Source organism: Netta rufina (genome assembly GCF_964035555.1).
Source record: "Netta rufina genome assembly, chromosome: 1".
Taxonomy (NCBI): domain Eukaryota; kingdom Metazoa; phylum Chordata; class Aves; order Anseriformes; family Anatidae; genus Netta; species Netta rufina.
This window is the reverse complement of record NC_140123.1, coordinates 72,643,996-72,716,084: the sequence shown is the minus strand read 5'-3', so window position 1 is coordinate 72,716,084 and position 72,089 is coordinate 72,643,996. Positions and strand designations below refer to the sequence as shown.

The 72,089-nt window shown below is 38.0% G+C and overlaps 1 protein-coding gene across 1 annotated transcript; it reads left to right on the top strand.

The window, feature by feature from the left end:
* Positions 1–47,536: 47,536 nt before the first annotated feature.
* On the top strand, positions 47,537–66,491 carry MXRA5 (matrix remodeling associated 5; the record flags this gene model as incomplete). Its single annotated transcript, XM_084291535.1, has 7 exons — positions 47,537–47,712; positions 49,681–49,896; positions 53,135–53,264; positions 53,615–54,005; positions 56,516–61,486; positions 62,132–63,032; positions 64,580–66,491. 7 exons carry the CDS (start codon positions 47,537–47,539, stop codon positions 66,489–66,491), a joined length of 8,697 nt encoding a protein of 2,898 aa, XP_084147661.1.
* Between the last annotated feature and the right edge of the window lie 5,598 nt (positions 66,492–72,089).

The following is a 72,089-nucleotide window of genomic DNA, read 5'->3' as shown; positions in this document are numbered from 1 at the left end:
TTTCTCTGCAGAAAGGACAGTACTCTTTGTCTTCTCAATAGTTCTATCAGGGAGCACCAGACCAATTCTAGGCAGGCCCTAGAGAAGCTACATTAGCAAAGTTCAATTAGTAGAGATGTGGGTTAAGTTCTTCTGATGGCAATCTGGGTATATTTTCTTTCCAGCCCAGTACTATGTAACCTGATTTCCAGATCCCAAGACTTTTTGACAGCAGCTGCCTGAAATCAAAACTTTAATAGCTTCCACCATCAAAACTAAACAATGAACCAAAACTGATGAACTGCTTGTGTGGAGATATGAATGTTGAATGCACCACTTTGAAAGCTGTAGGAAAGAGAGGCACAAATCCAACAAGTATCACTGAAATAATCTGTATTCACAACACTTTCTTAGTTAAAAGCGTTTATCTCTTATTCATGTAGCATCACCTCTATGCTTCCCTCTTTTCAATGTGCATTTGTTTCATTGATTCTCTATGCAGAGTGGCAGAATAGAAACACACACTTTCAATGAATTTGCATAATGTAACAGAAATCCTTCACTTTGTAAATGCCAGCAATACAAAATGTCAGCATAATGCTCTTGTTTAGCTCAAATAAGCAAATTGCTCAGTTCATCCCCTGCCAGTCCCTACCCTCCTCAGAGTGAAAGCAACACAGCTCATGCTTCTTGCCTGTACACACAAGGCCTTCTAAACATTTTAAATGGAGCAGCAGTAAAAACAGGGTCTTGGTTGTTTTGAATTCTCCTTACAATTATTGTTCCCACAGACTTAATAAAAAACAATCTTGCTTGCTGCAAGGTCTATATATACATACATATATATATATATATATACACTCAGTGCCACTGTGGTGTAGGCACAGTTGTGAAATTTTCACACCAAATTCCGTAACGTTACTCATGCTAGAATATCAGAATCTTCCTGAATGTCCCTATGAGGAATTTAAAGGCATAGCTCCTGGAGACTGAAGAAGAAGAGAAAATAGTGTTGCTTTCAGAGATTGCAAAATGAAGTGTTCTGCGGTTCACTGTATGTTCTGGCAGTGATTGATTTCTTGTGATAGGATGAAGTGTGAAGAACCCTTTAAAGGAATAAGAAAAAAAATAGAAAAAAAAAAAAAAAGGAAAAAAAAAAAAAAAGAAAGGAAAATGGCAAAGGCACTTGCTGTAAATACTTTCAAAAGAATTATAAGTGTGAAAGGTGAGTTAACAATAGAGAACAAACTGTCCTTCTTGATTTGGTGGATTACCTGCATAAGGGATGAAAAGAGATTTTAAATCTTGAAGACTGGGAAGAGAAGGTTGACTGAAGCACATACCAGTGGAAAGATGACACACCAACAAATATAGAGAAAGATAGATAGTGAAAAACACTTCTTTCTTCCAGCCATGGAGATAACTGGGGAGAGTGGCTGGGGAGCCTTTCAGTTTCCTTTATGTAGGTCTGTTCTTCTGTACTTTATTCTATGCTTTTTATTCTAATTGTTCTATTCTCTGTACTTTTTTCTAAGCGCCCTGTACCTGCTAAGAATGAGAAGGCTATGCATTGTTTTGCAGATGTCTTACGCTGGAAACTGAGAACAAATACAGGCATGGGCTCCAAAAGGGTTGCACTCTGTACAGGTGCCAAAGCCACAATAGAGTGTGCTTCTCCATGCAGCTTGATAGAGACAGCAGGACTCCACCACACACTTCATCTCCAAGCTGTGACAAAGAGGCCAACAGCTGCCTCTGCGTGCAAACTTCATGAGATGTCTTTCTCTTACCGGAAATACATTGCTGTAATAGAAATTGCTGGTTTAAAAGCAAACACAGAAAGTTTCTGGAATTAAGAAATGAGTGCTTTTGAAATGTTACGTTTCTTGCAATATTTTTTAAATGATGCTTTTATTGCTTTTTCTAATGTTGTCCAGCAAAGCTTAGTTTTAAACAAATGTTTTACATTGTTTATCACTTATAGTAATGACAAGTTGCATAACAATTTGTTTAAAAAATGGCTAAGAGGTCATGAAAAGTCTTTCCCCAGAAAATGAAAAGATGCTTTTGCATCACTGACTAATTTTCTTTATTAGGGGAAAGCGCCAGTTGGATTTGTGCATTTTCATTAAAATTGCTTAACCACACAGTGCTTTTTCCCCTTCCCTAACAAGGTCAGAAGACACAATTTATTGACTAATGACCTGAGATTTATGGATTTCAGGAGGATTATTGCACCCTAAGCTAACTTCCAGTCCCTGGGAAAAACATATCAGTGCTGTGGAAATTTCTGGTGTTTTGTGTCTAACATAGGTATTTCTTTTGCCGCTTCTCCAAAGAGAAATTTTTCTTATTGAAATAGTGGCCCTTGAGTTCAGTTGCCCAATGGTTTATTATAACAATGTTTAGATCAAACAATCAAGGATGAAAAAAATGAAAAAAAAAAAATCTACAAGTTTGGTATTCAGCATTTCTTTTTTTTTTTTTTTTTTTTTTTTTCTTTCCCCAATTTCCATGGAAAGGAAATGGAAATTTAGCACTGTCTGCTCCTGCAGCATGCTTTAATAGTTCTGTGATCTGGAGTCCTTCTCCAGAAGTACAGAGATGCCCTGTGTTTTGCAACATACATTTCTGTTCATCAGGCAGATACAAAGAATACTCCTCAGTCATAAAAAAGTCCAAATCATGTCGATTAGTCTATACTCTGCTATCTTTGCAAATGGTTAGCTACATGTTATTATCACTGTTTAATGGCTGCTTTCCATTAAAACTCTGAAAGACATTATAACTTGTTTTGATCAGACTGATTCCTATGCCAACCTAGGGCCATTCAGGAGGCCGTGGAAAATATTCTATCCTCTTGAAGAAGAAATATGTTTTTCTTCCAATACCCTGTTATTATCACACACCATACTGTTCATTCTGCTTTCTGAAACATGGAGGTTAAAAAAGCTATGATTCACTCAGTCCCAGTAGTTTTGTGTGTACAGTGGTGTGTCACAACATTTTAGAAGGAGGAATTTCCACCAGGGTTGCATCCTTTCTACCATCTCTCTTCCATGAGTTCAAATGACCTGTAGGCATTGCATTAAATGTCAGATAGCTTCTATATACCATTTTCTGTCTCTTACTTCAATATAACTTTCCAGAGTTTGTGTAGTTAGAAGATGTAGTTTGTAATGGTAAGCATCTATAACTCTTATTAATCAATGAAAGTATGTAGTTCGAATATTGCCAAAAAAAAAAAAAAGAAAAAAAAAAAGAAGAAAAATCACTTTCTATATATGCAATCTACATAAGATTACTCTTTCCAAGACATCAAAACGAAAAAAAAAAAAAAAAAAAAGAAAAAGAATAACATGGTCATCTGTTTCCATGAAAAATTTGAATGTTTATTTGTTTTTTGTAGGGTTAGAATCACGTGTGACCCCAGCGAACTCCTCTCAGTTCAGTGGTAGTAAGATAAATATTAACTGAGTATCAAGAGATAGAGAAAATATGTGCTCATTGCAAGTAACAACAGGAAGACAGACTTGATCCCTCATAAGGTCAACATCCATTCCAAGCCAAAACAATTTTGTTTAAACCATAAGAAGCCAAACTATTGCAGAGATGAGATTTATATGTAATAACTGACCCTTGAGCCATCATCCCAAAACAAATGCATCATTTTCCCCTCATCAAAGAACAAAATCTTTTCCCCAATGTTAAAACTAAAAGGGTGTGGACAGAGGAAGTGCCAGATAAAATTGGCTCTTTAGCTACTCCTGTTTAGCATATTAATCTGTGGCATAACTTCAGAGGCAGCATATAAATAAATGTCTATATGCTATTTCTTAAAGTAAAGGGGGTGGAATGGTGTAAAATTCAGGAGCCAGTTATGCAACCTCTGCCCAAAGTTATCATAGTGTGAAAGGTAGGCAGCGAAAAAGAAAGTCAGTCCTACAGCATCAGGCTCATCAGCTCTGTTTTGTTTACCACAAATAACAGGTTTCTGGTTGTTATTTCAGTTTTATGAGCTGAGAGGAAGAAAAAAATTGTCTAAAAGAGATTCAGATATCCTTGCCAGTTTTCACTTTGTTTGTAAATCCCACAACCATATTTCTACCATCAGGCTACTGTCTAGGGAACACAAACAATCTCAGTTTGTTGGTGTTGCTTTACAAATGCTTCCTGCTACGTTTGTTCTAAAAGTTTTGTATGTGGGTTATAATGTTGAAATGATAAGTATCCTAAGCCAAGTCATTTTAATAAAACTCCATCAGTTGCAAATATTACACTACAATGAATGATGACTTTTATTTCTACACTTGGAAAATCGAAATGCTACAGTTTAAATCATAGTGATAGAATGGCTCAGGTTGGAAGGGACCTTAAAGATCATTTAGTTCCAATCCCCCTTACACTACACCAGGTTCCCCAAAGCCTCCAACCTGGTCCTGAACACCTCCAGGGATGGGGCATCCACAGCTTCTCTGGGCAACCTGTTCCAGTTCCTTACCACCCTCTGAGTGAATAATTTCCTCCTAACATTTAATCTAAACCTCTTTTAGTTTAAAGCCATTCCCTTTTGTCCTGTCATTATATGACTGAGCAAAAAGTTGCTCTCCATCTTTTTAAAAAGCCTCCTTTAGGTATTGAAATGTTGCAAGGTCACCCCAGAGTACTCTCTTCTTCAGGCTGAACAGTCCCAATTCTCTCAGCCGTTATTCACAGGAGACATGCTCCGGCCCTCTGATTGTGGCTCTCCTCTGGACCTGCTTTAATAGGTCCATATCTTTCTTATTCTAAATGATTTTGTACAAGTCAGGCTATTAAAAGCATCTTTGTAATAAGTTTTCTTTTAATTTGATATTAGTTTATCCTAAGAATAAACAAAGAATAAACCACTAAAATATAAATATACATATTATTTTTTGAAATATCAGTTTAACAGTTTCTGTCAATTGTCTAACCATTCTAACTATTCTAATAGTTATCTAAATAAACTGGATTGACAAATCTGGACTTAAACATTTTTAACATAAAATCACAATTGAATGCAACAAAACATAACTCTTGAGTTAAGGCAACAAACATAGTTCGGTGGAAAGCAATGAAAATACAGTGACCTACAAGACTTGGTGGAATCATGCGCTAGGATTGGGTTGTCTCTGAATCAAAAAGTAATCCTTTTGAGAAGATATTTTTCTGTTTTTCTGCTCTGCATCCTGGACTACTCAGACATTTTCAGCTTCCATTTCCTGAGTCACTGCTCTTCATTCTCTCTCCCATCTGGTGAAAGGAGACACATCTTTTCTGTTGTTCCCCTTCTCAAAGGAAATAGGCATTTAATGGTTTTATGATTCAACTCAAAACAACCACACCCAGCTGGCAGCCTCATTTCTTCTCTATTTTGCCTATTTTTTCCCCTATTATTAAAATGACCTAGCTGCTTGTATTTTCTCTCGTTTCCAGTTGAAGGATATGTTTCTCTTTTCCTCTTCCACTTTTATGCAGAGAACAGTGTGGTGGTTTTACCGTGCTGGGCAGCTAAACCCCACAACCGCTCTCTCACTCCCCCTCCTTTAGGTGAGGAGGGGGAGAAGTAAAGCAAAGAACAACTCACGGGTTGAGATAAGGATAATTTAATTAAAGGGAAATAATTATAATAATTAAATAAAGACTACCATGAACTAAACAATTTAACTAAGGGGAAATAAAAGGGAAAGGGGAAAAAGGGAGGGAAAAAAAGGAAAATAAAAAGAAGGGAGGAAAACAAACAAACAAAATAAATGAAAGCTATATGGAAGTGCAGAGGAAAGAAATTACTCTCTACTTCCCACAAATGAGCGATGATTGACCACGTCCTTGAAGCAAGGCCTCAACGCACGCAGCCTGTGTTCGAGAGGAGAACCTACGTCTTCTCAACGAGAGCCCACCCCTCCCCTCTTCTTCCTGTTTCCACCTTTTATTGCTGAGTGTGACATCACATGGTATGGAATATCCCTTTGATTGGTTTAGGTCAGCTGCCCTAGTGATGTTTCTCTCCTCACTTTTTGCCCACCCCCTAGGAGGGTTAGAGAAAGGCCTAATGCTGTGCCACTGCTGCTCAGCAGTAGACACAACACTGGTGTGATAACACTGCTGTTCCAGCTACAAGTACAGAGTACGGCACTGTATGGGCTGCTGCCGGGAAAGTTAACATCCCAGCCAGACCCAGTACAAACAGTTAGCAGCTCACCATCACTTCTCAGCCATTATGCTTTGTTGTAGTTCCAGTTGGTGCAGATTATCATGTAATTTTTCTGTCTGCATTGCTTTTTTGATCTTTATGACTGGTATCAACACTTGGAAATTCTTGCTCACTTTTAGCAATGAACAGAGTATATGTAAAAGCTGGAAATCTAAAACAGGCCATTCATCTAGAATCCCTTTATTCTGCACCTTCCCATGTCCATTTCATTCTACCTCTACATAACAACTATGGAAGGTCAGTATCACCTTCCAAAATGTTCCTATCTTTTACATAACTCTAAAGGAAGTTTATGGTTTTGATGATTCACATCCAAATTAAACTGAAGTGACTTCCATCAACAAGAGAATATTTCAGACTGACTGGAGGTTAGCCATCCTGCTGATAACCATAGAGCAGAGCACTTAGAAATGATATTTATATTAGCAGTAGCAAAGTAATGGTATCTATTCCTTGACACCATCATATTTGTGAAAGCAGCTGTTAGCATCTGTTATCAAAACACTATGAGGAACTGGTCAGGCCCAGACAGATCAGGGCTCCTTTTACTGCTCTAAGTCTTGGTCTGTGAATGTCCCGCTGTGTGAAAAGTTTCAATAAATCGGTAAGCACAATGCAGAGACTTCTTTCTGCACATCAACTGCTTGAAGAACAAAAAGATTCTTGAATTGTTGCTTATATGTTTTCCAAACAGAGGCTTACTGTAATCAGAAGGGCTTGTTGTGGGGCTGCTAGGTTTTCATTAATATTTAATACTTTGTCTGATGCAAACCTACTGGAAATATTCATTTGATTTGAATTAGCTTGGCTGTGAACAGTGTAATGTGGTTTGAAATCTGGCTAAATGATTGTAAACATAGAATAATGATAAACAGCAGCACACTGAATCAGAGAGAGGTGTCTAATAAAGATACATCTGTTCCTGGTTATCTTCTTAACTTATGATACTCAAAAGAAAGTAAACAGCACATTAACAAAGCTTGCAGATGATTGTAATTTGCCCTAACTGGCATATGCGGAGGAACCATACAAAGGTGTATAAACAAAGAGGAAACACAGGCAGAAAATGATTACATCCAATCCAATTTAGAAAGAGGCAAAGAAGCAATTCTGGGATGAGAGGAAGGAGTCTATAACCCAATATATATATATCTTAAGTCGCACCAGGGGAGTTTAAGGTTGGATATTAGGAAAAAAATCTTCTCAGAAAGAGTGGTCAGGCATTGGAACAGGTTGCCCAGGGAAGTGGTGAAGTCATGCTCCCTGAAGATGTTTAAAGAAAAAGTAGATATGGTACTTAAGGACATGGTTTAGTGGGCAATATTGGTGGCAGGTAGACGGTTAGACCAGATGATCTTGGAGGTCTTTTCCAACCTTACTGATTCTGTGATTCCATGATACATACCCTCAATGGAAGGAAGAAATGTAGCAAATGATAAAGCTGGGAAAAATTGAAGTGACATCCAGGATGTACTTCTGAAAGACAGATTTTTTAACTAAATGGACAAGAAGATGAGCAATGAAGATAATGAAGACTCTTTCTGTCAGTGTCTACTAGACCTATGCTTGCAGCGTTACATATTTGAGGAGAGCAAGGCTCATAAGCATTGAAAAAGCAGACAAAGTTCAGGAAGGAGTGGGATGAGCTTTCATGGCAAGAGACAATTTTGAAAGTCTTATTCTCCTTTCCTCCTTGACAGATGCTGATAAATGAAGACCTTCATTTTCTTATCCTTCTGAAGAATGAAAGAAATTATGTTATTTTACAGCTTGTTAATTAGGCATTAAGGAGAATAAAACCATAAATCATATATTATGTTCAGGGATTTTTTGGAAGGTGGAGCCTTTAAAAGCTTGTAATGTCAGATTTGTCCCCTGGTTATAACTCTGCAATGTCAAAAAAATCTCTACTGAAGTTCACTTTTCTTCAGTGATATTTTCTTGCAAGAAAACAAAATAAAACAGAGTATTTATCATAAAATATTTTGTAACAACTTCGTCTGATGAGCACTGAATTTTGTTGGCAATTTACCTATGTTACTGGCATATTGTTGTTTTTACTGTATTAATATATATTTTCATAAATAGCAATCCCAAACAGGATTTTAATATCAAGTTCAAATGGTTGTTATGTGCTTTTATGCTCTTTGTTGTCTGTATTTTATAAAGTTTTTTTTTTTTCTTCCTTTTTTTTACTTTCTGTTAACAGAAACGTATCCAGAGCCTTATGTTTCCATATGTTGGTAACCGTAAAAGTAATTTTCCTCTAGGTCCTTTTTAAAATTTGTTTAAGATGGAAAACAAACAAACAAAAAATTATATGTGATAAATTTAAGCCTTTACTGAATTTAATTCTTTCTCTTTCAAAAACACTTGCATTTGAAAACAAAATAGGATGTTTTGGGAGAAATCCAGAGATGCCAAAAATAGTAGCAGAAAGTATCCATAGCAATTGGCAGAATATTTTGATCGAATAATTGAAGTCCACAGTCACAAGATAAATAAGTGGAAGGATGTTTTTAATTACTATGTGGTTAAAAAAAAAAAAAAAAAAAAAAAAAAAAGCCTAAGTCTATGAAAGCAATTTAATCTTTTAATCTCTTGTCACCTCTAAATTCAGCACCGTATTGTCCAGGGCTAAATTACCTGCTGGTATGAACTGGTTTAGATTCACCAAGATTTGAATTGTCAAAACCTAACCCTGCATTCTTACTCCCCAAGTCATCTCCCTTTATAGGAACAAATGAACTCAGTGGAAAAGGAATGGCTTTTTACTTAGAAATGCTTCTTTGCCTCAGTGTTTTTGGTTTATTTTTATTGTTTCTTCTGTATATTGCAGGATCTCTGTTTCAAACACACGCACCTAAGTACACACAGCATAGTTTCAATTGTGCTCTGAGTCCTGGCTCTACTGCATGGACTCTGTCTTTGTTGATGTGTCCAAAGTAAGATGCATCTGGGAACAAAGCTCAACTCAAAGGTGGTTGGCTTTCAGCTGCAATTCTGGTGGCTTGTGTGAGTTCACCTCCTTTTTTCCAGTGCCAAGAAAAATTCAATAATATCTGGGTATAGCCTTGCCTCTGAATCCACTGCTAGTGTTTTTCTTCCACAGCCTTTCAGGGTACAAGCAGTAGTCCGCCACCTGTGGTTTAAATGAGCTTGTTTTCTGCTGTGCTGGAACAGAACAAAGAGGAGTTCGCAATGCTGTTTTAGCCAAGGGGTACTGACTAACAGCTGAGCCCCAGGTGGAGGCATTGAAATTTCTGCATAGCTTTGCCCACACTGCATGGAGAAGTGCTGTCAAGCTTCTCATACATTCAGAGGCAGGGAGAAAGAATATGAGAACAAGGGACATTTACTGGTCATCAGAAAAGGGTTCAAAGTACAACTTGGACATAAGTAGCATCTCTGTGTGTGCATGTGTGTGTGGTGTAGATATGTAGGCAATACATGAAAAGTAGGCTTATATGAGAAATAAAGCAAATTTTCCTTTGGTCTCTCGTCATTTATTGGCCAAAACATTGCACAATAGTAAGAAATATTTACTGACATCCCTTTAAAGCTTCTTCCTCTCTTCTGTCATCAGTTTAGAGTTAGTGGTATGTATGAATTTATACAAAAACAATGGCTGCACTCAAGCAAGAAGGCCTGACAGCTAGCTGATACTATCCTGGTCTTTGTGGCATTGTTAGTTTGTTTTCTGCTCCAGAACACTGTGCTAACAAACCTGTGGGATCTTTAAATGATCCTTCATCACATCCTTCTTGCTCCTGCTTGCCCAGTTCAGAACCAGAAACAGTAGATTCGTATTGCTTTAAGCGGTGGCTGGATCAAGCTCAGTAGTGTTCTTATATCCACACATAGTCAACAGCAATCCTGTGACAGTGTATGTCCTGTTTGAGTAACTTCACACCTCAAACATTTTCCATATACAGTCAGCTTCACTCTAGAGGTAGATTCTCTGTGACATTTGGCTATGGTAGTTGGTCTTTACAAAATAAAGTTATTTCTATGTGAACTACACTTCTTTAAAAAGCAACTTCCAGGGACAGAATCACTGTTCCAAGTGCGGAATATAGTTTCAGGTGGAAAATAAGTCTAGGATAAAAAAGCAATCTGTTTCTTTTTCCACATATTTCATGTTGTTGTTGTTTTTTGTTTTTTTTTGTTTTTTTTTTTTTTTTAATTCACATCACTGATGCCATAAAGAAAAAGAAGTCCTTAAAAGCATACAGTGGTACATGTCATTAGGAAAACGATTTGAGTCATTTCAAAAATATGTTTCAAATGGCCAGTATCCTCCAACCAGTGGAAGTTTTCATGTCTTGTTGCTGCTTTTGCTTTGTTTTTATTGCAAACAGCTTGCTTTCTCTGGAAACATTTGCATGCTATAGTTTTCCAGATACCTGATCTGAAATCTCTGATAACTGATTACTACCAGTTAACTAGTAACTACAGCACTAAAATTTCAGGTTTTAAAATTTTGACTGTTCTAAATGTTCTTATTGCTAATTTTAATATAGAAACTTTTTATTTAGTGGGAAAATATATCTCTGTTTTGTGAGACTAACAAAGGCGTGCCGAAATAATGTTCAACAAGAATTATTCTTCTGTAATTTCTTGGCACATTTTTTCAGTAAATAGCTTTTCCTAGTCAATGGAAATTAAATCACATCCACGTAATTTTTCTGTCAATGAATCATTTATGAAATTACTAAACCTGAGCAAGACACTTTCTGCAAAGTAGAAATGGCAACTACTAAAAAAAGATCTTTCTTTTTAGTCATATTCAGATGATGGACAGCTTGGAAACACCACTTCGGCTCAGTATATGAAAGCTAGGCTTACAGCAGTAAATCACAAATAATAATAGTAATGGAGAAACATCATAAAGCAGGCTGAAGACAGACATGGGAATTAGGGTACCAGATTCTCCTAGTTTCTTTACCCTTATTCAAACCCTACAGCAGAATTTTATGCAAGCAAATGTTTTTCTATTATTTGAGCCGTGTCTTTCATGTAGAACCAACTAATGATGGTATCTAGCTGAAAAGTCTCATCAGACTAGCTTCTGTAAGAGTGATAGCTTGTGACACATCCTTAGCAAATTATCTGAGACAGTGTAATGGAGGGAACAGGGCACAGAGATGAACATTGTTTCACTGCAGTAAGTTGTACACATGGAGAGGAAAATACCATTTTTCAGGATTACTTATACTCCTAGAGATATATTTGACAAAATTTCTTCTTCTACTTGTGAACAACATATTTTGCATGTGAACTATTCTGCCACCTATGTGGATGAATGGCAGGATATAATGAAAGACTATTATTGTTCCTCTAAGAAATGTCCTACACCTGTAGTTTCAGTTGGTACTGAATACTTCCTGGAGTATATCATATTCAGGCTATGCCTGAAAACCATTTTCTGAATCAGTGAAGTGTCAGACTGGAAAAATTTCATTTTATTTAACTGGCTAGCACTGACTTAATTCTTACTCACCAGGAGTCCAATTTGTCTTGACGCAACATCTATTTCCAGTAAAGAGACCATCAGAATTGCTTTTGCCAAAAAATGAAGACTGACTTGTACAGTACTGCATGAATTATTCTTCAGCTTACTTTGCAACACTTAGTGAAGTACAAACTCTATTTTTTTATAGTAGCTATATGTAATTGTGTTTAGGGCAAAATTTAACTGTATATTCTGAATTTATTTAAGTTTCAGTGGATCATATTCACTATTTAATGCTCACTGCTTGAACTATTTCAGTAAAGCAAACCAGCCATAAAATTACTAATTTAACTCATGTCTTAGTTAAGACATGTCTGTGAGAATTTTATGTATATGGAATCATCAAAACTTGTAAAATCACACAGGTATCTGCACCAGGACTTGCCTACATTCAGAGGCAATTTCAAAGGCAAGGCAATACTATGGCTTTGCATTACAAGTTATTATGAATAGCTTATGAAAAGGTAGAAAGAGGGAGATGGTTTTAACATGGTAAACTCTTCTAGATTATTTTTTGTGTTTTGTGAAACAATACTGACAGTGAAGCCACTGGCAAAAATAATATTCATTTAAACAGGACTACACTGTTCCCTACACGTTGCCTTAGATGCTTTTTGCCAGTTAAATTAATTGGCTAAGTTAATCTGGCTAAGTTAATTGGCACCTGATTTGGAATGATAAAATTGGATACATCCACACTATTAATAATTCAGTCATTTCTTTTCAAACAGGAGACAAGAAGTAGTGAAGTGTATTAAGGTGGAATATTATGGAAGTGTGGATCTTACTAGTTTTCTCCATATTCCTCTTGCAAGCTGAGTTTCAACAGGACAGTAGCTCTATGCAAGACACCAGAATAGCTCTTTTCTAAATGATTCTATTTGCTCATAGCAAATGACAAAGTATCTGCATATTGTCAGGAAGAGGACTTTGGGAGACAGAATACTTTGCTCACTGGAGAAAGGTTTTCCCAATAACAAAGTTTCTATTACTCTCTGTTACAACAGAAAATATTACAGATTATAGCACTGGATGTTATTCAAAATGAAGCTTATTCTCTGATTGAATCTCCAAATTAAGTGTGAGTAAAACTGAAATCTGGATTTTATAAATAAAGATTTGTGATCAAGCTGCTCTTAGAAATTTCAAGAAAAGCCATCTGTTTGTGACGTCTTTTTCTTGAATGAATATGGAAAGGGAATAAATTGCATTGCCATCCTAGTAAAATTCACAGTCAAGAAAAAAAATACTTGTTCCAGTGATCATATCTTATTTGAAGGTTTTGCTTAGGATATTTTTATAATTTGCAGATAGAGTGAAGGTTCCTTTACATTGAAATTTTTGGCTTACCTTTGAGACTTACAACTCTTTTTTTCAACTGTTTAGGTTGGGTTTTAACTCTCCTCAACCCCATGTCCTACTAGTTGGTCTACAAAGGCAGATGAAAAGTAGCAAAAAGTAGTAAAAGAACTGGAATCTATGTTGTACAAATTATCTTGAGTAGATGTTTATTCAACAGTTCTGATCAGGCAATGACTCTTAATAAATGTTTTTCAGATTGTTATTGAACATAATCATGTTCACATTTTCCACTCTTCGTATCTCAGCATATGAGACATTGTTCATATCTCTTGAAATGTGGCTTCAGTACTGCACCCAGAACTTACTTAGCCCAAGACTTTTGTCATTCACAGGGAATGCGTCCTAATATTGCAATTCTGGAAGCAATGGGGAACTGAATATGTATCCAAAATATAGCTCTGTGAAGTAGAAGAAAATATTCAGTAATATATAACTACATCTGAGAGCAGGAACAAAGATATTAATTTAAAACAAAGAAGATCTTTCTGTCCTTCTTCCCCTCCATAGTACAGGTAATGTAATATATTGGAATTCTATAGGACTATCTCTATTTGAGTATCTCTAACTGCCTGTGAGAGTTATTAGGAGCTAGTTCAGCCCCTTTGGGGATTTTCTGACATGCTTTGTACAAATGAACATGTGGTGACAGCATGAAAGAGAGAGTGTGAATTCCAGAGATACTGTAAAACCACTGATGCACTTGGGTAGTTTGGAAGCCCACCAGACAGACAGATGGGTTCCAAAGCTACAGGTTTTTATTTAATTAGAGTTATTCCCCCTGAAAGTTGTTATTAAAATCTATTTTCTTCATAGGTGGTAACTTGATGACATTAATGAGATGGAGTATCTCACCAATTTCACCAACAAAATGGAGAAAATAACCTGGGCTAGTGTAATACCAAAGCCAGTAAGATTTTGCTTGAAGGCTAAGTAAGATATTTGTATTCACTGGGCATGCAAAATTATAAATACTGGCATGCTACATTGTACTGGAGGACAAGAAAAAAGAAAAAAAAGAAAAGTTATTTTGACAATTAAGTAAATCACCCTGTACATAAATTGGGCTCAGAAAAGTTATTTTTAGTCCCAAAGATGCAGGCCATTATATTCTTTGGAATTCTAACTCACTCCGAAGAAAATTCTATAGTGCTAAATTCAATTAGCAGTGGCTGCCAAAGTCTGTCCTATCCAGATAATTTCAAACTGATTTTAATGTAGATATTTTTTTCATCTTTAAAGTTACATGATACCATGTTACAACCAGATGAAAGGAGATGAAACAGTGTAGATGGAACACCAAATAAATATAAAGCTTTTAGTAGTGATTGTATGTGTTTCATAATCATCTGCAACCACAGAGGTATCCATAATATCTTCTTAATAGAACTGTGTCCATGAAAGCACTTAACACATTTTTTTTTTTCTATTTGCAGAACTTTTTATCCCAGTCGAACTCTGCCAACAATTCTCTTCCTATGCTGATTTAAGTTTGGCTGATTGCCAGGTGCCCACCATGCCTCTCTTTCACTCCCTCCACAAAAGAACTGGTTGGGGGGGGGGGGGGGGGGAGGAGAGGAGGAGGGGGAGAGTGGAGAATATGATGAAAACTCTCATGGGTTGAAATAAGGACAAGAAGATCAACAATTATTGTCATGGGCAAAACAGATTCAGCATAGGGAGATTAATATAATTTATTGCCTATCATTATCAGACTAGGACAGTAAGAAACTAAAAGCAAACTAAAAAACACCTTCCCTCTCCCATCCACCCTCATTTACCTCCTCCCCCGAGCGGCGCAGGGGAATGGGGGCTGCAGTCAGTGCCCAACTCTTTGTCTCTACTGCTTCTTCATGGTCAGTCCCTGCCCCTGCTCCCCACGGGGTCCCTCCCACGGGATGCCGTCCTTCCCCAACTGAGCCTGTGGGGGCTGCCCACAGGCAGCAGCTCTTAAAGAACTGCTCCCACATGGCTCTGTACCATGGGGTCCATCCCCCAGGAGCAAACTGCTCCAGCACGGGTCCCCCACGGGTGGGCGTCAACTCCCCCCAGACCCCCTGCTCCTGCGTGGGCTCCTCTCCACGGGCTGCAGCTCCGGCCCAGGGCCTGCTCCTGCGGGGGCTCTCCATGGGCCGCAGCCTCCTCCAGGCCTCATCCACCTGCTCCACCAGGGGCTCCTCCATCCATGGGGGGGCTGCAGCGTGGAGATCTGCTCCATGTGGGACCCATGGGCTGCAGGGGGACAGCCTGCTCCACCAGAGGCCTCTCCACAGGCCACAGGGGAACTGCTGCTGCCTGCCTGGAGCACTTCCTGCCCTCCTGCTGCACTCACCTTGGGAGTCTGCAGGGCTGCTTCTCTCACGTGTTCTCTCTCCCGTCTCCCAGCTACTGTTTTGTGGTGGTTTTTTTTTACCTTTTCTTAAATATTCACAGAGGCACCACCTCTGCTTTGGCCAGCAGTGTGTCCCTTTTGGAGCTGACTGGAATTGGCTGTGTCTGACAGGTGGGCAGCACCTTCTCCCTTTACACAGAGGTCACCCCTGCAACCACCTCCCACACTCCTCTGCTACCAAAACTTTGCCACACAAACCCAATACACATCCAAAGGAATAGGGAAGACCACATCTAATGAAAACATTAGCTTTATTCTCTTCTCTTCCTAGCAAGTATGATGAACATTGTCAGTTAATTCCAAGGGCAGCATCAAAAACATCAGATAGTTTGTATATAAGAACATACATTGAACCAATGCAAACAACTGACTGCACAAAGTGAAATATATGTTTAACATCTTTCAAGGAATAGGATTTTGCAAATGAAGGGCAGATAATAATAAATAATAATAATAATAATATACAAAGTAAGTGCTGCACAATGCATTTGCTCACCATCTGCTGACTGACGCCCAGACAGTCCCTGAGCAGCAACAGTCAACTCTCCTCAGTTTTATTGTTCAGCATGACACCATATGGTATAGGATACCCCTTTGGCCAGTCTGGATTAGCTGTCCTGGTTTTGTCCCTTCCCAGCTCTTTGTGCACCCCCAGCCTCCTCGCTGGCAGGACAGAGTGAGAAGCTGAAAAGTCCTTGGCTCTCTATAAGCACTGCTCTGCAACAACCAAAACATTGGTGTGTTATCAGCATTATTCTCATCCTAAATCCATAACACAGCACCTTACCAGCTACAGGGAAGAAAAATAACTGTATCCCAGCCAAAATCAGGCCAATAATAAAGCTATAGTAAAGCAATGTATTGCCTACATGTTAGTTTTGGCTATGTGGTGATTTGGGATTTTTTTCTTCTTTTTTATTTCATTTTTTATGTTAATCTGTGTTTTCCTTACACTGACACATTTCACATTTAGTGGAAAGCTGCACGTACAAGGTTATAATTCTTTGTCTCCCTTTCCTCCCAGTATTATTGATATTGTGATTTAATGATACTGAGTAAAATTTATCTCCCCTGTAGATTCATAGAATCATGCAGGCTTGAAGGACCTCAGGACGAATATTGTAATTAATTGTTGCAAGTTTACAATGGAATTTTTTATTTCGATCTTTCTAAATCATAGAATCATAGAATGCATGTAATTTAGGTTGATAAAGACCCTTAAGATCATAAAGTCTAACCACCAACCTATCACTACTAAGTCCACCACTAATCAACATCTCTAAGATCTACACGTCTCTTACAAACCTCTACAGATAGCAATTACACTGCTCTCCTGCACAGCCTATTCTATTGCTAAACCACCCTTTCCATGAAGAAATTCTTCCTGACTTCTAATCTAAACCTTCCCTGCTGCAACTCGAGATCTTTTTCTCATGTCACTTGTCACCTGAGAAAAGAGTCCGACACCCTCCTCACTGCAACATCCTTTCATGTGGCTGTAGAGAGCAATGACGTCTCCCCTCACCCTCTTCTCCAGACTAAATAGCCCCAGTTCCCTCAGCTTACTCTTCATAACATTTGCTTTCCAGTCCCTTCACCAGCTTCATTGCTCTTCCCTGGACACAATTAACTCCACATCCTTCTTGTAGTCAGGGACCCAAAACTGAACACAGGTTTGGTGAGGTGGGGCCTCACCAAAGCTGGGTACAGAGGGACAATCACGTTTCTGCTCCTGCTGGCCACACTAGCTGAGATTGAAAGAGCCAGGAAGATTTTTGCTTTTATAAAACCTCAGGAAATATGTTTTGGTTTTGCAAATACAAAACCAACTCTTGTTTTGGTTTTGGTTTTGATTTTGAATTGTTAGACCAAAGGAAGCAATGAAAGAGAAGAATGGTAATTATAGCAGCAGAAATATAAAAGGAGTTCATCTTGCTAGAGGTTGCAGGCTTATTTGAATACAAGAGTTAAATTACCATTTATTTTTAGCATTCCATACCAAGTGTTGGAGAGTCTTTTTGAGCTCTCCAGCCTTTTAATTAGAAAGCATTTCATGCTTACTGTCAAAGGACAATAACTGACATAGCAATTTCAGAAATAATGAGCTGGGCATTTGAGCCAAACTCTGCCCAGGCTCAAATTCAAAATCTTTGATGTTTAGAGAAGAAAAGTATCTAGCTTATGGTGCCTAACCTAACAAAATTATGTTTTGATATGTTATTCTGATAAAGTTGAGTTCCAATAAGTTATTTTTCTGAGAAATAAATGACAATCAGGCCTGTGTATCCTAGTCCTCAAACATAAGCTTGAAAAAGCCTAAATAAATGTGAGAAATAATCTAATAGCAAATATCAAAGGGCGAAAAATATTTCCATGTTGTAACTGGCAATCATTCTGGAAAATTACTTTTTCAAGTTTCAAGTATAGTAAAATGGCTGTCACAAAAAGTTGTCAAAGAAGAACTTTTATGTATTTAATGGCAGGAACTGGTTTAAGGCATTTTTGAAAATGTGACCTGTGATATTTGGGAACAAACTCTTGAAAGAATTATTGGAGATCTCTTTTTTGTTTTGCTTTCAAAAAGAAAAATTAATTCCACCTACAAACTTGAACTTAATCAGCTGTCTCCCTGCTGGGCATCATAAATGAAAGTGTTTTCATAATGAGAAAACAGATCAAAACACGTTTCACATCTGGTGAGTACGAATACAAAGAAAGAAGTCATTAGAGCTAACAGCAATTTTCTGGGTAAGAAATTTCTTGGTGATGGTGAGTAAGCTTGAAAGTTCACTTATTTCAGAACAGAAATGGGTAAAAGAAGTGAGAAGAGAGTGGAAGCTAGCTTCTTCCTCTGATGGTGCTGGGACATACGGTACTGACTCCTGACCAAGACAGAGCTAGCAGCTGGTACAGCACATAAGGCAGTCAGTCTCCTTTCTTCTCCTAACCTGAAATTGTTTAGCAGCCACACTAACCTACTCACAGGGTGGAGGCAGCCCAGAGGGCATTCTGGCTTAGGAACAAAAAAACATATCCAACACACCCTATTTCTATTCTTCTGTCTCTCATTGGCAAGTCTCCTCTCCACGTCCCTTCACTGGTGTCAACGTGCTCCCTGTAAAGGAGGAAATTTAAGGGCAGTTCAAACATCTGAGTATTCCTTCATTTCAGAGGAGCCTCCTAGACCCACAGAAAGTTAATGACGTTCTGCTTTGCAACTTAACAGTAACATACAGAGATCTTTGGTGAACTTTGAAGAACCCACACTCATGGATATTTTGGTTTCTCCCTGACAACATTGACTGAACTCTAGGATTTTCTAGTTCCTCACCTAAGAAATTCAGATTAAATGCTAAGTTTCATTCTGAACTCATATTTCCACTAGTACTTATGCTAATTTACATCTTCCTGTGTGTGGAGCTTGAGTGCTTTCAGCTGTTGACTAAAGATCCCGAGTGCATGCTTCCTTTCTCATTAGCCCTGCTCCCTACCCTGAAGTTAATTCAAAGCTGATGGGAGGGAAGTCAGTGTCCTGCTAGTATTTCAAGTTTGAGGGTGTTCAGAATTTAAACCGAGACCTGGATCCAAATTTAATGAATAGCTTCCATATTTTTAATTGCCTAAATCATAATCTTGGATCCAAACAAAACCCACAACAATTTTGGATTATCCCAAAGGTATGTTATTGAAACAGTAGGGAAAAAAAAAAAAAAAAAAAAAAAGCAAAAAAAAAAAAAAAAAAAGCAGCTCTTAGTACATTTTGGCAAAGAGAACAAAGACAAAATTCAACCAGTGAATAATTTGTTGTGGGATAGAGAAAGCAGGATGCTGGCAGACAACATCTTCAGAAATCCTGACATCTAAAATAGGATTTCTAGTGCAACAGGTGTGTGGGGGTAGAAAATTAGGTCAGACATTTTTCTACTGTGTATAATCACTGCTGACAGTCATATGTCTCCCAGTAGACTAAGGGAGTCAGATATTGCTCCACTATTGATCTGAGTCTCAAGACTGAAACAAAATCATCTATTGATCTATTGCCTCTACCACCTTAAGGACATAGTTCATAGTTCATTTTTAGGCTTTTTTTTTTTTTTTTTTTTTTTTTTTTTTTTTTTTTAATGGACATAGCTGCACTGAATACATGGGAAAAGATGGAAACTACAAACCAGCAGTTTCAGTGGAAACTGCTGCATGGAAAGTAATAAAATGCCCTTGCCTTTTTTCCCCTTCTGTCTCATGTTTTATGCCATTTATTCATCATATTGATTATTAGGTTTGTAAAGAATATCCACGTAATTCTCAAATATTTTAATTTTGTTTAAAATTCAAGAGAGAAGTTTAAAGTTCAAGAGAGCATTGTAAATAAACTGTAGCAAAGATCTATCAAGATGATTATGCATGTGCAACTAGAGACATGAAGCAAACTTCATCCTCAGAAATTCTGGAGATTCCACCAGACAAAGTTATGGTTGACTTCATCTACTGTTTCCAATTGCCTTGCTCTGCATGGAAAGTTTTACCTGATGGTCTCCAGGGCTCTCTTCCACCCAACATTTCTCTGATGCTAAGGTCCCGTGTCTTTATTTGCCCACCATGCAGATTTCCTGGACCCTAGCCCTTTGATGACCTCAGGGCATTTCAGTACATAGCTGCTGTACATAGGGGAGGATTGTTTGTTTGACTGTTTTTTATTTATTCAAGGGAGTGCTGTTAGCTGCTCTCCAAACATCCTACTGGATCTTGGTCACCATGTAACTGCATTCAAGGAACACAGATCCAGTAGAGGGATGGAAAAGATGGAGACAGTGACAAAACAAGAAGGGACCGAAGATGAATCCCAGTGCTGTGCTTTCACTTCCTAAAACCAGGGGATGAAATGCAAAGGTACAACCTGGAACAGGAATCTAGGCCAGCTGATTCCCTCTCACATTGCTGCTTGGACTGTGCTTCAAAGTGAGCAGCATTAAGAACTCCCTGACACTTTCATGACTAAATTCCAATACAAGCATAATTTAATGAGTATGAAAATATCCCCAAGTTACTACTCAGTGCAGTAAAGGAAGTGAAAAATCTTAAAAGCTGGTGATAGATATATCATCAGTGGAAAAGATGGAATACTGTAGTTAGAAGGGAAGATGTAATTTTTACCTTTTCATTTGTAAGGATGGTGGAAATTAAAAAGTGGAAGTTTTTTTGTTGTTGTCGTTGTTTTTGTCAAAAGGCAAAAAAGGACTGACCAAAGAATGGCTGAGTAAAGACAGGTGAGATTGAAGTTAGTGTTCTGTAATTCTACATGGTCATGAGAATACTTTTTTTTCCAAAGCTGTGCAGCAACACAAGAACAGAAGCAAAGACAAAAAAAAAATAATAATAATGTTTGAAGATAAGCCAGCAGTAGAGATTGGTTAAACAGACAGTGTAAGTGAAGAAGTGGACAGGAAGACCTATAGTCATGCCAAAGTAGAGGAAAAAAATCCCCAAAACATATTGACAATGACACGAGTGGAGGAAAGAACAAGGATAAGACAGCATTTAAATCCTGGAGAGCATTCAGATGCTGCCTGAGCATTATTCCAGACCAATGACCTGAAGGTGGGTTCATTTGCTTGCTCTGTCAGTCTTTCACTGTTTTGCTAAATCTGCCAGGACAGAGATCTGCTTAATTCTAACCAAGGTACTGGGATAAAAATGAAGCCATACACAGACAGAAGGTAATCCTCTGAAACTACCTACTTTTCTGATATAAATCACGGAAAGTGGTCTGGATTTGAAATGGTAATTTAAGATATGCCTGAAGATCAGACACTGCTGTAACTACAGTGTACTGTAAACATTCCCAAGGTATTTATTAGTTATCCAGCTCTGGAATTACAAGCCTAGCCCCAACTTCAGAACTTTGTGTAACTATTAAACCCAAGTATAAGGCTTAGTGTCATGGTAGTTAGTTTATGCTGCCTCTGTCCATGACAACTCACGAGAGCAACCTCAGCTGTGTCTCTATATGCCCTACTATATAAATATCATAATTATGTGATAACCCATAGCTTTAGAGGGAAGATATTCAGTGCTGTGCAACTAATACAATGATACATACCGTAAGATCTTTAATTAAAAATTAACTAAAGAAGAAAGAAATCACAAAAGTGTTAAAAGATCATTTCTTCTTCTTTTCATTATGTTAATCATAATTTAATCCTTGGCTATAAAATCAAAACTCTAGAGTCCAACAAAATTCCCAAATATCTTTCAAAGGGCAGAGCCAACTTTCCAGAGCCAACCATTGCACATATTCATCTCACCACATTCCACCCAAAAGTGGAATCCAGTCACTTTACCGAAAATCTTAATTTCAAGTGAAATATATGTATATTTTTAAATATTAAGTTTTAACTGTTCACAACCACAAATTCCCAGATGGTGTGCAGTTGGGAATAGAAAAGGGAAAACTTGCAAGGCATGGAAAAAATGCTCTCTGGCTGAGCTAAAAAAAAATCATAGGAACTGGCTGGCCTTTGCTATATTTCTTCCAAGATGTAAAAAGAAGCCAATGGATGGCTGCATGCCATTTGTCATAATCAATTTCAAATACATCTCTTCATTACTTTTTTTTTTTTTTTTTTTTTTTTTTTTCCAGCCACCGTCTTTATTCCTCTTTATCTTCTTACCTTTGGTTATATGTGTGTAGATATATATATATATATTATTTATTTATTTATTTATTATTATTTTTTTATTCTAAAGAAATATTATTGCAGAAATATTTTCCAGGGTTTAGTATGTCATTGGAATATTATAAGTTTGGACCTAGTTCAGGGCTCTGTCACAGTAATGCAGAGCATGCTGACATAAACATGACAGGGTTTGGTACTTTGATTCAAAGGGAGTAAGCACCCTGAACTGTGAGCGTTACAGATACTGTCACTGTCATATTACCAAAAAAAAAAAAAGAAACAGCTCTCTGGCATTAGTCTTTACAGTTATATTCATTTTTTTGCCATTCAAAGTTTTGATATAGCAAACTTAGAAGATATAAGTCAGATATTATATTTTTATTTATAAAGTAGGTAATCTATCCAGGTGCCTACACAGAGAAGTCTAGAGCCACTCCAGATACTCTAAAGTATCACCCTGGCCTCCAAATGCATCTCCAAAAGGGCACAGGTTTCTTCTGGTTCCTATAACATATTTGCAAGGCCCCTCTAATAGTTCAGGTACCATAAGGAATCTCAGTTGGCACAAGACCTTTATGTTTAGGTAACTGAATTAAGCCCTGATCATAGCGCTCCATTGAGTTTTGAAAGCTAATCAGTTAATCAGACATCAGTGTTTTACCATGCAATTGCAAAGTCACCATAACTGCCTATAAAAAAACAAGTCACAATAAAATCTTGCCTTCCACCTTCATATTTTTAATATATAATATAATATTATAGGAACTTTTTAGTTTTTTATAATTCTAATATGAATCCTTCTCTCCCTCTTCTCTCCATCTCCTTCCCGCTCCCCCTCCGCTTTATTCCTCTATGAAGGATCACTTTTCTGAGCTATTAAAAAGTACAATTCTCTTGTTTTAATGAGAGTCAAATTAGTTAAATCTATGTTAACCTTGCATAGATAGCATCTGGATTGATCCCCTAGAATCTAACAATGCAGAGCTCCAAAGGTGCTGTATGCAAGAGACTTCACAAAATGATGTGCAGGAACTTTTTAATAAGTACAGTATTACATGGAAACATTTAAACTCCATTTCACCCATTTCGTCAAATGGGTTGAATTCTGCATATGCTATTGAACAAAGAGGATAAAGCTCCCTTTTCTCACCTTTTAGGGCAAAGGATATTGGATCTTAAGGCCATATTATCTCTGTGCACAGAAAAGTTATTTCTAGGCCTGGGTCTGGGCCAGACATATATATTTTAGGGAAATCATTCATTTGGAGAGAAAAGAAAGACTGATATCCCTCACAGAATGAGGTCATAGGGTATTTTTTTTTTTCTCCTTTTAATGAATAGCAGCTGTTCAAATGTGCTCAAGAAGGTAGAATGCTGAATAAGCTCTAGTGCATGGGATTATTGGGCAAAGATCAGCGGACAAGGTCAAAGGGGAATTACAAATAAATATTTAGACAACACTGCTCCCATTGTTGTCAGTATGTAAGTGATGATGACTCAGCACTTATAAAAATCAGCAAAGCTTTATTTAGGTGTCTAGATACGAATTAGGAGTCAAATTGGATGGTGCACAGTCCAGAGATAAACTATGTGTAGCTGTGGAAAAAGTAATACAGCTGTGTTAATCTGACATCTCACCCAGACTATTGATTCCTAATAATAATAATTCTGATGCATGACACTTGTTATATGTCCGCACTTGGTTTTAGAAATAAAAAATAATAATAATGTTGTGGTACCTATGTTAGTGGTATTGTATTTCCACGGCTCCCTTTTCTTATGAAAATTCATCTCAAAAATATTAATGTAGTAGAATGCAACCTTTTTATCTGATGTCAGTGTTGGTACTCTATAGCACATGTCCCAACAACCTACCTTTCATTAGAATTCATTCTGTTTGACGAAGAAAGGTCTTTTCAGCATAAGAGAAAATAATGCAGTTTGGATAAAGATATCTAGAGATATTAAGTCTTACTACATTAACAACAGTTCTTTCTCAATTATTTTAACCCAACCTGGTCATGCAGCCATCTTTGGAAATATTTACTGACTTCTGCGTACGTGCACTAGTACCCTCTGCTGGTCAGAAATGTATTCTGGTGCTCAAATAGTCTGAAGAAGCAGAGGCAAACCATGAATAGTCATCTGAATGATTAATGTGTTTTTTTTTTTTTTCTTCATTTATGATCAAGAGGTCATGATCTCTATTTCAGTTACATGCATGACATTGTTTGGTAATATGAGATGGTTTCTGTATGTCTTACAGTTCGTTAAAAGTATACTTAAAAGCATGGATTGTGGAATCAACAGTAACAAACGCTGTTGGAAAAGACATAAAATACTGCACAGCTAATCATAGGGAAAATAATTTTGGCATATATTACAGCTCTTTGTTCTTTATGTTCTTGCTGTCATCTGTTGTGTTATTTTCAATAATGTCAGATGTGAATTGATTGGCAACATCTTTTATTGAGGGAAACAAAGCTATATTTAATGTCTATGATTCTTAAAATTGCATAGCAGTATTAATGGTGCCTTGGCAATAGCAAATTCAATTTTAACATAATTTCATTTGAAGAATAAAGTAATAATAACAAAAACAATCCAAAAAGAAAATATGTCTAAAGGAAGCATAGTAGACAAGAAAGCAAAGAATTTCTCAAATGGCAGAAAGAGCAATTGGCCATATAAAGAACTTAATTTGCCACTTGGAACATTTTGGCAAAGTTATAGTAAATAAACAAATAAATAATTAAATAAGGAATTGTAATTCCAATCTTAAATATTCCTTATTTGGAATAGAACTTAATTTTAATGTATTCTTAACATTAACAGGTAAATAAAGCTATTTCAAACAAATACAGTTTCCAGAGAATGGAAAAAGGAGCGACTATTGTTATCCTTAGACTTTTAAATGTCCATGCCAATATTTCTGTTTTGACCACTAAAGAGGATACTTCACTTCAATAATATTTATTATATTGTGATACTGAGCACATCTTACAGTCCCCCATATCTGAGAACCTATCATTATAACACATTCCATTTTAGCAATGGCACACAGAGGTGAGCTTTTGAAGCAAGAAATTAATGTAGCTTCCCAGTGTGAATGTGCCAGAATATTCTTAGAGTTTATAACTAGAGTTCATAACTGTGTCATCAGACACTGATGCCACTAGGTTCATGTAGGCCTAGTAAAGCTTGAACATTCAAAAGTCACCACAAGCAGAGATAGATCTAGTCTGGGCATATGTTTTGGTTGTGTGTTGTTATTATTATTATTATTATTATTATTATTATTGTTATTGTTATTATTTAGCTTATTGTTTCATTTTTATGAACTATTACTTTGCATGAAGGAAATACATCCTGGTAAATACAAACTGTTCTGGTTTAGTTTTTTTGTTTGATTGTTTGTTTGTTTGTTTTAAGCAAAGTTCTGTAATATACGAAAGTCTTTAAAGAGGTTTTTGTTGTTGTTTTTGTTTCATATTTAGCCTAAGCTTGGTTACCCATGAACTTTCTCTTCCTTTTTTTCATATTTGGCTTTCTTACAAAGGATCAAATCTTTTATACACCAAGGAAACCTTTGAACAGTAACAGTAAGCAGTAACAGTAAGTTAGGAGAAAAGACAACTTATTCTGAATTCTTTCTTTTTTTTCTTTTTTTTTTTTTTTTATTTTCATTTGCAAAATGAGACAGATTATCTTTCCAAAAGGAGAGAAAATAATCATTTTTATAATCTTTTTTTTTTTCTCTTGAAAAAAAGCTAAATGTTTTCTAGTATCATTTCTTATCCAACCACAAATGGAAATGATCATAACTGATTTCCGTAACTTAGTGCTCTATGCAAGTAAGACAAATAATCCTTGTCTGCATGTCAATCAAATTGTGCTCTATCTTCTCCCCTCTTCCCTTACTCAGTAACTCATGAAATCCTCAAGGCATTTCAAAAGTATCCTAGAGAGGGGTGTAGAACCCAAGATGTGTTATGTTCTTAAATATTACATGAATATAAGCTCGTGAGAAGTTTAGAGATCCCCATCCATTCCTCCTTAGGGAAAAGCAGAGGGTTTGTCCTTGGCCCACCATGCAGCAAAATGATAGTGGCTGGCAGGCCACTCAGGAACTTGCATCTCTGAATTACTGACTTGGCATGCTGCCTCTTTCTCAGCTAGAGGGATGAAAAAGATATTAAGGATTATGGTACAAAACTGAAAGTACTGTGGCAGCTACTGGGATCACATGAGCCAGCTGAGCATTGTATTGCAAGCTCTAGAAGCAGGGAGAAGAGCTGGTGAGAGAGGAGGATAGTCCCAAAGGCAACCAGGTTTCCACACTTCTGCTACTCATGTAGTCATTGGAGGACATTTTTATTTATTTATTTATTTTTTCATAAATATATTTATTTTCAGGAATTACTTAAAGAATAGGATAAATTATTTTTCTATTTTATTTCACCTTCTTCTATTTTATTTCCAGTTTTCCCTGATTGGATTCCCCCTTAGATCAGTGGGTAGGATATGTTATAAGGGACAACCATTTCATGAAAGAAAAAACACTGCTTTCTCATTTCTATATAGAGATAACCTGGTACAGAAATTACTCTTTATATATATACTTATTGCTCATAAATGCTTGTGTATTCATACAGTTTCACTTTTAGCTCTGAAAAGTGATTAGGAGCTTATGTATAAGCACCTAATGTGTAGGTATAAGGCTACTGTGATGAATACAGCCAACTCTTCCAACCTTTTTTAGATGGAATAGGAGGGACAGTCTTCCAGAACTAAAGAACAGAGAAAATGTAACTACAAAGGACTTTGGAAGGGCATTACGTTCAATCCACACTCAAAATCTAAGCAAAGTATACTTATATCATTCTTTAAAAATTAGCTTTGTTGAACTGGTCTCAAAAGCTTTTGGTGATAGACATCCCATTCCATATCCTGAAGCAATCTATCCTGCTATATATATTGTTTTATCCAGGGGAGGTGAAATGAATCTTTATCATTGTCTTCATAAGGTTTAGAAATAAAAACTTCTGAGAAATAAAAACGGTGAGTCTTTGGTTAATTCTCATTTAGGATATTTAATACCTTCAGTGCTTATACTAAAACAAAATAAAAACAGAACCAAGACAGATAGACAACAGAAAGATAGACAAATAATAAACATTTTAATTCAGATAATAACACAATATAACAGATGAAAGGGGAGAAGGAGTTAAGGAAATTGCTTCCAAGAACATATCTGTAAATTGCTTCAAATTCTGAGAAATGCTGCCATTATGGGCATTTTTCATGCCTAAATTGTCTATGTACAAATGTATGTGTATTTCACAAACATAACAATATATATATAATCTTAATTAGATCAAGAGTGCAGAATGAAAATCAAGTTGCAACTGTGAATGTCAGCAAACACTTTGAGATACAGATCAGAGTGCTGGAATGATTCATTTAACAAGTTACCTAATCTAAGTAAATATTGCTGTGTTGCGAAAGACATTTTTAAAAAATAAGGACTCATTGTTTACAGTCACCTTAGGGAAAATATATGAATTATATTGTCTTTATTGTCTGTACTCCTAGTCACTCTCCTCTCGTGAAAATTTTTGTGTTGCCTGTTTTGTAGTCATGTTTCGCATGGTGTATTTCTACAGATTTTTCTTGAAAATCACAAATTTTACACAATATCTGAAATACATAAATTTTATATAAAAACTATAAACACATGTACATAAATGTATACAGACATATATATATATACACAGAGAGAAAAAGGGAAAAAAAAAGAGAATGTGTGTTACTAAAGCAAAGATAATTTGCTTTTCTGGCTTACACAATGGAAACTATAGAAACATTTTATACAGAGCTCTAAGCAAATATCTTCTTTCACTTATTAATGTCTTAACTGTCTGTTTTCTGTGAACAAAAGTCTAAACCAAGCAGAATCATGTGAAATTCAAACACCTACTATAAACCTTCATATATAAAAACAGATTATATGTGGGTGGAAGTTTCTACTTGACTACCACACCATGGTCCATGCTGATCTCACAGAAAATATTTTGCAATTATTTTATTTCTTATCAAATACATATATTTAATTTACTGCTTATCCCTTTGCCATTTCCCCCATGAAAACCTTTTGATTTCAGGTGCTGCTCTGAATTAATTCAAGTAGACATACAGTACTTAAGATTTTAACAAAGACTATAACAGTTTTGCATGCAACAATAGTGGTTTCTTTGCCACCAGTAATGCACAGGGATAAATTCCCTGTTAATAAATCATTAAGGGGGAATCCAGACATTGCTTTTTCTATGACTTGTGTCATCTTAGATAAAATTATTTAGGAAAAAGAAAAAATGTAAATGCTGGATCACCATTGTTTTTAGCAGTTAAATTCTAGAAACTACTGAAACTATATCTGGAAAAAAAAAAAAAAAAAAAAAAAATCTGAAGAAAAATATCTGAAAAAATATCTGAAGACAAATATCTGAAAAAAACAAACAAACAAACAACAAAAAAACTGAACAGTGAGTGACATATGATACTGTGGTGATCTGATAGACAGAGAATACTTTTACCTTGATATTCAGACTTTATGATGTTCCTTTTCAGACTCTAAATGAAAATGATAATTTTCTTTATAAATTTCACAGAATCACAGAATTGAAGGGGTTGTAAGGGACGTCAAAAGATCATTGGGTCCAACCCCCCTGACAAAGCAGGTTCCTTAAAGCAGGCTGCCCAGGTAGGCGTCCAGACAGGCCTTGAATATCTCCAAGGAAGGAGACTCCACAACCTCCTCGGGCAGCCTGTTCCAGTGCTCCATCACCCTCACCGTGAAGAAGTTCTTTTGCATGTTGGTGCGGAACTTCCTGTGCTCTATTTTGTGCTCATTGTCCCTTGTCCTATCCCCCCCAAACCACTGAAAAGAGGTTGGCCAAATCCCTCTGTCTCCCACACCTCAGGTATTTATACACATTGATGAGATCCCCTCTCAGTCTTCTTTTCTCCAGGCTGAACAGACCCAAGTCTCTCAGCCTTTCCTCATAGGGAAGATGCTCCAGGCCCTGTATCATTTTGTGGCCCTCTGCTGGACTCTTTCCAGGAGATCCCTGTCTTTTTTTGTACTGGGGAGCCCAGAACTGGACGCAGTACTCCAGGTGAGGCCTGATCAGGGCAGAACTGAATCAAATTTCAGACTGAGTCATCCAGCCCATTTCAAAAGCTGGACCAGGAAAGAATCTTTCAACATTGTAGTTGTAATACATTCGTATTTGAACGACATACAACACAAATAAAACTAATATTTTTCTTTATTAGGCTTATTTGGTTTATGCTAGTTCTGGAAAGTCCAAAAGACCTTTACTGAGTTAAGAAAAGATGGAAAAGATTGTGTCATATTTTCCATTATGGAGGCAATTTTCAGGAGCTTACAGCAAAATTATAATGTAGTTAGAACTCTGTTTACATATTAAACTCCCGTTAGTTGCTTTCCCAAGTATAATAGATTTCAGGGCAAGTGATAGGATTACTTCAAGATGTTGTAAATAAGGTATTAACAATTTTTAGTGTAGTGACTTCCATGAATTTACATCATTTAAAACGGCACAAAATCAGGACATGAACATTAACTTCATTTAATTAAGTAATAATATTTGTACAGTCGGCATGCCAAAGAATCGCAGACTGCTTTACTGTGTGGGGACTAGGGTCCCTTTCCTTCTAGCTGGGTCAAAAAGCTCTAGACTGTCCCAACAACGTGTCCTCTTATTTGATGAAAACTGTCCCGAAGGGAAAAGAAAAAAAAGTCTAAGTAACGATGGAAGGATCAAAAGGGAAAGCAGTTCTCTTAGACATGCTTCTTGTGCACAGAGAATAGACCACAGAATCACAGAGTGGCTGAGGTTGGTAGGGTCCTATAGGCCCATCTGGCCCAACCCCTTCTCCAGCAGAGCCACCCAGCGCAGGCTGCCCAGGCCCATCTCCAGGCGGCTTTTGAAGATTCCTAAGGAGGAGACCCCACAGCCTCTCTGGGCAGCCTGTGCCAGGGCTCTGTCACCAGCATAGCACAGAAGTGCTGCCTGGTGCTCAGAGGGAGCCTCCTGTGCTCCTGTTTGTGCACTTTTCCTCTTGTCCTGGCACTGGACACCGCTGAAAATAGTGTGGCTCCATCCTAGATCACAGTTAACATGAATGCTCCTTTGGTGAAATAATCTTGGTTGAGGAGATCCCCATTTATGTCACCAAGGCCACAAGTCTGCCTTCCTGAAGCTCATGTGCCCAGACTGTCCAGTCTTCAACATGGATGTAAAAATTTGGAAACCATAACTATTTGCATAGTCCAGGGCATGAGCTAACATGTACACCAACTTTTAAATCTAAGCTGTTTACATCCGGCTGTCCTAGGGCATGGGTGAAGCAAACACAAAACTGCCTCCAGCTGATCATGTACATATGCTGTATGTGAACAAATGCATTTCAGTGGGGAGGGAAAAAAAAAAAAAAAAAAGATAAAAACATTTTCTTTGCAACACAATGTGACTGTAGGCAATTTACTTTGACTGTCAGATCCCCATTCCAAAATAGGTGCCTAGCCAGGTCAGCAGTCTAGCCAATACAAATTTGTATACCAGGCTAAGACCAGAAGCTTTAAGGGAGCCAGTGTTACCACAGACCCAAACCCCAGAGAAGTGATGCCGTTTAAACCTGCTTCTCATTAAAACACAAAATATTGCATGCTGCCTGCTTCTACAATTCTTAGGCAAATAGATTAATATATTCAAAACATTTGCATCTTTACTGCTTTCCAAAAACCTCTATCCTGGACTAGATAGGGTTTAAAGTTTCATCTAAATGCACCCATTGTGGACTTTCATTACAGTCTCATTCTTTCTTGTAGGAAAACACTTGGCAGAAAAGTCATCATGGAGTGCTTAATATAACTGAATGAGATTAGAAAAAAAAAAAAAAAAAAAGACTATTTCTGTTTTTCATTTTATTTTCACATTTTTCTTTTGGCGGTTTCTAAATTTGCAGATGATCACTATCACAGTTTTGTGGTGCTCTGGATTCCTAAATATTGACTAGAAAAGACATGCTACTAGCTGAACTAAAAAGGATGTTCAGGATATTGTGTCACACTATTGCTTACAAATGGGTGCAGAAGTTACACTGTGAGAGTAACAATGTCAGGAAATAGTAGTAATGTGTGCCTAATAAAATCCAGACTGTATTCTAAGGAACTGCTTTTTCTTTGTGAGATTAGTCTTTCCTCACAAGAAAACTGAAAAAAAAAAAAAAATCCCAGCAAAACAAAGTGGCCTAACCACAATGCAATCCTCAAGGAAGTTAGAACACATGGAATTCATATATCTTGGAAAAAAGAAATATGTAATACCACATCCCTATGTATCCCATCTAGATAATTTAACTCTCCAGCTGATGATCAAGCAATGACAATGTAAATTACTAACATGGTTGCTTGCTTTGTAAGTGTTTAATTTTTGGTTTATTACCTCTTGATACTTGGGTGATAAAATAATTTTACTGAAATTGGACATTTAGCCATTTCCACAAATATACTATTACATTCCTCTTTTTTTTTTTTTTCTCTGATCATTGTTTTTTTTTTTGTTTGTTTTGTTTGTTTGTTTGTTTGTTTGTTTTTCTTTGCTTTCTTGGTAAAGGGGGTGGAGGGAGTTCTATTTATCATCTGTGCAGTTCTTTCTAGATGTTAAGGCCAGCCTTGATCTAAAATAGAGCATACAGAGAATTAGCTCATTTGTTTAAATCAAAATGGAATGTTTTGTTTTGCATACAGTGTAGATTCTTGCCACAGCTAGTATCCCACTGCAATGGGACCCCAACATTTTATCTACATGGCTAGATGAAAAGAAGTTTTAATATTAAGGATAGTTGGGTCAAGACCTGGGATCCATCCATTTCCAAATACTTGTCTGATATTCCACTGGAGTGGGGCTCAGAGCACCCACGTTGTGTGTAGGAAAAGGCAGCCCTTGAAAATATGTTTCATACAATGCATCATTGTATGCCCTACGATTCTCAAACAGAGATTCCTCACAACACTAGAAGAAGAGATTGATCCAATGCTTAAAGTGACTCTGGTCAGTAGTGCAGTGGAGCACAATCTAAACGGTATGGACATGTGCTTGCCTGTAAAAGTCACAGCTGTGACTTCACAGTCCAGTGAGTCTGGATTGGAAAAGAAATTTCCAACCATTATCCAAGTGCTGGCCGTAGTGGTAATCATGGAAGAAAAAATATAAAATCCCAGTGTCATATCATCCAACAGGAAACCATCAAAAAGCAGCTACTTGATATATGTCAAGAACTGATTTAATCTTTCCACAGATTTCAACAGGAAACAGTGACATCCTTAAACTTCACAATTCACAATACACAGCTTATATTTTGTTTCCATTAAATGTATGGACTATTCATCTTTTCTGTGCTGACATTCCCTTGACTAAAAGCATAAAATGTTAAAAAATCACACTGCACCTCCTGTGATTTGTCTTTTTCCTGTGTATGTGTTTGAAAGCAGCTCCCTCTCCTACACTTCTCCATTGCCCAGTTTCCTCTCAGAAAACATACAGTTCATAAAAGCAAGAATCTGTACCCGACTAGAGAGAAAAAGGTAAAAGAAGCTAGCTGGACTGGATCCATCTGGTCAATCATATATCACAGATCTGTATTAAATGCTAAAAACAATCACTAAGTATGTTACATACATGAGAACACTGCAACATTAAGCAATAGAAAAGAATCCCAGGGGGAAGATCATTGAACAGATATATCACAACCATGGGTCTGTTGACAAGCTTAATCTTTCCAATTAGATCTGAAACGTTCCCTTTCTGAATGAAGAAAACATGACAAAAACAGAAGATAGAAACTATTCTGTCGTAACAGCCACAAACCCCTACTGAAGATGAAGAGATCCTGGATGTACTTAAGTCATGATTAATTTTTGGTTCACTTTAGTGGGGACAAGATTTCACCAATGAATGTTTGGAGATCTTTCAGAGTTTAATAAAAAAATAAATAAATAAATAAATAAAAATAAAAATAAAAATAAAAATAATAAAAATAAAAATAAAAGTAAAAATAAAAATAAAAATAATAAAAATAAAAATAAAAATAAAAATAAAAATAAAAATAATAAAAATAAAAATAAAAATAAAAATAAAAATAAAAATAAAAATAAATAAAAATAAAAATAAAAATAAAAATAAAAATAAAAATAAAAATAAAAATAAAAATAAAAATAAAAGAGCAAGCCATGATACTGATCAGGTTTGTCTTTCTAAAAGCGTTTGTTGGACACTACAATGGAGACTTCTTTAATCTAAAACATTTTTATGATGCTCTTAATTACTTGGGTTGGGGTTTTGGTTTTGGATGTTTTCTTAAGATTATCTGTCCAGGCTCACCTACAGTAACAATGTGTGCAGACTGCCCTCACAGGATGAGGACCTTGAAACAGGGAACAAGGGATCTTTTCCATAATTTTGGTTCTTCTAAATGTGACAGAACATGACTTTTTAGACCTGTTTTATAATTCACTTGCCAGCGTTTAACTTCTTTTCTTAAACTTAAAGTTTTGTTCTTATTTAAGAATAAAGAGTCAGCCAGCAGGGACCTGACAGAGAAGTTGAACTTAATGCTGCCACAATCTGAAAAAATTGGTTTTACAACAGTCAAATCCCATCTGCTGAACAACAACTACAACATGGCACTTGACACAGCAGGGAAATGGTCTTCAAAGTCAAAATAATAACTTTTTCTGTCCCAATTTATAGTGGCCAAAAGCTTTACATTACAGGTGGGCTGTCATGGACCTGGGGAACTTTGGAGTCCAGATTACTCTGAGAAGCCCCACAGCCATAAAGCCTGGCACACTATCAAGTGAGCTGCAAGAAGCCAAGAAGGCTGGGGAGATCAGGCCTCTCAAGGCTTCCATGTTCTTGGCTCAGAAATATCCCTCCAGGTGTTCTGCTGATGATTCTGAAGCTTGGAGAGGAAGCTCTTCTAAAGAGCCAGGGGAGGAGATTTTCATCCATCAGTTATGTCTACGTTCCTGCAAACTTTTTAAGCAAATCAGCATTTTCCAGTGAAGCAATATTCCATGTAAATTTGCAGTCAGTTTGAATGCTGCCCTCATCATACAAAATAAAACCATATGAGCATTCACTGTCCTGCCTCTCTACAACCCTTTTCCTGCCATGTTATGCTCTTTTCCTAATTTTCTGAGATTCAAATCATAACAAAACATACTCAGATTTTATACTCTGCTTATTTTGTGTTTTGATTCTTTACTATCTCTTTTAATGGACTGTTTAATTCAGTGTTTTGCCTGAACAAGTTCTATAAACTTGAAATTTTGGTCAAGCTCTAGTAAGATTCCCAGTTAGTGTAGTACATGAACACTTTTCAGCATTTACTTTACACTCACTGTACTGTATTAAAATACCTGCTATATTAAATAGACTTGCAAGATAGTCTAATGGATGTTGAACTAAGCTAGCATTCAGGAGCCTGTATTCATTTCTTTGTGCTAACACTAGCCTGGCATGCACTTTGAACATTGGACATCTGTAAAATACCAGAGACTTTTTAAAGAGTTTTCAGTTATGGATTAAAAGTAGTATATAATTCCTATTTATGGATGAAAATTAATAGTTTTTAAATATTTTTTTTTCTTTGTAATAACTACATTATTGGTTTTCATCCTGTGCTTCATGAAACTATGGAGGTACCTGGGTTACTCCTGTGAAAGCTATTTATGAACAGCAAATCTATTGCTGGTTGGCCAAAATTGCTTTCCAGTTCTCAGAACCTACACAGGAGTATTGAGGATTTCAGAAGAGGAAAAGTTTTGAAAACTCTGAACAGGAGAAAGAACAATAATGTGTTAATTCACATACAGCTTCACTCAGACAGTCTCAGGCAGTTTATAAACTTAGAACCCCAAGATAGTTTAAAATTCATATTTTAGAAACTGTATTCGTGTTAGAATCAAAGATAGCCATGTTCATAAAACTCTGTAAAATCACTCATGAAAGAAAATCCACACTTTCAGCCATTGTTGGGCAAAAGTTCCTGATCTAGAATGTCATTTGCCTGGTTTTCAGAAGGGCTAAACACCAAATATTTCCACAGTCCAAAGTGGAAAAACGGACCTTAGAAAATTGGAGTTAACATTTATCTGAACATCTAAATATGATTTAAAACATCTAGACTTCCTTTTTCTAGACTTTTTAGACTTTTTCCTCCTCCTCCCCACCCAATGGAAACACCAGAGCACATCTAACATATCATCATATGTTTTAATGAAATTAAGGTCTAGAAACCCAGCAAACGGCTCTCTGTCTCTCTGGTTTGATATCCCAACTGCTCTCCAGAGCTCCATGTCACCAGAACAAGGAAAAAATCAAGCTTATACTATGACATTTCCTGGAAGCCAGTTTATGGCTCCAGGGTAATTCTTTCTGACTCTACATCCTCCATGATAAGGTGGCAAGTGCACTTTGAATCTCCCTGACTAGTAACAGTGGCTAAAACATCCAAGGAAAGTGCAGAAATCAATCAAATGTCCTTAATTTGGTTTATTTTATTATATTTTATGCATTTCTGTTTTGTTTTGTTTTGTTTTGTTTTGTTTTGTTTTGAGGGAAAGAAAACAAAAAGTGGAACTTTTGTGGAGATATCCTGATTCACAACAAGTTTTTGTGGGAAGTCCGTTGAGGATGTCTAAAACATGAATTTTAGAAGTTATGAGAGACCACATTGTGGATTGTGCTAAAAGAGCCTGATTGAAACAGAAAGGAAAAAAAAAAGTGTTGGGTTGTTTTTCTTTTTTTTTTTTTTTTTGTTTTGTTTTGGTTTTGGTTGTTGTTGGGTGTCAAGTAGAATGTTAAGAGCAATATGTTTATCCAGCTAGCACCCTTTTTACCATCTTTTGGCATTAGTGTTGTCATCACTTCTCTTGCTCACAAAGGCAAGAACTAAGGCACTGACAGACAAAATACTTTCCTGATTATCTTCAAAATGTGTCGTTCAAATCAATTGGGATTTACCAGAGACTATATGATGCTTGGGAGACCGCATGGCTGTTTTGATACTTCTCTGAGTCACACAAATTGGATAGCAGTACTGTTAGCTACTCCACCCCAAATAAGAATCTTTGATGTCAGGGTAATTCTTTATCTGCTCTTCTTTAAAGATGACATTAATTATGAAGAAGTGTCTCTTATGAAAATCTTAAGATAATATGAGCCTTTTCAGCAACAAGGACTCAAGGGAATCTAAGAAATTCGAGATACAGCTATATGCACCAGCTTTCTGTAAGTAAAGATATTGCATAGTCATTACTGTGATTATGCATGACATTTATGTATTCATCTGATGTTAAATATCCTTTTTTTTTTCAATATCTTTTTTTTTTTTTTTTTTTTTTGTGTGTGTGTGTAAAGTAGAAAGAATTAAAATCTTTTATCTCCTGATGTTGTTAAGAAGTTTGGATTTTCAGATCATCACAGAATCATAGAACGGCTGGGGTTGGAAGGGACCTTAAAGATCATCTAACTCCAACCCAACTGGCATAGGCAGAGATGCCACCCACTATGTAAGGTTGGCCAAGGCCCCATCAAACCTGGCCCTTAACACCTGCAAGGCTGGGTCATACACAGCTTTTCTCGGTAACCTGTTCCTGTGCCTCACCACCCTTACAGTGAAGAATTTCCTCCTAATGTATAGTCTAAATCTGTCCTCTTTTAGTTTAAGACCATTTCCCCTTGTCATATCATTATCCACCCGAACAGAGAGTCCTTCTTCATCCTTTTTATAAGACCCCTTGGTGTATTGAAAGGCTGCAATGAGGTCTCCCCAAATGAGGTCTCTTGGTGTATTGAAAGGCTGCAATGAGGTCTCCCCAATGAGGTCTTCTCCAGGCTGAACATCCCCATCTCTCTCTCTCTCTCTCTTTATTTTTATTTTATTTTTCTTTTATATATAAGAGAGGTGCTCCAGCCCTCTAATCATCTTTGTAGATATAATGAATATAATGCTGGAAGTTTAAGTTAGTTCTTGTTTGGCTGTTGTTGTTTTACATGGACAATCTTAAACTAAATTATGCATCTCCCCAGTCTTTGCCTTTAACAGTATTGACTTTTTGGTTGAATACTGGCATCCACCTATTCCATCATGAAGAATGATGCTCTTTTTTCTCTTACAAATTGTGACCAGGAATTATTTTCTTCCAGGGACAAATTCAAGTCCCATAAAAATATTGAAATTCAGGCCTCAAGAAGATGTTTTTAGAGATTTATTATTATTATGGTGTCAGTTGCTATAGGTGATGAAATGCAGCAATACCAGAAAACTCCTTCTTTGCTCCAGGTGCAACTTAATGTATGCCAGGAAGAAGCAATCCAGCATGCCAAGTGGGCTTCACCACCTGCCTGACCCAACTTACTTAACTACCACCATAAAGAGGAGTGACTCATTGAACAGACCTACCTTCACTGTGTGTAGAGCTAATTTTGGACTCTTGTCAGAGAGCCAGTTCAATGCCCCTGGGTTGTTTAAGCTCTATAATACATGAAAGACCTCAGTCAGAGTTTTTGACAAAATTTTCACATTCCCCAAATGCCAGGGAAGTTGTTCTTCTACGCAGCCTTCAAACAAGCTGACACAGGAGAAGCCTGTTAAGGTTGGCTCGGTTTATCTGAAGTGAGCCCAAAAAGGCAGACGCCCATATAGCTGGATTCAGCAACTTGTCTGATTAACTATTTACAGTGTAGTCAGTATGTTTGAGGAAGCTGGATCTTCTTACCTTTCTTTATGGAAAAGTATATTCACTTGAGCACAGCAAGGCTGCAATTTACCCCTAATGCAAGCCTGTTATGATGTAACCATACTCTTGATGTTGAGAATAGATAAATAAAATAAAACAAAATAAAATAAAATAAAATGAAAATCAAGTAACCATTTAAGGCTTTTATGGCATTTTTAGCTAAAGATGATGCTATCATTCTGCATCATATTGTGATGATTTCCATTTATTAGTCAAGGGTACTTTAAATCTTTAAAATATCTGAAAGCATGGATAATACTCTTTGCATATATCTGAAAGTTCAAAAAGCCACACTGAAATCAAACCAGCAGTAAATGTTCCTTGACTGATATCTTAGATGCCAAATTATATTCTGGAAGCACTTTTTATAACCAAATTCTAAACCCTGAAATATGGGTTTATAACGGAAACACTTACAAAAGCAAGGTCAAATCCCTGCATCTGGATACAATAGGAGCACTGTAAGGAACACATTCTACAAGTTTATACAAATAAATGGTAAAAACCTACACTAATGTAAAATTCTCTGGAAGTATACATTTTTTTTCTTGAGGAAAACAGTAAACAGGTAGTAGTAATAATAATAATAATAATAATAATAAAAGTTTCATTTTATCTACTTTTTTATCTTTTATTTTTCAAAACATTTTTTTTCTAAATACATTAATGTAGTACTTCCAACTGAATTCTATATCTGTGCTGATAGATTTAGTGATATGGCCTGTAAGTGCTCTTTGGTGTGTCATGTACGAGAAAGCTGGGACTTTTGATGACTGCTAATTAGAGTAGCCAGATATTTTGTGTCTTTCTTTATCCTGTATAGTAACAGCAGGAAGATGAATAAAATGTGCTCACTTTCCTCTAGGGACCCTGAAATGGCATACTGCACAGGATTAGTGTGGAATGAGATCCGTAGGTTCCTTGAATTCAAACTGCTCTTATAACTGCAGCACCTTACAACTAAAGTAACTAAAGTAAATCAAGTAGTAAAGTGGCTACTCATTTGCCCTTTGTCCCATGCTCACAGAAATAATTTGCTTGCAACCTGGTGATACTAAGTATATATTCACACCTTGTGCTACAAAAGTACTAAAATCACACACTAAATTCTAATTTGTTATATTCTAGTCCACTGGATTTCACTTAGTCATTCATATCACACAGATTTATCTAATGCTGAACTACTACAAAGTTCTTAAAACATCATAAGATACAGCAAAACAGTCCAAATCTGCCCTTATTTGCCCTAACTTCCTGAGCATGAGGAAAATATACAGTCTTTTTTCCTTGTGCACATTCTGCTATGCTATTTACACAGCTCACAAACAAAACACTTATGATTGTTCATTCTGTAAGACTATATGTAAGTGAATCAAAATAGCTGATTGTTGCTAAAATCCTCTGACCTCTAAAAATAAACATTGGCTTTGTCTTATTTTGTTAATTTCTTACAGAGGACATTAAGATGCCTGTGGCCTACAGGAATCATTAGAGATTGAGCAGGACACATCTCGTGGTTTCTCAGAGATTCACTCCTCCAGAGTTTGTACTCACTAGAGGGTCATTAATTGTCTGGCACCACCTATTCAAAACTTATTTCATATGATTACCCTCAGTGCTTCAACAAATAAACTCAGTGACCATGCTTCTGGGCATCTACTTCAGGGTCTCATGCTTGCCTTCAAGCATGTAAAATCCAATGACTCTGAATTGATTCTCTGTTAGCTTTAGATGCAGACACATGTGACAATACCAAAAGAGGTAGGAGAGGGACTTGTTTAAATAAAGAAAGTGTTTGCAAAAGCAGGGATAGATAAAAACGGGAAGCTAGAAAATGGTTTCTAACTTGATATGCTGGAATAGGTGTCCAATGAAAGCAAAAGGGGAAGAACTCTAATTAGTTTTGCAAAGACCTTGTTAAATTTATGAAAAAGATTATATATCCGGATAACCCATGTGAATAGGATGCTAACTTCGTTGACATAACAGTTATATGAGCTTATTAGTGAGGTAATGTGAAGTGACTGCAGATTGTAGTGTGTTATAAGCATACATCAGAAAGGGTGTAGGCAGGACATGGATCTCAAAGGGAAGCCTACCTGCTAGGAGGTGAATATTTGGGTGTGTGTTTCATTGGCAGAACAAACTTGCACAGCTAAGCAGTGGATTGGCAGCAGACTGACAAAGAAAGAATTTGTTCTTCAGTTTGAAACATTGTCCTTCAGTATCAAATGGACAACAGCAGCTAAGAGGGTTAAAACTGAGGAAGTGGAGACACGTTACACAATTTGCAATGGCAATTATACATGCAACCTACATTCTCCCCAGTAAAGCGGAGAATCATGTGGAGAATATTTAGTACACACTTCTCCAGAGCCTTTTTTTTCCATTAAATAAATACCTTAATAAACTTGAATTCTTGGCTAAGGAAGGAAAGCAAATGGAGTAAATTTCTCATCACCTCTTTTATTTCAGCTTTTATTTTGAGCAGAGGGAATTACTTCTTTTTCCTTGGTTAATTCTTTAGCTGACAACATAAAGAAGAAATTGTGGCTCTGTTATGCTTCATTTCTTATGTGTAGCAGCAACACAGAAAATGCCAGACAAAGATTTCCAAGTTATAAATCTTAGATAACTACCAGTCTGATAGATCTTATGCATTTAAAAGAAAGTCTTCCTCTTCATGCCATTTTAATGGGAAACCAGGAACAGAAGGAGAGGAACAGAATAAAGCACTTTCAGTAAGAGGAAACTACATCTACTTCCTTGAGTGGTATCTCTCAGTACAGATTGCAGCAGAGGTCTTCACTCATCCTCCTCAACAGAGTGCATCCTCAAATGCCTTCACTTGTTAGTAATTTCAGGGGTCATTTACTGCTTTTTTCTTTTGTCATTTACAGGACAAATGTAAGGCAGTACTGTACCTCTGGAGATAAGAAAAGGAAGGGACTTGCCCTCCAAGTTTTCTCCCAGATGACTCCTCAGACAAGCCAGGTACAAATGTCCTGGTCTGGGGGAAGCCAAAGAGCTCTGTGTAGCTGTGGCAGTGTAGATGAACACTTGTCAGGCCCATGCTGAGTGGATGCTGGATGCGAGTCAGCCTGGAGGTGCGTGATGTGCCGCAATGTTAGTGCAGCATGGTGCTCAAGCAAACAAACTCTGCAGAGGCAGACATGGGATCAAGCTCACCCAACAACACAATTCCCGTCTGGAGCTGGCCTGCATCCACAGCCATTGGGCTGCAGCCCCCCGCCAGACATACCCAAAGGCATTGGAAGCACGGACAGTCGTGTGACATCTTTGTTTGCTCTGGCTAAAGAAACGTTTCTGTTCCGCCTGTGCTAGCTGACTGCCCACCAGGGCCGAGGTGGGCCAGTAATGTGATCTATTACTAACTCCCTTCCTTCCGCTGTCTATGCTTTCTGCATACCTCTGTGAGATTTGGCCTCTATTGCTGCTTGCCCTCCCATACTGCTGACCCTAATTTTTCTTTATTTTTGTTAATCATCACTTACTCCAATTAGTTTGTGATATAACTTGTCAGGCACCACAGAGCAAACATGTGAAATGTTAAAAGCAAATAAAGGAAACACTGACACTGGCACTGAAGTCAGCATACTCTACCAATACAAACACTTAGGGCCTGAAGACAAGTAGAGAACAAGTCAGAACAGCACATGGGTATTATTTCTGTAAGTTAACAGTTTGTTTTTCTGCATCATAAAATTGAATGTAGTCCATCTACTTTTCTAGAACTCCTCATTTTCATGCTGGAAGTTAAACAAAGTCCTAATTCATCTGAAGAAATGTATACCCAATTTTCTGCCAAGTAGTGAAAGCAAGAGTTAATCTATTACCAGCTCCAACTGAAGACATTTAAAAACAGCTGCTTTTCCACATATGTACCACTCACTGGATTTCAGTCTGCTGGGCTCCATCATTCTGCTCTTCAGGAGACAGCTGGGAAAGTCAAACTGTCCACCAGGTACATCTATCAGTGAGGCTGTGATGGTCTACTCCTCTCCTCTTTGATCCACAGCAAATAAAATAACTCAGGTTCAGAAAGTCTATCCTGTTCAATAAACATAAGTTCAGTGATTTCCTTTTCCTTCTTTCCTCCAATGAGGCTGATTAATGAGGGAAGCTGAGGGAGAAGCCTTGCTCTTCCCTGTGGGAGTGATGGTACTGGCTGGAGCTAGCAGAGGCTGGAAGATGCATGCTGCTATTTATTTGGCAATGACAGTGGGATAGGGTAGTACATGTTAACATGTCAGGAAGCAGAAGCTTGGGCATGAAAAAGTTGCTAAGTGATAGCAAAACAGCCCCAAACAGGAAGGCCTAAAGGCAAGGAGGAGATAAGGTATCTAAAGGAGGGTGTAGGAGAGGAGCACTCGCTGAAGGCAGCGATATACTGGAACTGCAGCTGCAAGGAAGCAGCAAAAACAATCCCTGCCCTGGGAGGTTCAGAGAACAAAGATCAGTCAGTGAACCATGGGGCCATGGGGGGAAAGAGACATAAACCTTCCCACATAAGCACAACTACATGGATGTACAGGCACCATCTCCCCTCTCTGACATGCTCAAACACTTGCTTTAAATAGCATAAATAATTAAGCATGGGGGCTCTTGGGAACCAGTAGCATTTTTCTCTTGGCTAATGCAAAAAGCCTCCCTAACTCCCCTGAACTTTTTCATTTGGCCATACTGATCTATACCAATTTAGAAAAGAACAATTTTTCACTACAATTGCTTGTTATCTGTAGTCTTAATTTACTAAGGTGCTCATATTTCAGACTGAAAGTCTGCTAATTTTTGCATTTTATACCAGAATTAGTACTGAATCATTTTCTGTGCTCCATTTCTGTACCATTTGTAGGCTTTTAATTCCATACTACTTTAAAAAGCACAGTACTTGACTGATGAGATATGCAAGACTATAAATTATGTCCCTTATTCTGAAAATTAGACTATGTTGAAATCTGTAAAATGTGAAACATACCACGTTTCCCTACTTATCCTCAGCTATTACAAATGCACTTGGTGACTTTATTAAAATTTAAATATAGAATTCCTCTTTTTAACAAAGAAATGATTCTTCAAAATCTCCAGAACTTCCTACTTCACCCTCACTCCAGATACTCAGCCCTGATATCTCCTTGCCACCATTGCCTCTCTGTAACAATGTGCTTCCTACAAACTGCTATTGTATGGGTTGCTAAGCTTGCTAAGCTTTGTTTCAGTCCTTGATTTGGTGTCCTTGATCCAAACTGTCAAAAATATACTGGCAGGAAAACTGGTGATAGTCTTACAAAAATCAAAATTTAATTCCTGACAGAGCAGCAGTGTTACAATAGCTTGCCAACACAACCTGGTTTGATGCTGGCTTCAGCCAAGAGGAGATGGTAGCTTTCTAGGGCCTGATGTGTGCTAAGTAACCACAAGATTAGTGATAGTGAAGAAAGTTTCCCTCAAACACTGCTGATCTGAACAAAGTCAAGGAATTTCAGAGTTAGTGGAGGAAGGATGGTGAAATAAGAAAGACAGCTCTAATAATACCCTTTCTCAAACTGTTATTCGTGTTTTTCCCTTCACTGCCTCCAGTCTTGTCCAAAACCACGTCATTAGTTTTCTGTCTTCACTCTCCTACAACACATAGGTTCTTGTTCATGTGAATAGCCTTTTATCTTCAGACTATCTTTCAGAAATGGCTTTCTGAGAAACTCATCTGCTACTCACTACAGTTCCTTAATATTTCTACATTATTTCCCTTGCTACTTTCCAGTATTTTCTTACCATTTGGTAAGTGTTTTGTAAGCAGCAGGTACCACAGATGAAATGGCACATCACAGTGACATGGATGATTATCTTCACCATTTATTTGCTCTGCATGTCTCTTTCCACTGTGTAAAATATTTAACCAACATAACTGGAGTTATATTTACTACAATAGCTACCTGGTAACCCAACATCACTTGACTGACATCAGAGAAATTATACAGACTTACACCAGCTGTCAATCTAGATGCTAGTAAATGTCTTTTGTTAAAACATACATGAAACTTCAAACTAGAAAAATAATGTGACCAGGCCTATGTATAATCTAAGACTCCCCTATAATGGACAATCCATTGCTGCTAACTACCTAATTGTATCTGCCACACAGCAATAAAATAAATAAATAAACAAATAAACAAATAAAATAAATATATTTATCTGTCCTTAATATTTTCAATTCCCATAATTTTCTAACAGGATTCAGCTAGATCCCATAAAAATGTAAAACTTTGGAATAAGGTAAACATATAATAGAACTTGGTGGTCTTTTTTGTCAAAGCAGTATGGCTTTAGCTGTTGATGTTGAAGACGATGTATTTACTGTTAATACACAAGCTATGTATTAGTATTGACATTGGCTTGTCTGAAAAATTATTTACGTTGAAAATAGTGTGTATCATGTTGGTGATTTATATGCTGTTATTTTAAAATATCACTGTAATATTTGTATTCTCTTATTTATAATATAGTTTGTAAACTTGCTCTCAAAGCTTAACATCTTTTTTAAGGAAATCCCTTCTCAAATTTCAAATTCCAAGTAACAAAGATATTTAGCACACTACCCTGGCGACCTGGTCTTCTGTGTCACTTTTTTTCCAGTTCTAGCTGTGCATATTTCTATATCTGCTTGGTCCTACTATGTGATTTATTTTAACTTCATTGATTTTCAGAATCAAAATGCCATTATAGGAATGTTAAGTGTAAAGGGCTATCACAACTAAGCCAGCTGTAAGTTCCTTTATATATCACTGGATTATTTAGATAGCTCTCCTCCCAGTAACAGAGCAACATATACTTAGTAATAACATTTAATGTAGCTGTGAGCTATATAAGGGGATACCGAAGCAAGCCCTTGTCTTCCCAGAGGTAGTTGGATCATAACGAAAAAGTAAAAATGATAATGGTATTATTTAAACTGCAAGTGTTGGAAAGTAACATTTCAGGTACTGTTTAAATGATTACATCAGTAAGAGTAATAGGAATAGGAATAGCAATGACAATAGCAATAGTAATTGGTATCATTCCACACGCTAGTTGGTTTGATAACATAATCGATTAAAGAATTATTAGCTATGAATGAATCAAAAAGTGTGTTTTCTTCATTTTCCACAGTTTGCAATCATATAACAGAGCATCTACCAAAATTTGTTTTATTTACTATGACACTTGTTCAAAATATGACTTATATTAAGGCAAAGAAATTCCTTCCTTCTGTAATTATGGGCTATCAGTTTATGTGTAGGGATGAACTGTGGTTGCCTCCAGATATGAGCAAGAGACCTCTGAGTACTGCTTTCTTCAGTCAGAGCTTAGTAAAGTCAAATTCCTCTTGGCTGCATTTTGACTGGCTCTACACACTGTGATTTTATGGGGATAAGTCAGGGAGATCAGATGATACACTGGTAGAGACTAAATATCACATGCCAAGCACAGATGGAAACATTCTCTGTGGTGAAGAACTCAAAAAGTTCTACTATTTGGGGTAGTTTTTCAAAACCTTTCTAGTTTTCATCTAAGTTACTTTTTTTTATTATTATTTTTTATTTTTTTCTAAAAGAAGTTCCACGGCTAAACATCTGGCCTTTTTCCAAAATTGTGCATAAGTGCACTTGGAATATACGCCTTGTCCAGATTCAGATGGTGACAACAGGTTATCGCCAGCCATTGAAGGGTTTTTTGTCCCTCCACTTTTCTGACAGTCACACCTGTTACAGGTTTCAAAGCCAAAAAAAATATGGTTTGTTAACTCAGATTCCCAGTCTTTCTACTAATTTCATAATTATACACTTGTCTACAAGTATACAGTGTATCTAGGCTTTACAGTCTAGAATGTGATGCTATTCACTATATGTACTCAACCTGAAGGTGGAATCTGAAAGCTCCATGCCAAAACTCAGAGGGATTCTTCTGGCTTGAGAGGGATCTGTGTGGATTTCTGTAACTCTTTCGTGGCTTGGAAGACTGAATCCTTTGTTTTTCTACTACAGATGAGGGCAACTGGTATACAGGCTATCTAGAGAACAGAAAATTGAGTTTAGCCAAAAAACATGCAGTGTAACCGGATAGATTATGGTGTTAAAAATAGTCCCATGGTACACCTGGGTGATGCATTTTTCCCTGACCAGAAATAGACTTACTTTTGTGTACTGAAAAAAATGCTGATATAGGAGGGAAATTGAAGAGATGGATGTTAATGATTTAGTGATTGCAGTTTTTTCCTGGCAAAATCAAAGTTTCTCTGGCGTATTTTAGAGGTAAAAAGGCAATTCATAGCTATCTACGTTCAGTCTGGTTAATTTTGTTAGTAGTTTCTGCCTTTTCCTGTGCTATTGTCATTTTGTTGTTGTCTCTCTACTGCAGTTTTGAGATTCTTTCTATTCATTCACATGTATTTGTGTGGCTCTCCTCAAGCATAACACAGGAGATGAAATTGTCCCGTACAGACTGGCTACGGGTCTCTGCAAAAGTGCTGTGACAGAACTCCACAACGATGGTGGTGAGGAGTTATTTGTGCTTAATTAGTAGACATTTCTTCTCAGAAAGAGTAGTCAGGCGTTGGAATGGGTTGCCCAGGGAGGCGGTGGCGTCACCATCCCTGGGGGTGTTTAAGGAAAGGTTGGATGTTGTGCTTAGGGACATGGTTTAGTGGGTGACATTGGTGGTAGGGGGATGGTTAGACCAGTTGATCTTGGAGGTCTTTTCCAACACTAATGATTCAACGATTCTATGAAAAACAAAAAATCCAGCCCGGCTGGTCACGTTTCAGAGCACAGCGAGGTCCACAAACGCAGCTAACCTCGGTGCGTGCCTGCACGGAGGGGCGCGCAGCGGGGCCAGCCGCACCCCGCAGCGCTCCGACCGCTCCCAAACCCAAACTTTCCTCCACCTCCAGCTCCCAGGCTGGGGCCAGGGCTCGTCTGCCCCCTCCCGCCCCCCGCCTCAGTCCCGCCCGCGGCCCCCTGCCCGCCCCCCCGCCGAGGGGCCGCCCAACCCGCAAGAGGAGCCGCTCCGCCGCGCCCTCCCCCTGCACAGCAGCGCCCTGCGCGGGGAGGCGGCAGAGCGGCGGAGCCCCTCACCCCGGGCACCCCGGGCACCCCGCGCCCCTCGTCCCCATGTGGCCGCGGGCGGCAGGAGGCTGCCGCCGAGGGAGCTGCGCCCCCAGGCATCCCGGCAAGCGGTGGGGACCCTCTGCCCTCTCCCGTCCTCCTGCTCGCCCCCCGACGGACGGGCTCGGCTTCAGACGGCGCTGAGGGACCGCGGAGCCCCCCAGCAGCCCGCGGGGGGGATCGGGGCACAGCTCTGAAAGGAGTAGCCCCAACCCGCTCCCCTCCTCCCCCCTTACACGCCCCCCCGGCACGGTACCGCCCCGCCTGGTTTATGCGCGTTTCGGGGGCACCAAATCACGGCGGCGGCTTCTGCAAAATGACGGGCGATGAGGAGCCCTAAGGCTGCGGGGCGGCGGGGCGCCGCGGGCTGCCATGAGCCTCGGCCGGCCGCTGCCGGAGGGGCCCCGGGGCCGTGCCAGGTAGCCGCCCCCCCGCCGCGAAGCCCCCCGGGGGCATGGGAGCGGCGGGCTGCGCCCGCTGAGAGCGCCGCGCCCGGCCGCAGGTAAGGAGTCGGGGGAACGGGGGTGTCAGGGGAGGGGGCTTGGGAGCGGCTCCATGTGTTAGGGGGGTGTGGTGATGGAAGAGGGGGCTCCGTGCCGAGGGGAGGACGGAGGAGGGGGCGGGAGACCCCCGCGGGGCCGTGCCGCGGGGTGTCGGCGTCCGGCCGCTCAGCCTGGAGGGGAAATTCTTCCATAATGGGAAGCATCTGCCCGCGGTGAAGAGAAAAAAAAAAATAATAAAGGGGTTGGGGGGACTGGGGGGGCTGCCACGCTGCGCGGCGGCGGAGGGGGAGCCGGCAGGCGGCGCGTAGGGGTGCGCGTAGGGCGCCCCCGGGCGGAGGCGCGCAGCCAGTGCGGCCGCGCCCCCGAGGGGTCCCCGGTGGCAAAGGTGCGGAGGGGAGGCTTCGGCTGGGACGCTGGGAGGCTGCCCCAGGCATCGCTTCCTTTGTGCAAAGGAGCTCCTTCGGTGAGGCTCGGTGCCCCCGCCCAAACGGGACTGGTGTGGGTAGGATGTTCTTGAAAGCTTGTTTTTTTATGAAAGAGAACCTTAAGGAAAACGGCACCTGAATGTTCTCCAAACAAATTAAAGGCTATTTTTCTTTGTAAAGAATGGTAAGTGTCTCATTAACTTGACCACAGATATTTGAGAAACTTCTTCATGCCGATGAGCCTCTCCTTTGAACTGTAATAGCTTGCACATGATGCTCTTACAAAAAAAATGTGTGTCTTGTTGCTAGCAGATCTGAAAAAATCTGACTTTTATACTAAAAGCAATAACTAATGGAACTAATAATCTCTAGTAGAACTGAATGTCTTTCCCTCCTTGTCACACTGTTACACAAGAGCGAGACTACCAAATCTCTGCTTCTAATAGTAGCCTGCATTCTTGCATGGCTTTAATCTGAAGAGCTCAAGTTCTTCTCATGGTAGATAAGGATATTTCAAACTAACTTCTCCCAAGTTGAGTTGCTTAATCTGTAATTAGACATCTACAAAATGGCTTTATTTTCAGAAATGGCTAGTGCTCAATAACAGTAGCATTTTGGGTTTGTTCCAGCGTAGTGTGCCTTTTTGAACAACTCTCCATGAGTCTCGTCATACGGTTTAGACACAGTTCTGAAAATCTGAACCTCGGTGTTGATAGACATGGCAAGGTTATAAATACAGACTTTCTTGTTTACATTTCCTTGGAGGCCTGTGCTTATGTTTCTAAATCAATTGTCAACTTCTATCAATTCTGAGCATTCATAGCTCCTGTTTGGTTAAGATTACAGGGTAAAAGCATGCCCAGCATAGCACAGTAAATGACACAGTCCAGATCTGTGTTCAACCAATTCTTACTTTCTTTCACTCCCTGCCTCTCTCAATGTTACTATTTCCCATGTACATTATGAATGTTCAGCCTGGTTTTACCCTCCTGGAAGTTAGTAGATGGTCTAAAAATTAGGTAGCTTGGCTAGGAGAGTTAGCTAGTTAGGGACCTAAGGAGGCTGATCTGTTCTATTTCTAGGTAGTTACCTGATGGGGTAAATACCTGATATTACCTTCTGGTGAATATGGTTTGCTTCTCTCTTGTTGATTGACTGTAGAGGGAGCCATGGCAACTCACCTGAACTAGATGCTTCCCTTGAAGTTTTCTAATTTGTAGGTGAGACAAAAGCTGCCTTTGGCATATAGAGCAAACCTTCAAAAGTTACTACCACAAGAAGACAGCATAACTTTTGTAGGATGGGTACTGAAATGAATTATAGGGAAAAAGTTGACTTTGAAGTAGCAAGCGACTTGGACGAAATAAAAACTCTTCCCGATTGAACTTAGCCGCAATTGTCTACAGACCTTCTGGGACTCTGCAGAGCATCTCATGGTAAACAGAGCATTTCAAAAGTATTAAAAAAATCTTTGTTTCTTCTCTCTGTCTCCCTTTGTCATCGTTGCTGTCATCTGTTGCTCGTGACCCCTGGCCATCCCAGGAGGAGTGAGGCGAGGCGAGCCGACAAGATGCGGGAGAGGGCTGCGGTGGGGGCACTCTCCGTGGTGCTGATCCTGACGCTGGGGCTCCCGCCGGGTGCCCTGGCCTGCCCCCACCCCTGCGCCTGCTACGTCCCCACCGAAGTCCACTGCACATTTAGGTCTTTAGCAGCTGTGCCAGCAAGGATTTCTAAACATGTGGAAAGGATCAATTTTGGGTTTGTATTGCAGTTTGTAGCAAACAGTTTCATGTTCTTGGTGTTGAATCTTGGAATGCTTCACGTGTGCGGCATACCAGGATCTTTGTGTGTACTTTTTAAGTGGAATTGCAGAGATGGGTGGTTACTTCCACACTCTGTATTTCAAACACTACTATTACTGGCATGAAGGAAGTTTTAGTGTAGCCCTGATATTTCAAATGAAATTTTGTAATACTTTCAAATAAGTTTTATATGATGGTGTCAGTTCTTACTGGCAAATAGTGCATGTAGTCTTACAGTGTTTATAAACTATATTGAATTAAACCTACTATGGGAGGATTTCTACTAGATGTTGATTATTATATCTGATACAAAAAAATGCAGAAGAACTAGAATTATCTAATAGAAGCAGGTAGGATTTTGGAGCACAATGAAGTAACATATATTAAAACAATACAGTAAAGACTAGTTATTCCATAACCTTTGAAGTTGTTGTTTTTTTGTTTGTTTATTTTTCTTTTCTTTCTTTGTTTTGTTTCCTAAGAATTTAAGTGCAATATAAGCAGACAGCAATGTTTTGGGGTGAGGGAGCTCAGGCTCCAAATCACCTTCCTCTGCCAGAGTATTTCCAGCCTACATTTCTCTGAGATGAGAAGGCAGGGACAGTTGGTAGGCTGCATATCACAAAAATGCTGTGTATGGCCATTGTATGACATAGCATGGCAAAAGAGTCTCAGTCCTCTTCTGCTTGGTAGCAGAACCATCTCTCTACCTGTTATGAACTCCTTCCCTAGCCACAGGGCCTGTAATTTGCAAATGTTCATGCTATGACTAATACATGTAGTAGGGACATTAATTTATTTGCTCCTCTGTAGTTAAAATGTCTATCCACCAGTACTTTATCCACCTAAAGTCTGATTTTAGTCTCACAATACCCCTGCACTCAGTAAAACTGTATTACAAAAATCTGTATTTTCATTCCATTTTTTTCAGTCATCCCAGTGGCTCATAGTCAAATCAGTGGAAGTATTACTAGAATGATACATAACTATGTAATTTCTATAGTACAGATCAAATGTCCAACTGGGTCAGCCTTACAACATTTTGCAGTGTGAGGAATGTTCGCTATATTTCTTTCAGGCCATCTGCCATCAGTTTAGTTACTTATGGTCCCCTCTGAGAAAATAAAATTTCATACACAAATTCATGTGATTTAGTCTTAACATAAACACACATGGTTCCAAAGGGAGTCATTTAAGCAGCTTCATTGAAAAGCTGTTGCCAAAGAATCTGCAACACAGAGTGGCCAAATGCTATCCACCAGCAGGTATGCCTTCAAGTGGCCTTATATGCCTCTTTACTGGGAAATGAAAATATTTTTGAGTGTGACCAGTAATCCATGTCCTTGTTTCTGTGATCTTCAACTCGTACACAACCTGCCATAGAAACCGATGTCTCTTCCTCTTCATTTTCTTTGTGTATAGTAAAGCTCATGGTAGTCAGAATTATAATTATATGGTCTCTTTGGAGCTCTCTGTGATATTTATGTCTAGTTATCTTGCTAACTCTGAAGCTGAGAAAATATGATAAAATTTAAAGAAATAAAATCTCAGGAACACCATAGGCTATGATGGTACTGAAAATGTGTAATCTCTTCACTGCAAACTTCACCTTCAGTACAATTTCATACAAACATGCCAGATCTTATCCAAACAACATTAATTTATTTCCATGGCTTTAGTCTCATTAATTTCGAGCTCTCTTTGAAGCCTGCCTAATGTCATATTTCTTTATAAATTCTGTCTTTGTAGAATATATCAAACTGCCCTCCTTTTCCTCTCCACAGTCAAAACCACGCATATTTACAGTCACCTCTCCCCTATATATAAATATTCTATGACAAATTCTATCCTTAAATTGGTTTTGAAAATGGGTGTGTAAGCTTCTAAATTGTGTAGACATTTTGGAAGTTCTATCCAGTTTTTAAGTAAATTAAGTAAATTATTTGATACTGCTAGTATAAAAGCCCTTTCCATTTTTTTTTGTATTTTTGTCACTAAAAATTACACTTTCTGAGTTGTCTCCTCTTCCAAGAAGAAACATTCTTACTTATCTGTTGCATTTCTTTCATTTTTGAGAAGTGTTTTTAGAATCCTTTTGTTTCAAGTTGCTGTATATTTAAGAGGTAAAGCTAATTTTCTTATCTGGAAATAATTTAGGAAAAAATCATATTTAGAGAAGTTTGTATTTTTTTTAGAATGTCTCATGTAAACATAAGGAATTTTAATAGGATTACTGCTATAAACCTGGGAGATCTGTAGTAGGACTAAAAATATCAAAACGTATGTCCAATTTTTTAGCAAGTTCAAAATCTTCAGATAGATAACAATGAAAATTTAAAAGTATTTCCTTCATAACCAAAGTATTTTAATTTCTGTCTCTATCTTCCCTTCGTGTCTAGAAAGAAAGTATTAAAAATAGGAAAAGATATTTAAAATTGGATGCTTAATTCAGAGTCTTCATGCCCAGATTAGCTCATATGTCTAATTTTATATCTACATATGGAAAACCCAAATGCAGATCTAGGCAGCCAAATTTAAGGCTTCCATATTGGCAAATAAAACCTGCCTTGCTAGTCCTAAGTGAAACTGATTGTTTTCAATAAGTTGATTTTCTTATTACTTCTCTAAAAGGAGTTCCTGGGCTCAAATTATATAGTTGAAAGTTCAGTACCTAGATAATTAGTTGACGCAGCCAATTAAATGTATCAGTAAGGTAAGAATGATGTGACTTCCTGCTTCTCTTGCTGTTTGGGAGATATCCATTTTTAATGTCCTCTGTCCAAGTCTTTATTCATTTATTGTTAGATGCTGTTTTGGCAACATTGCAGCATGTCTAGTTTGCCAGGCTCCATAGCATCATTGGTTGGATACAGGCCATTAATTTATTGCCATTCCATAAAGTAAGCTGCATGGAAAAACATACTGACAACTACTAGAACTTAAACGCCTATTTATTACTCTTAGTTTTAAATTATGGTTAAAGTGCCACAAATTGATTTAAAAGAACTTTTAATGTAAACATGAACTAACTATACTTGGCCTTGTAAAAATGTTTCAGTACCTTCTGGCTCTTTGACAGTGCACTAAGATCCATCCAAGTTTTCTTGATAGTTAGGTTATACTAATTTTACTTTTGCCATCCATGATAGTCAGTGTTTGAAATGTAACTACACATTTTGTGATTTTTTTTCCAGGTTTAACAGTATACAGTCTATATATGAAAACTCCTTTGCAGGACTTACAAAACTGGAATTGCTTATGATACATGGAAATGACATTCAGAATATACCTAATGGTGCTTTGAAAGATCTCGTCTCTCTACAGGTAATGCTCAGGTCTTTCTAAATTTCCCAAATTCTAACTTCAGTAAGTAGCTGAAGACAAAAACAAGTTTGTGTTTTTTTTTTTTGTTTGTTTGATTGTTTTTTTAGTGTCTTTCCTAGGATTAAGGTACCATTCCTCCCCCTCAAAAATAATATTGGAATTCTGTTAACTATACCTATGTCATACTTGATAAAGCTAACTAATGTTCATTTGTGTTCTCCCTCTTTTGACCAGCATATCATTTTTCAGTGGTGCAAATGATATTTGAATGGGAGGAAAACTGAATGTTTGTTATTCTGTTTGGATTTAAATACAAATTAATCTCCCTCTCTCTTTATTTTTTTTTAAAGGTTTTCAAAATTAGTTACAATAAATTGAAAGTCATAACTGGCCAAACCCTCCATGGACTTTCAAGTTTAATGAGACTGCACGTGGACCACAACAGAATCGAGTTTATTCATCCAAATGCTTTTAATGGATTAACTTCTCTGAGATTGGTCCACTTGGAGGGAAATTTGCTCCAGCAGCTTCACCCACACACCTTTTCAACATTTATGGTCCTTGATTATTTCAAACTGTCAACAGTAAGACATCTCTACCTATCTGAAAATGCTATTAGAACCTTGCCTGAAGAGATGTTTCAGGGTATGCCACTACTAGAGAATCTTTACCTTCATGGGAATCCATGGGTTTGTGACTGCAGCTTAAAGTGGTTCCTTGAATGGAATGAAGTTTCTGGAGGTAAGAATAAAATTACCAAAGTCTCTTCAACTTATAATGTTTGATATTGTTTCCCCTGTTCTGCATATGAATAAATTTGTTATTTCTTGTGAATCATTACTTACGTGATGTCTATGTGCACTATGTTGTCTAAGGAAGAAATGGAAATGAGATTTCCAAATTCTCAGAAGAGTTCTTTAACTTCAGGCTTTTAGCTTTAAGGCTGTTATTCATGCGTCCTTTTTGTCTATTAGTGTTTCTTCATTGACCACACCTTACTTTTCTAAGGGAAGCAATCTGTTTTCAGTATTTTCAGAGAACACCTACAGTCCTGCTCCTTTTTCAGAGGAAGGTCTGCTTTTGTTGCTTTAAACTAAAATGGCTTTAATCTAATAATAATAATAATAATAAAAAAGCTTAGATTAGATATAAGGAAGAAATTCTTGACACTGAGTGTGGTGAGGCACTGGAACAGGTTGTCTAGAGGAGCTGTGGATTCCCCATCCCTGAAAGTGTTCAAGACAGGTTGGATGGGGCTTTGAGCAACCTGGTCTGGAGGAAGGTGTCCCTGCCCATGGCAGAGGGTTTGGAATTAGATGGTTTTTAAGGTCCCTTCCAACATAAATCATTCTATGATTAATTTAGGCTTAGATGTGAGGTAAGAATCACAGTGCTTAGATCAGGAGTCTGCTAAATAGTTTTTTTTTTTGTATGTCTGTTTTCAGTTTAGGCATTTGAGTCCACCAGTGTCCCATGTCAGGTAGCTAAGTGTTTGGTATAGCAGGCCAGAGGGATGGGTGTTACACCAGATCTGCTGATAGACTCTTAAGAGGAAATAGTCATTGAATTGCAACTGAAGATGTTTCAGATGAGTTCTGGAGTCACAAGGTTTATGTAATGATTTGGAGCATAAGTAGTGGATGACGATGGGTCTTGTTGTCTTAGGATATCTAATTCATGGCATTTTTGTACATAGCTATAGAACAGTAGTTTTAGGGATGCGTGGTACTTTAATGAGTAGTGTAAGTGTCCCTGATTGAACTGATATTCGAGGTATCCAGTTTAGGTATTATATTTATGTAATTTACACTTTAATCTTCTTATATGCTCTCCTTGATCATATGAGTGGATATGCTAAGTGTACCAAAGATGCACTCTAAGTAATAATGATGAAATATTAGATGAATGTCCTTTCCCTGTACAGTGATGGCTTGTTACTGTTTTTATTTGATTTATTTTCTGCATTAAAATGGTGGTGATTTTTGGAAAGAGGAGAATTACTCCATGCCACTTTCATGCATGACAATTTTAGTATTTTTATAAAACTATAACATTGACTTCTTTGGGAATTTTGTCAGAGAGTGATAGAAGTGCTCTTTGAAACACAGTAATGTTCCTCAGACCAGTGTGGCATCTGCCAAGCTGGTTGTGTGCCAGTTCTGTCATGAAATGCACTTTCCTTGTCTTTGAAGCATCATATTTGAATCTGCACGTGGTAGACTGGTTCACTTATATATTACAATATGTCAGACTGGCAAAGCATATATTTTCCTTTTCAAAAAGGTTACGAAATTTTGCCAGTTTTTTTTCCCCTTGTCCTAGAATTTTATGTTAGAATCCACCTTATTGTTCATTCATTCAAAGATCCCTCATTCCTCAGGAGCAATCAGCATAACACGTATTCCTAGAAAAACTACAATATAGCATATTTACAAACTAAATATGAAAGACAACTTTGACATTGTAGTAAGCAGCGCAAGTTAAACATAAATACATGGCTGTCGTTTGGCAGACAAGAATCCTTCTGGCATTGGTAGAAGCAAGGAGTCAAGGATATAATTTCCTGTTTTAATACTCCTCTGTTTAATCTTTATTTTATATTTACAGAATTTGCAGTTGTTTCAGAGGTCAAGGAAGAAGTGCTTTCTTTTTTTTTTTTTTTTTTTTTTTTTTCTGCTGTCAAATCGCTTGTAAGTGTAGGAAATAATCAGCACGTTTTGGTAGATACAGTAGAATTTTTTGTATATTGCCAGTATTACTGTTAATGAATAGAGAAAAATAAAAAGCCTCCTGAATTATTTAATGAGGAAATCCAGCATTTCTCAGGCAAATGCTGCATTTTTGAAAGCTGAGAGGACTCTGTTCTCTTAAATTTGTGTCCAAAAGATAGATGGGTAGGTTGTCACTGTACGCATACAGACTTTTTATACAGCATAAATATTAACAAACTTCTAAAATGTTGCTCTGAACACTTCAATTTCTGGTCATTTTATTCAGAGGCAGTGAAACTAATTTTCAGAAGGATGGAGCATTCAAACTTCTCATTAAAGTCAGAAGAAACTACAGTCAGTTGGAGAAACAGGCCTGTTCAACTGTGAAAATAAAGAGGCAACATTTTAAAACACCTTGCTTGTATGTCACGTGGCATAATGTTTATCTCATGCAGTCCATTTGGCACTCCTGAGAGTTTGCTAACTCTGGGACACGATTCTACAGCTTACCTGTCCTTTTTTGTTTGTTTTGGCTTCCAGGTGTTCTAAAATGCAAAAAGGACAAAGCCTATGAAGGGGGACAGCTCTGCCCTAAGTGCAACAGCCCAAAACAGCTGCAGAAAGAAGATATCCAAAACTTGAAAGATATTTCCTGTAGGAAACCTATCATTCAGTCCTCATTAAGGCATAATAGCAGCACTCAAGATGAAGAAGATGGTGACAGTTATGAACTCCCTCTGGTAGAGCTTCAGTCCTCTCCGTGGAACATTACATTAAATATGACTGATGAGCATGGCAATGTAGTGCATCTGAACTGTGAAATAAAGAAACCAACAGGCTCTACCAAAATTCAGTGGAATCAAATCCAGACTCAGGAGATTGATATAAATGCTACAATTTCACTGGATTTTGAATGTCCAATGAATCGAGAGAACTATGAGAAATTGTGGAAGCTTATTGCTTACTATAGTGAAGTGCCTGTCAAATTAGAGAGGGAACTTATGCTCAGCAAAGAACCTAAAATAAGCTATCGGTACAAGCAAGGCTCAGATTATGATGCTCTTTATTACACGGGTGTCAAAGCTCAAATAATGGCTGAGCCTTCCTGGGTGATGCAACCTCTTATAAGTATGCAGTTAAACAGGCGCCAAAGTACAGGGAAAAAAGTGGTGCTGTCTTTTTTTACTGTGTTTTCTCAGGTAATTCATACCAAAGACACCAGGCAGCAGAGAAGCTGGGTAATGATAGAGCAAAATCAGAGCACAAGGACAGCACAGAGTATCATGGAAGGATCAGAGTGTCAGCTGAGCTGCAACGTGAGAGCCTCTGAGAGTCCTTTCATTCAGTGGCTCCTTCCAGATGGGACTAAACTGCAGGCACCATTTAATCAGAAAGACAGTAGGTTTTCTATTCATAGCAGTGGTCAGCTAGTAATCAAACCAGTGAGTTATACTGATACTGGTTTGTACTATTGCATTGCCCAAGTGAGAGATGATATGGACATTAGGGCTTACAGACTTCTTGTGCAGCCTCCAGCTATTCAGATATCTGATACAGATATAGTGAGGGTTGATAAAAATGTTGGAGATCCAATAGTTTTGCCTTGCAGTGCAATTGCCATCCCAGAGGCACAGTTAAGCTGGATTCTTCCAAACAGCCAGATACTCAATGATTTATTGAACTCTTCAAAAGGATATATGTTGGACAATGGTACTTTGCTTATTCCAAAAAGCCACGTTAGTGACAGTGGCCATTACAGATGTGTGGCTGTCAATCAGCAGGGATCAGATCAGTTTGCTGTAAAGGTTACAGTAAATAAAATGGTGTCTGACAGGTCATTTAAAAGGATAAAACTGAAAAAGCGCCCAGGCTCAAAAAGTTCATCAAAAACAAGAGGGCGGGTCATAGATGATGGAGAGGGATCAGGGACAGGAGGGGTGGATGAGTTCCCACGCAGAAAGAACCACCTGAAAGATCGTGAAGTATCCTTTAAACAAAAAAGTGACCAGGTGCCAGAGGCTCAAATTAAAAAGGGAAAGAAAGGCAGAAGGAAAATGAAAATTTGGAAAGGTACTGATAGAACCCAAGACAGCAATGTTGCAGAAGGCCGGAGAGTGTTTGAATCTCGAAGGAGAATTAATATGGCAAGCAAACAGATTAATCCACAGCATTGGGCTGACATTTTGGCAAAAGTCCGTGGGAAGAATCTCCCTAGAACAACTACAGCTACAGCCATTTCTGTAACAATGGCATTTCCATCATTCATGCAGAAAACTACTCCTGTCCCTCATCTGGTAGCCAGCCCTCTGCCTTCAGAGACAGCAGCTGATGTGGTAGATTCCTCTGCTGATGCATCACCACTGGGTGAAGATGAGCCATTCTCAGTCACTGTTTCCGACAGCAGTAAAGTATTTTCAGTCCAGCCCATATTAACAGGGTCAGAAACTGAACCTTTTCCTGACTACAGGGTTTTAGAAACACCTGCAAGTACATACTCTGTAGAGATCCCTGTATCAGGTCCATATTTGACTCCTCTGTCTGCAACTGTGCAACCCCAAGGTCAACAGCGTCAGGATGACAGGACCGATTCTTTTGTAGTCAAAGAAAATATTCAGACTGTCACTGAAGAACCTCTAACCAAAGAAACAGTAACTAGCTTTCCTAATATTCAGAGCAGTCCATTCATAGTGGAAAATGCAGATGCAACTGTATCTTCTACATCAGAGGAAAATTCTGCTTTTGCTGAGCTACCACTTGATGCTACTGTCCTAGCTGAATCTCAGACTGTAGATCCTCATAGCATGTTGGAGACAAGTGAGAAGTTAAATGAAGTGGATCAGATGAGCGTTGACAACATAATGCCTACTCAGCTGGATGATATCATCCCAACAGATTCTGTAGGTGCTACTGCCATTTCATCATCTCTTTCTCCATTTGTTACAGAAAAAAGCAATGACTTGATACATCAGCACACAGAAGTATCCACAGGTCAGATGAAAATAGCAGACTTAAGTACAAGTTTTCCAGCTGTCATATCCATGAGCAAGGAAGAACCAGAGACCCACAGGGATACAGTGACTCAAGAAAGCACACCCAGCAGTTATGCAGAGAGTTATCATGGAAGAGAACAGAACCTGGCTTCAAAACCAGACCCCACATTCATTTTTACAAGCACTAATGCTCCTCATAAAAAAACAGAAGAGATATCTGCTGCTTCCATCAGTAGACTGACCACTGTGGCCACAACAACACCATCCTATAGAAAGACCACACCTTCACATGTTACTCAGCATGCTAGGAAAAGGCCTTATGGGAGAAGGAGATTGAGGCCAAATAGAATCCGACAAAGAACAAAGCCTTTCCACCCTGTTGTTTCAATCACAGAGGCAGTGCCTGCCATTCCAAGAACATCTACAGTTGAAGCTGTGACCAAAACTTCCTCTGCAGTTCTTGAACACGTTGATCTTAAAAACAGTGTGAAAATACAGGCTAAGGAAGAGGAGCATATGGAATTCACCCCTTCATCAGTTACCGATCCAGTTGTGCTAGAGAAAACAACCAAAATCAGAGAGGTGGCCACAGCTTCTTTCTTTAGGCCTACTGCTTCTCCACCCGAAGGAAAACATGTGACTCTCTCTGCTGCTCCTGAAAACATGGCACTTCCAGTGACTGAACCTATCACAGTTTTATCATCATACATTGTATATAGCACAGTTCCCACAAAAGAGTCAAGTACACCTCTGAAACCACAGCAAAATAAAGTGCCAAAATACCATTTGTCAGACAGTATATCTGAAGGGAAGGGCCTTGAAGAAGATTCTAAAGCTACAGATGGTGAGGCAGAACAATCAAGTAGAGCTACCATTGAGCATAGGAACAGCTTGATATCATCTACAAAATCTGTTTACTCAGAATCTCAAGAGCCCATCCTTTTTGACTCAGAAGTTGTGGTTAATGAAACCACTGCTGGAACATTCCAGCTGATGTATCCCACTATGACAGACTTAACTATTCCTTTTGGCACAGTGGAAGTTTTTAAGGATGTCTCAGTTTCAGAGGAGACGTGGACACCCACAGTAACTTTAAAAACACCAGCAGTAACTGAGCCACCTCAGCAGCAAGAAATGCTGACTTTGTCCTCCTTCAGCACTATGGAAACTCAAACTTTTTCATTTATAGAAACAAAGAAATCTGTTGCTTCTGAGACTGGGGCAAAACCATCTTCCTTGGATAAAAAGGAAGCTATGTCACATGGCATTTTGCAGACAGCTGAAAAGCCTCCAAATACACCCACTGTCTTTATTCCATTTACAAAACTTCCTACTCTTCCACCATCTATTTCAAGCACTTCATATCCTTCTCTTCATTATACCACCAAGGGCAGTAATGCCTTCAGTCAAGAAAGGTTGTCAGAAACAAAACAAGTTGAAGCAGAAGGTGACAGAATGGGAGTGAGCTCAAGACAGAATGTATACCCTACTCCTTTCTCTAGCCAAAATAGGATTAGCATACAGTCTAAAGAGGAGCGATTCAAAGAGATGTACAGTAGCAGGTCAAACAACAGTTTATTGCTAAGCCCAAACCTTCCCCATCCACCTGCTGGAATGATACCAAGCCTAAACCAAAGACTGCCTGTTGTGCCTCCAAAGCATGTTCCAGTAAGAGGCACACTGAAGCCTCCATATATTGTAACACAAGGCTCATTTCGTTATTTTATAACACAACAGCCTCTTCACTACACAAACAAACCAGAAATAACAGCATATGCAGCACATACTATCCAGGACAAAAAATCTTTTGTCTTTCAGAGAGAGACAACTACCCCAACACAAGCCACTCCATTTCACAGAACAAATACATTCACTGCAAGCAAGTTTGGTAATCAGGGTCAGAACAGATACAATATTAATTCAAGATATTTTGGCAATAACTATGTTCCAGATAACAGAGGCACAGCAGGGAGACTACCAAATCAAGGGATTCCCTATTACCCCAGTTCCAGAATACCGTTCCTTTTCAACAGAACAAGGATATTCCCTCACTTAAGTATGCATCCTAAACCTGTGGTCCCTAGTCAGCTAGTCCCCAAAGACACAAATGAGAAGATTGCCCAAGTCTCCCCTACGAGGATTACAGTGCAGAAAGCTACAGTTATCGCAGTGCCTCCACAGACCATGACCACAACATCACCACCACCAGCAATTTTGAAAATTACCCCTCCAGCCTTTCATTCTCAGCGCACAAGACCCCAGATATTCACTACAGTTCAGCCTCTTAAAAATGTCCACTATCATCAAAAAGTTCAGTCTGTACCTCATGTGGGAGGCATTACACCACATAATTCATCTATAATTCAATCTTCCAGCAATTTCAGGACACCCAAAGAAAGACCTAAAATTATCTCAGAGGTGTCTCAGAGCATATCCATCCTTGCTGAAACAGATATTCTTATCCCTTGTGATGCAGTAGGGGAACCAAAGCCTTCTATTACTTGGACAAAAGTATCTACAGGTAAGACAGAGAAAAAAAGTGTTCTACACAGTTTTAAGGGTACAAGTATTTATTTTTTTAATGGTTTTATATAAATATATAATGAAATGCAAGATTGTTACAGGAATATTGCAAAACACTGAAAAACACTAAATGACATTTTATGTCCATTTTAATCATTGTAGAAACAATATGACCAATTTCAAGCAGTCATTACAGATAAAAATATTTTTGCAGTATTTGTCATAGTAAAAGAAAAATTCTAACATTTAATGAATTTGGTTCTTGAAGGAGGAATAGCAACCAAGTGATTATTCACAGCAGTTAGAATTTATGATGACAAAGCTTGTGCATAAGGGTTTGTTGACATTACTACCTTAAATATTGATGTGTGTATCATCTCCACTTAAGAGGAATCCCAAAGTACAAAGCCCTTAAAAGTTCCCACACTGTACAGACTTGCCAAACTATTATGGTTAGTTTTGTAATAAAAGCAAAGACCAAGGAGAGTGTCAGAAGATGTCATGTGATCCATCTGAAGATGTACATGTAGTTAGTGTTAAGTAAATCTATATTTTTCCATAAACTTTTTTTCAGTGCAGTGACATATGTCTTAAAAACAAACCCTTTGATTTTCCATTTATTTCTTTCTTCTCACCTTTCCAGGAGCTGTAATGACAGCCAACACCAGGTTACAAAGGTTTGAAGTCTTGAAAAATGGTACCTTCCTTATCCGAAATGCTCAGCTTCAGGATCATGGACAGTATTTGTGCACCGCTCAGAACCTACATGGCATAGATAAAATGATTATTGTGCTCACAGTTGTAGCCCACCAGCCCAAAATTTTACTTTCCCGTTATCGAGATGTCACAGTCTATTTTGGGGAGACCATAGCAATGGAATGTCAGGCAAGTGGGACTCCAAGCCCACATATTTCATGGATTTTCCCAGACAGGAAAATTTTGCAGACAGTCACCACCACAGAAAGCAGGATTATGCTTCATGAAAATCGAACCTTGTCTATCAAGCAAGCGACTTTTTCAGACCGAGGAGTATACAAATGTGTAGCTAGCAATGCTGCAGGAGCTGACAGCATTGCAGTGAGGCTCCACATTGCAGCCTTACCACCCATCATCCAGCAAGATAAACAAGAGAACATTTCCTTGCCCTTTGGTAGTAGTATTAACATTCACTGCACTGCAAAAGCAGCACCTTCTCCTAGCATCCGTTGGGTGCTCTTTGATGGCACACAAATTCGACCGTCCCAGTTTGTCAATGGGAATTTGTTTGTTTTTCCCAATGGAACTCTTTATATTCGCAACGTGTCCCCCAAGGACAGTGGGACTTATGAGTGCATTGCCGCTAATATGGTGGGAGCTGCCAGGAGAATGATTCAACTGCATGTGAAGAAGCAAGCTTCTAATGCTAAGATCACCGGGAGCTCTCCTCAGAGGACAGATGTAACGTATGGCAGCATTCTGCATTTGGACTGCAGTGCTTCTGGTGATCCCTGGCCTCGGATATTATGGAGGCTACCTTCCAAAAGGATGATCGATTCCCTACACAGGTAAATTACTATTTGAGGTGTTGCAGCTAAATTACAGTTTGTATGAACTTAGAGAAAAGACCATTCATATCTGTGTGAGCTTCATTCTTGATTTCTGTGAGTTTTGAGTTAGGTCTTAAACCATTAAGGAAGAATTTGAAATTATATCAAAAGATGGTCAAGTTGTAATTTAGCATAATTCTCTTGAAAACAGTAATATTATTGAAAAGTCAGGTTTAAGTGTTTAGGATAAGCTGCCACTATTTGCCTTCTATAGCAATTTCTTGTAAATATAGCAAAAAGTCTGATGGCAAAAAGTCTTATTCCAATGTGCTTAGTTGCATAATTAAGGGTTGCATAGATGCCAGCTTTTCCCCAGGATAACTGAGTTCACTGAAATTCATGTATCTGCTGTCCTAATCATTACACATTATAAAGATAGGACAAAGAAATCATATGATTTAAGTAATGATGAGCATTTTAAAAATGTGTAAATAAATGTTACCTCATAGTAGCCTCTACTTAAAACAATACCTTCTACAATGTTCACAATATCAAGTAAAACATGACTTCTTTAAAGCAACAAAAATATCCTAAGACTTTTTGGAAAACACAGTTTCTATTCAATAAATTCTCTTTCATCATTGTAGACAGATGAGAAATGTGCTGAAATCAAAATACACACTTGTCAACAGCTTTCTTAATAGTGGACTGTAGTCAGCATTTTTTTTAATTGGACAAAAAATATATTTGGGTAGCCCATAGGTAGTACAAAATCCAGAATTAATTTTATGTTTCATAGCAATTGCAACAAAATAGTTCTTTCATTTACTGTCGTGAGATTTGTGTGGACTACTTTTCTAATACAGTAGATCTTCTCTTTGGGGAGAAAACCTTGGACCTACTGAGGAAATTAATTTTGACCACAATGCACCAATTCCACAGTGAAATTGAAAGGAATAATAGCTTTTTTTCAATAGCACATTGAAAATCTTTTTTTTTTTTTTTTTTTTTCCCCCCACACATATTTCAAAGCTTAGGTCATTTTAAAGTAAAATTACTAGAGGTTAACTATTGTTTATTATTGAGTCTGAACATTTTGCTTCTTTGAGATTGCTCAGAGGGTTTAAAATGTTGTACCTGGAGCCAGAGGAATATTGATTTATTTTTAACTGGGCACCCAAGTGCCAGACTCCATAATTATGATTCATCTAGGTTTGTGTGGAGTATATTATTCAGATATGGCATGTTTGAATGTTACAGAATTCTGTACATGTAGTCAAAAAATCAAAAATAAAGGAATACTATTAAAGTCAATGAATGGAACAGAGTAGATTTGTTTGGTTATGAGTGAGTGGAATTATTTGTTTTTTTTTTTTGGTGGTGAGTATCTTGGTCATTTCAGACCATCTAATTATCTAAAAATAGCAATGCTCCTGTGCTTTTTCCATATTGTTGGGTTGTTATTTGTTTGTTTGTTTGTTTGTTTTTCCAATGTTACACTCAATTACTAACTCCTAAAATGTGATTTTACAGCTCGTGTCCCGTTCTCTTTTCTTTCCTTGCAGTAGCTTGGAGACAAGAATCAAAGTATTCAGCAATGGAACTTTGGTTGTCCATTCAGTTACAGATAAAGATGCAGGAGACTATTTGTGTGTGGCCCGCAATAAGATTGGGGATGACTATGTGGTCCTCAAAGTGAATGTGATGATGAAACCAGCAAAAATAGAACAAAAGAATGAGAAAAACCACAAGGTCAAGTATGGAGGGGACCTGAAAGTTGACTGTGTAGCTACTGGGCTACCAAATCCTGAGATCTCCTGGGGTCTCCCAGATGGCAGCATGATCAATACCTTCATGCAGTCAGATGACAGTGGCAGCCGGACAAAGAGATACGTGGTCTTTAATAATGGAACCCTGTATTTCAATGATGTTGGACTGAGGGAGGAGGGGGACTACACCTGCTATGCCGAGAACCAGATTGGGAAAGATGAGATGAAAGTTCGGGTCAAAGTAGTGGCCGAGCCTGCAACTATCAAGAACAAAACTTATGTCATTATTAATGTACCCTATGGTGATGTTGTCACAGTAGCGTGTGAAGCCAAAGGAGAACCTACTCCCAAAGTGACTTGGCTTTCCCCAACCAACAGGCCCATTCCCGCCCTATCTGACAAATACCAGGTGTATCGGGATGGCACCCTCCTCATCCAAAAGGCCCAAAGATCTGACAGTGGCAACTATACTTGTGTAGTGCGGAACAGTGCTGGAGAAGATCGGAAAATAGTTTGGATCCATGTAAACGTTCAGCCTCCCAGAATCAATGGGCATCTCAATGCAATAACATCTGTGAGGGAGACAGCCATCAGGGACAGCCGGAAGCTTATTGACTGCAAAGCTGAAGGAATCCCAGCTCCACGGGTCCTGTGGGCTTTTCCAGAAGGAGTAATCCTGCCAGCTCCCTACTATGGAAACAGGATCACTGTGCATCGGAATGGTACTTTGGACATCAGAGGGGTGAGGCAGACAGATGCGGTGCAGCTCATATGCATTGGGCGGAATGAAGGAGGGGAAGCAAGACTGATTGTGCAGCTCCTCATCACAGACCATTTGGAGAAACCCTCCTTCAGGGACCCTGTCAATGAAAGGATCACTGCCATTGCTGGGCACAGCATCAATCTGAACTGCTCAGTCCAGGGGAACCCCGAGCCCAGCACAAGCTGGATCCTTCCCAATGGCACTGAAGTGCTGAGTGGCAGCCGTCTGCACAGATTTTACCATAAGAGGGATGGGATCTTACACATCAGTGGTCTCTCTGCAGGGGATGCTGGGACGTATCGCTGTACAGCAAGAAACCCAGGAGGTTACGTGGAACGGGTAGTCTTCCTGAAGGTGGGACTCAGGCCAGAAATCAGCAACCAGTACAACAACCTGGTGAGCATTATCAATGGAGAAACTCTGCAGCTCCATTGCATCACCCAGACAAATCAAAGGGCACAGATTTCCTGGACACTGCCCAATGGGATGGTCCTAGATGCCCCCCAGGCTGTGGGTCGCTTCTCCCTTCTGGAGAATGGCTCTCTGACAGTGCGTGAGGCTTCTGTATTTGACAGGGGCACTTACCTGTGTAAGGTGTCCACGGAGTATGGCACTTCTGTTATGAATGTGCCTGTCATTGTGATAGCTTATCCCCCCCGGATCACAAGTGAGCCAGCACCTGTCATCTATGCCAGGCCTGGGAATTCAGTAAAACTGAACTGTATGGCCATTGGGATTCCTAAAGCAGAAATAACTTGGGAGCTTCCAGACAAATCTCATCTGACAACAGGAGCTCAATCCCGTCTGTATGGAAACAAATTTCTTCACCCTCAGGGGTCATTAGTCATCCAGCAGTCTTCTCAAAGGGATGCAGGCTTCTATAAATGCACTGCTAAAAATATACTCGGCAGTGATTCGAAAACAACTTACATACACATATTCTAACACTAAAACAAATGCCTTTGGCTGGATGCTAGAGTTCAAGTCACTGCCAAGGAAGTATAAGAAGGAAAGTACTGTCTGCAACAAAGCCAGGAAGGCTGAGGGCAGAAAAAAATGAATTCTGTTTACATGTGAAGTGCATTGCTTTTGTATTCAACATGATAGTACTTCCCTGCAATAGAAGAAGGCAGTAGATATACTTAAATTGAGGAGACTAACGCATTGGAAAAAGTCTTTAAATTGTTAAGGCAGTGTAACGTGTTTTTTCATGCTATCCAATAGCATCTGAGACCTAAAGTAGTCTATTCTTGTCAATAGTCCAAAGCTACTCCTTATTTCAACAAGCACCTTAAAAGTACCAAAGAAGTATTAACTGTTAATAAATGAGCTGCAGTGATAGAAGTGCTTTAGTATTTTGTTGGAGAAACATATTTTTCTTTATCCCCTGCAGTGCTTTTACATAATCTAGCCTTATAGAATATGATTACTAACCTTTCTGTTCATTCTTCTATCAGCTCTTCAAAATCAAAGACTAATTTAGCAATAACAGTGATCTATTTTAATAAAAAATACATGCAGACATTAGTTACCATAACATATGAACAAACCTTTTCCAGCTACTAAGGATGCTCCAGTCAAATCATTCATTATATATTTTATATATATATTTTTAAATCAGACTATGAGACTAGAAAGAGTAACAATGAATTTGGTCTCATTTTATAAATTATTGGTCTTTACAAGACTCTGATATATTACAGTGTTTTATAATGTTAAGGTCAATATACTGTACATTTTATAATAAAAAAATATTTTCCAAAACTTGTATTCACTGTGATTTTTTGTTTTGTTTGAGAAAACAGTGAACTCCAAACACTGGGAGTGTGGAATTAAGTCAAAAAACAGAATTCATATACTGTTATACATAATTTTTATGTTTCCGTACATGGTTTCCTAATAAAAACTTAGGACTTCTGTTATATATAATTAAAAATACATTTAGAATTTCAATACTTCCAGTCAAGAATGGTTATTTTAATATATCTTAGCATGACTTTTATAAGATTTACCTATTTTTCTGTTGAAATAATTGCTAAAAGAGGCTGAGTATGCCCATGTTTCAACACAAAACTCCAATCAGAATTCTGAAAAAGTTAACTGTACTTCAAAGCATTTGGATTCTCTAAGATATTCCTGAAGTCTTAAAGTTCTGATCAGTCATAAGACTTACGTTTTAAAACTATGTTGAGAATAAAAGCTTTATATTTATTTTCTTTATTAACTAAGATATGTTGGAAAGGAATGTAACATTTTCTAATACTTTTATTTTTTGAAAATTGTAAACAGTGATTATCAGACTATGATATTTTATAGAATTTTATAGAATTTATTCTTAAGTCAGTGCAGGGTAAAAAGATGTGGGTTTTTTTTGTAGCATAATGTATTAAAGTTGCACCTGTATTACTGACCTAATTAAATAACATTTAATTATATCTTTATTCTCTTCTTAAACCCTTGAGCCCTAAATTAGCAAATCAATGCTCAGAATGAGGTGTGTACCTAAATATCTAGCAGGGAAGCTGCTGATCAAAAAAGAAGTTAATGAAGAAAGGGACAAGTATTCAAGTATTTTATCAAGATTGTTCATGTGATCTTTTCTAATCTAAACAATTTCCTTAAACATGCCACAGATTAGGTATGTCTTTAGTTCCTTTACTTAATTTTAAAATTTTATTTTATTGCAGTTCTTGTAAAATGGTAATATATTTTTTAATAATAACACATATTTTAAAAAGGTGTGAAGTTCTCATTTTAACATTGAAATAGAAGTCAAGCACTTTTATTCATCTGTCCAATCTTCAGTAAACACACACATTTAGAAGTATTCTTAGATACTGAATGACTTCTAGATACAGCCATTATGCAAGGGGAAAAAAAAAAAAAAAAGAATCTGAAATCAAACGTTTTATCTGTTGGGGTCAAATGAAGTATTTGATAGTGTGGTGTTCATCAGGCCAGAATTTGCTTGCTGCTAGTGGAAGTTTTTGAGGCTTAAGAAATTGAAGATTTGGTTTAAGACTTCTTAAGTCAAGACTTAATAGCTTCAAAATTCCATCAGAATTGCACTTCACATTTTTTAAAGTGTTACAGTTTCCATTATGTTTATCTTTGCCTCCTTTATGAAAGCATATTACCAGTGAAAGGCCTATAAAATACAATTCTTTTCCAAAAGAGATAATAACTATGGCTTAACGAATATCAGATGAACATATTTCACATTCTGTCAGTGTTTGTATGTCCTGTCTTTCTCTGCTGAGATACAATTTGTCCATAATAACCACCTTGAAATCCTTTTGTAGAAATAAAGTTCAGGAGGAGACCAAGTCAGTCCAGGATTAGTAATCTTAAACCTGAGTCTGGATGTCATTCCAGACTCTCTGGAATGTAATTCCATATGCTGTCATTCCTTTTTTTTTTTTTTTTCCTTTAGTTAAATTGTTTAGCTAGTAATAATTTTTCCTTAATATTTTTTTCCTTTAATTAAATTATCCTTATCTCAACCTGTGAGTTGTTCTTTACTTCTTCCTCTCCTTATCTAGAAGCTTGTTCCCTTTCCAGTTTCCAAAGGTGATGGGAAATTGAGTGATTGTTCTTGGTTTGAGAAGGTTTCACAATTTTTACTTGATTAATCAAAGGAGTTACTGCATAGCTTTCATGGAAAGAAAGAGTTGCCATTCTTTTCTTTTTGTTTTGAAAATGGAGAAAAAAGATTTGTTTGATACCTTTTGGAGAAGCAGACTAACAGGATGTTTCAGATGTTTCATTAGAGCTGTGTAGATTACAAATGAAATGAGTTTATATATATGTTTTTTGCTTGGCTATCACAAAAAGAGATTGAAAATGACCATGTCCCTAACACGACTTACGACTAATACAAATTAAAGTAGGAATATAGGCACATAGGTCAGAAAGGAAAAAAAAAGAAAAAAAGAAAAAAGAAACAGGGAAATAAACAGGGTGTTCATGTAATCAAGATCTGATAAAATGTCTAAAACACTAGCCACTTCACTTACATATTTTAGTGATTATCTTCAAAAGCTCATGAAGCCCAATTGAGGTACAAGAGAACTGAAAAAAATAAATGCCAACACTGTAGTTAAGAAAACGTAAAACAGTTGAACTTTGGTATCAGGAGAAGTATTTTGTTTAATACATTACTAAACAATCAATCAAAGAGCATCTGTAGAGTAAATCAGTGATAGGAAGCAGCTGTTCTGGAAGTTTCCACAACAAAACATATAAAAGCAAACTAATTACCTCCTCAAAAAAAGTAATTATCCTAGAGTACAGGAAGAAATTGGTATGATATATATTAAGCAAAAATTTCTTACATGGTCATACAGTCCAGACATTCTTCTGTCCAAACTAAAGAAAAGTCATTGATCTATTATAAAATGTGAGAACAGATGTTTTCAAAGAATTTAAAGAGAAGTCATGATTACTGGTTATCAGTTAAACATGTCAACTGCATCCAGCTCATGTTTCTTTTTGAGATCAGTACCATTCCACATTTTCATTAATGACTATCAGGCATGGAGAAGGCACTCTGAAAATAGGTGGATAATATAAAACCGAAAGAGATTAAAGCACAGGGGTCAGAATTACAATTCAAAATTATCTTAGTGAAATGACTGGAGATCAAAAAAATTAATTCAGTGAATACAAATGCAAAAATTTTATTCAGAAGGAAGAAATTAAATACACAAACAGCAAAAAATTTGTGAGGAAAGAGTAGGAGTGGCAAAAGTTTGTACAATGTTATTTCAAAGAAAACATCACTTTGAAAGGAAGGTTTTGTAAAGCAACTCAATGGAGATAATGGAGATAATTATTCTTGTCCCAGACAGGCCCAAATGGAAAGTAATTGAAAGAAACCCAAGAAAGTGTTTTAGGAAAGATAACCTAAAAGGATAAATTGAAATAGGACAAATTTGTTTAGCTTCAGGAAAAAGAAAAAAAAAGTATTAAACATAGTTAATCAAATGTGTGGGAAGTCATTATAAAGAGACAGTAAACAGTTCTTTTTCAGGTTCCCTGGGGTTAGTATGGGGAATAATTGAGTTAACTTACTGCAAGCAAGTTGTAGACTAGATAGTAAGAAAACTTTGTAACTGTAATGACAGTTAAAAGATGTCAACAGTAACAATGGTAATGGTCAAGACCCAGGAAAGGGCAACTGCAAAAAGGTAGACTAGCAAACTACTTGTTTAAGAACCAGTTCCAAAAACAAACAAACAAAACAAAACAAAAAAAAGGCACAGATATATGGATGTTTGCTGCCTACATTGGGACTGTATTTGTGACCTCACAAACAGGCTACTGACCAAGCTTAGTCAAGCCAGACAACTGTCACCTGCTCCTGCTTTTTCTGTCCCCTATGGGGAGGACTGAGGCTGTGACAAGGAGACTCAGAAACATCAGAAGGGACTTTACATCTGTACTGGGTCTGGCTGGGATGTTAACTTTCCCAGCAGCAGCCCATACAGTGCTGTGCTCTGCACTTGTAGCTAGAACAGCACTGGCATCACACCAGTGTTGTGTCTGCTGCTGAGCAGTGGTGGCACAGCATCGGGCCTCTCTCTAACCCTCCTAGGGGGTGGGCAAAAAAGTGTGAAAAGAAACATCACCAGGGCAGCTGACCTAAACCAACCAAAGGGATATTCCATACCATATGATGTCACACTCAGCAATAAAAGGTGGAAACAAGAAGAAGAGGGGAGGGGTGGGCTCGTGTTGTGAAAACGTTGGTCTTCCTCCCAAACACCGACTACAAGCGTTAAGGCCCTCCTTCAGGGACGTGATCAAACATCACTCATATGTGGGAAGTAGAGAGTAATTTCTTTCTTCTGCACTTCCACATAGCTTTCTTTTTTTTTTTTTTTTTTTTTTTTTTTTTGTCCCTTTAGTTAAATTGTTTAGCTAATAATAATTTTTCCTTAATATTTTTTTTTTCCTTTAATTAAATTATCCTTATCTCAACCTGCGAGTTGTTCTTTACTTCTTCCTCTCCTTATCTAGGGAGGGGAAGTGAGAAAGCGGTTGTGGTGTTTAGCTGCTGAGCACAGTAAAACCACAACATCCATTAGAAATATGCTGAAGAGATCAGAAGCATGAGTAGTATTCTCCTCAGTCCTCCCCATTGGAGACTGGGACACAAAGAGGAGGCAGCACACGGGTCAGGTGAATGATTGGCTGTGTAGCTGGTGCCATGATTAATATTTCATGTTTTATGATCTTGGGAGTGCTTTTAAGAGACCAGGCATGCTGACACAGGATGGGGTACACCTGACCAAGTGGAGCAAGAGTGTCTTGGGCAGCAAGCTGGCTGGATTTATTAACTGGGCTTTAAACTAGATTCAGTGGGGGAAAGGGATGTACCTGTAAGTGACTCAAAAGAACTCCTGAATGCCAATACTTTAAAAAAGAGCAGGGAAACACCTGTGAATCATCCCGTAGAAATCAGAAAGGACTCCTCAAAAAAGGTGTTATGGCCTATAGCCCAGCTGAAGTGCCTCTACACCAATGGACACAGCATAGGAA